This window comes from Rhinopithecus roxellana, chromosome 20 (genome assembly GCF_007565055.1).
Source record: "Rhinopithecus roxellana isolate Shanxi Qingling chromosome 20, ASM756505v1, whole genome shotgun sequence".
Lineage (NCBI taxonomy): Eukaryota > Metazoa > Chordata > Mammalia > Primates > Cercopithecidae > Rhinopithecus > Rhinopithecus roxellana.
In genome coordinates, this window is record NC_044568.1 from 65,223,332 (window position 1) to 65,295,420 (window position 72,089).

At 42.8% G+C, this 72,089-nt stretch overlaps 1 protein-coding gene and 1 long non-coding RNA gene across 2 annotated transcripts; one reads left to right on the forward strand and one right to left on the reverse strand.

Moving 5' to 3' along the window:
- The first annotated feature begins 28,514 nt into the window (after window positions 1-28,514).
- On the forward strand, window positions 28,515-35,611 carry LOC104654755. Its single transcript, XR_746891.2, has 3 exons — window positions 28,515-28,627; window positions 29,452-29,598; window positions 35,314-35,611. It is a non-coding gene; the product is annotated as an uncharacterized LOC104654755 (long non-coding RNA).
- On the reverse strand, window positions 31,117-40,335 carry TAT (tyrosine aminotransferase). Its single transcript, XM_010354037.2, has 12 exons — window positions 40,235-40,335; window positions 39,408-39,654; window positions 39,148-39,252; window positions 36,804-36,871; window positions 35,816-35,974; window positions 35,472-35,610; window positions 34,909-34,961; window positions 33,984-34,136; window positions 33,574-33,702; window positions 33,164-33,247; window positions 32,022-32,120; window positions 31,117-31,597 (listed from the first exon to the last, which is right to left on the reverse strand). Exons 2-12 carry the CDS (start codon window positions 39,640-39,642, stop codon window positions 31,457-31,459), a joined length of 1,365 nt encoding a protein of 454 aa, XP_010352339.1. The 5' UTR covers window positions 39,643-39,654; window positions 40,235-40,335; the 3' UTR covers window positions 31,117-31,456.
- Between the last annotated feature and the right edge of the window lie 31,754 nt (window positions 40,336-72,089).

Genomic DNA, 72,089 nt, shown 5'->3' on the forward strand with positions numbered 1-72,089 from the left:
TCACTACTAAAAGTACAAAAATGTGCCAGGTGCGGTGGTGCACACCTGTAATCCCAGCTACTCGGAATGCAGAGGCAGGAGAATTGCTTGAACCCAGGAGGCGGAGGTTGCAGTGAGCTGAGACAGCGCCTTTGCACTCTAGCCTGCGTGACAGAACGAGACTCCCTAAAAAAAAAAAAAAAAAAAATCATGCTATATAATCTTAAAAGCCCGACCCAGTGTTGAACAAGACTGCAGTGAACAATGGCACAGTCTCTTGTTGAAGTGTTCAGGAGGCTGGAACCGGGATTCAGTGGTGAGAGTGGCAACAATTGTGAGATATGAGGCGTCTGGGGACATGAGAACTGGTGACAAGCATACAGGATGGTGTTCTGCAAGACATCCTTCCTAATTCAGAGATGTCTGTCCCATCCCCAACCCCCAACAACAGAAAGGTGTTTCCACCTCAGCCTGTCTAGCTGCATAGAGTCTGTACATGAGTTTAAACCCAGATTAGGGGTGAATTGATCAAATTTCTCAAAGCTAATGAGGGTTTAGGGAATGAGCCTCTCTCAAGTCTAGTGTAACCATAACAGCCTGAATTGCCTAATTGCAGTACAGCAATAGATTTCTTTACAAAATGCCAAACTAGGCAACTGCTCCAAGTCCTACTGTTTGTAATTGGGAGTCGGGGAGTGGAGGTCTCAAAATGTATAAATAATTATCTGGATGGTGAAAAGGGAATAGGTTTTAGGCAAAGGTGTGTCAATAGTAACTTAACTACATTTCTATCTATAGTTACTATGTGGCTTCATTTTCTTTCTTTCTGTTTGTTTGTTTGTTTGTTTTTTGAGATGGAGTCTCGCTCTGTCACCCAGGTTAGAGTCCTGTGGCATGATCTCTGCCCACTGCAACCTCTGCCTCCTGGGTTCAAGCAATTCTCCCTGCCTCAGCCTCTTGAGTAGCTGGGATTACATGCATCTGCCACCACGCCTGACTAATTTTTGCATTTTTTAGTACAGACCGGGTTTCGCCATGTTGGTCAGGCTGGTCTTGAACTCCTGACGTCAGGTGATCCGCCTGCCTTGGCCTCCCAAAATGCTGGGATTACAGGCCCGAGCCACCGTGTCCAGCCGTGACTTCATGTTCTATAGAATGAGAGCAGTTGCTAAGTTTTTAATACACTTTCATTAAAACTACATTTTTTCAACTTATGAATAGTGGTTATGGAGAGACAGAGAGAATCAATGTCTGTTAATTTTTATGCAAAAATCTGCCATTGAATTGTCTGTAATATGTTTCTCAAAATATCATTTATAATTTACTATGTGATTTATACCCAAGCTAAATATAAATTAACTTCATTAACTATGTACATTATCATGACTCTGTTGAATTACTTTCACAGACCAACAAAGCAAAATTAAAAATGAACTCTGAGTGACCTAGTCTAGTTAACAGTAGACCTCTGATAGGCATTAGTTGAGGGTCCCCAACACACTCCCTTGTGTCTAGGGTTATGCCCCACTTCTGGATAAAGGTCCCTGGTCATTCAGAGAAAGGTTTTTTTGTGTTTTCTGTTTTGTTTTGTTTTGCTTTGTTTTTTTCAATGCAGTGACAAGGAAAAGTGTAAACAATAACCAGAGTAAGGACATTTGAATACAGCACTCGGCTAAGGGATGTTTTCATTTTTTCCACACAACTAATGGGTATCTACTATATGCCTAGGAATCTTCTAGGTGCTGTGGATACAGCAGCAAACACAACAGGCAAAGCCTCTGCTTTCATACAACAGACATTTTAGTCTGTTGGGGGCAAGAGAACAAAAAATATATGTCAGATGCTAAGTACTATGAAGAAAAATAAAGGGAAGGGGCTTGGCAGTGAAGGAAGGTGCTATTCTACAGAGGCAATAGGAGACCTCTTCGCAGAGAAAGTGAGATTGCAGCAGAGACCCCCTCCAAGTAAGGGAGCTTTTGCCATGCAGAGATCTGGGAACAGAGTGCCCCAGTAGATGCTAAAGTCAGTATGGACAGAATCAATGAGTCTAATGAGAACCTATTGTGTGCTTGGTACTGTGTTGCGCCCCCTGGAGGATAAGGAAGTAGAACCGTGACAGTAAGAGGAGAGGTTATGCACTTGCGAGCACTTGGGCACTGGAACCGTGCTGCCTGGGTGACTCCACTATTACCAGCTAGGTGATCTCAGGCAAGTTCCTCAACATCCACATGTCTTAAATCCCTCAAGTATAGAACAAGTGGAATAACAGCAGGACGACTCCTTGGAGTTGCTGGGAGGGCTAATGAGTCAATGTGTGGAACATCCTTAGCGAGCACTCACTCAGCATTAGCTGTGACTATCATAGTTATAATGCTTTTCTCCCATTTCTGATCTGAACCCCTCTATGGCATTTCTGATCATACTGAAATGATGAGATTTATACTTCCTGATCTTCTAGGTTCTCTACCTACAACAGTGGTTCTCAACTGGAGGCAATTTTGTCCCACAGGGAACACCTGACAATGTCTGGAGACTTTTTTATTTTATTATTGTTATTATTATTATTATTATTTATTATTTTTGAGATGGAGTCTCACTCTGTCACCCAGGCTGGAGAGCAATGATGTGATCTCGGCTCACTGCAACCTCCGCCTCTCGGGTTCAAGCAATTCCCCTGCCTCAGCCTCCTGGGTTGCTGGGACTACAGGTGTGCACCACCACGCCTGGCTAATTTTTGTATTTTTAGTAGAGACGGGGTCTCACCATATTGGCCAGGCTGGTCTTGAACTCCTGTCCTGAAGTGATCCACCCTCCTCAGCCTCCCAAAGTGCTGGGATTACAGGCATGAGCCACTAAGCCCGACTATATTTTATTTTTAATTGACAATAATTTTATCTATTTATCTGTAGACATTTTTGATTGTCACAACTGGAGAGCGGGGGTTCGGTGTTACTGGCATCTACTGTGTAGGGGCCTGGGATGCTGTTAAATAAACATCCTACAAAGCACACAACAGTTTCCTATAACAAAGAATTATTTGTTCCAAAATGTCAATCATGCAGTAGTTGAAAACCCCCACTCTACACCAACCAGGGATAAGGATAAAGAGCTGATGACTCAAATAGATTTCCCTTTCATCTCATCCAACCTCATTCAAATGGATGTGCCACCAGCCCAAATGTCCTGACTGGGGAGATATAAGCAGGGCTTTTTGATACCCACTCCATTGGTAACCATCTCAAGAGGAGAGTAGTAGAGTAGCTATTACAAAACTACAGAGCTGCATCACACAAGGTGAACCAAGAAAAGACTGAGGAGAGGAAGTGAGGTGCAGTCAGCCTTCCTGGGACCAGTCACTTGCTGTGCCTTAACTAGTCATGGCTCATGTCCACCCTAATTCAGGCACCTGTGGCCAGAAGAGGAAAGGGTTTAAAGAAGCAAAACGTGATCATTTAGGGCCTCAGGTAAAATGGGCAGGATGAATGAAGTCTGAAGCAAATGTGCTAGACAAACATGTATAAGTGACTGGGAACAGAGACACCATTCATGAATGCCAAAAAGCTCTGTAGACACTGCAGGCTTGAGACCAGTGTTTCTCAACCTTTTATTTTTTTCTCCCTCATTATCATCCCCAACCACCACTCCAGCAAGCCTTGTAGGCCACCACCACCCCATACACAATTTTAATATCACAAATATACCACTGGGCCCCGCGGTGGCTCACGCCTATAATCTCAGCACTTTGGAAGGCTGAGGCAGGTGGGTCGCTTGAGCTCAGGAGTTCAAGACCAGCCTGGGCAATACGGTGAGACCCTGTCTCTACAAAAAAATACAAAAATTAGATAGGCGTGTTAGTGCACACCTGTAGTGCCAGCTACTCAGGAGATCAAGGTGGGAGGATCTCTTGAGCCTGGGAGGTCGAGGCTGCAGTGATCCGTGATTGTGTCACTACATTCCAGCCTGGGCAACACAGTGAGACCCTGTCTCAATACAAAACAAAACAAAACAAAACAAAACAAATATACTGTCGATTTGTTTATGTATTGTGGCCCTTTGAAGGACTATAAACCATTGTAATATCTAAGGGTTTTTGCCCCCTGCCCAAGAACCAATTTTACCACTCCACGGTCACTTCCCTTGAGAATGTATGATGAATCCACTGTCCCTAATATTTTCAGCTCCTTCCCTCTCTTTTTTTCTCAACATACCTTTTCATTTGTCAAACCCCCAACTATGTTCCTTGCTCAACAATAATTAATTGTGATTAAGTAAGTCACACATAGAAGAGCAATTTTCAAACCGTAAAGACCTATGACAACGTCAGTTAGTTGCAGTAGTAAAAAAATAACCCAAGTGGCCAGGTGCGGTGGCTCATGCTGGTAATCCCAGCACTTTGGGAGGCTGACACAGGTGAAACACTTAAGATCAGAAGTTCGAGACCAGCCTGGCCAATGTGGCGAAATTCCATCTCTACTAAAAATATAAAAATTAGCAGGGCATGATGGCAGTCACCTGTAATCCCAGCTATTTGGGAGGTTGAGGCAGAAGAATCACTTGAAACTGGGAGGCAGAGTTTGCAGTGAGCTGGGATCATACCACTGCACTCCAGCCTGGGTGACAGCAGGAGGTTCTCTCTCAATAATAAAAAAAAAAATAACAATACAAGTAACTCTGACTAATGTCCTCTCCCCATCCCCAACCCTCAACCTAACCATGTGGGATGGGCATAGGCTTGCTTTCCTGGCTAGCTTTCTTTTTTTTTTTTTTTTTTCTTTTTTGTAGAGATGGGGGAGTCTCCCTATATTGCCCAGTCTGGTCTCGAACTCCTGAGCTCAAGTGATCCTCCTGCTTCAGTCCTCCAAAGTGCTGGGATTACAGGCATGAGCCGCTGTGCCCGTCCCCTGACCAGTTTTCAAGCGGGCTTCTTATGGACCTAAAAGGGCAATAAGGACGCTAGTTTATTGTTTGTGTTTTAATGACAGAAACGTACGTGCAGTAAACACATGAAGCTGCTCTTCATGAAGAATGAGGTACCGGCCAGCGCAGTGGCTCATATCTGTAATCCCAGCACTTTGGGAGGCTGAAGTGGATGGATCACTTGAGGTCAGGAATTCAAGACCAGCCTGGCCAACATGGTGAAACTCCATCTCTACTAAAAATACAAAAATTAACCGGGCATGGTAGCAGGCATCTGTAATCCCACCTACTCAGGAGACAGAGGCAAGAGAATCGCTTGAATCCGGGAGGCGGAGGTTGCAGCGAGTGGAGATCACGCCACTGCACTCCAGCCTGAAGGACAAAGCAAGACTCTATTTCAAAAAAAAAAAAAAAAAAAAAAAAGAATGAGGCATCTTTCAGGCCTTAGCTCTTGCTCTGCCCTAAATCAATGTGGATTTCGATGGTTAAGTGCTGATGATGGAAACATGTTCAAAGGAAAAAAGGCCCCTGGTTCTTTTATGATGTATCATAAACTAAGCTATGAGGCCTTTACAGATGCAACACACACAAATCAATCTGGACGCAAATAAACTTGAAAAACTTGATTATATTAAATTTAACTGGAGTTAAGTAAGGAGTAGAGTGGCCGGGCGCAGTGGCTCACGCCTGCAATCCCAGCACTTTGGGAGACCGAGGCAGGCGGATCATGAGGTCAAGAGATTGAGACCATCCTGGCCAACATGGTAAAACCCCGTCTCTACTAAAAACACAAAAATTAGTTGGGCATGGTGGCACGTGCCTGTAGTCCCAGCTATTTGGGAGGCTGAGGCAGGGGAATTGCTTGAACCTGAGAGGCAGAGGTTGCAGTGAGCTGAGATTGGCCACTGCACTGCAGCCTCGTGGCAGAGCACGACTCTGTCAAATAGAAGAGAAATAAAGAGAGAGAGAGAGAGAGAGAGAGAGAGAGAGAGAGAGAGAGAGAGAGAGAGAGAGAGAGAGAGAGAGAGAGAGAATAGAGTCATTCTCCCAAACTTTGACCAGGGAACTTTTTTTGTTTTCTCAACATACCTATTACAATCTGTCAGGAGAGTATTTTGAGAAAGACTCGTTTGGGAAATGCTGAATTGTTTCCAGCAATCATAACCCTGGATGAATCATAACGCCCTGTCTTCTCCTAAGCCCCAGCAAGGCAAATGCTGAATACAGAGACCCACATGCAAGGGAAGCTTACTTCACAAGGAACTTATGATCACCTACCTCAGTTTATGGATCATCTCATTCCTCATCTCCTGACCACATTTCTTCTGCTCCTTCCCAGAGGGGGAAAAAAAAGTCATTAGACAGGAACTTCTCAACTCTCCAATGCCAAACATATAAATTCCCTTCATAGCCCGTCTTGGCGGCCAGTCCCACCATCATGGCTTTGCATTCCATCCTCTCCTACCTTCTCAAAACTGAACATTTTTATTATTCGCTTCTTCTCTGCTGAATTTCTCTTCCACTAAATCCTTCTCTTTGGCTTTTTTAACCTAATGATCTTCCTTCTTGAACCCCCCCCACCCCGCCCCCACCCTCGTTCCCATATCCTGATCCAGTTACTAGCCTCTCTCTCTTCACCTTCACGGCCAAACTGCCCTAAAGTGTTGTCTGCATTCATGGGCCTTATTTTCTCACCTTCCACTTCCTCCTCAACCCACTCCAATCTGGATTTTGCTCCCTTCTGTCCCCTGAACCAGCTCCAGGAAACAATAAAAATTAAATTCCATGGTGCTCACTCACTCCAACAGATATTTTCCAATCACTTCACCTGAACTCTCAGCAACAATTAACCTTATTGACCATTTTCTCCTTAAAACACTGTATCCCAATTTTTCTTCCACTTCTATGGATACTTCTCAGTGTTTTATAGAATATCCTCTTCTACACAGCTATTCAGTGTTGGAGTTCCTCAGGCCTAGGCATAGAAGAGCCTCTTCTTTTTTCACTGTAGGCTTTCCCTTTAGACAATCTCATCCATGCCCATGATTTTGAACACCACTTACATGTGGATGACTTGCAAATGTATATCCCCAGCTCAGGCTTCTCTAAGTTCCAGATCTGTATATCCTATCACTGATTTGACATCTCAAAAGACCCTCAAATTCAGTGTCCAAACACTGCATTCATGATTTTCCCTCCTCCAGACCAGACCATGCCAAGCTTCCTCATCCTTCCTGGGTCTCTTTCCCACCTTCCAACTTTTTGCCAAATCCAAAACCTGGACTTTACCCTTGACTTCTTCCCCTAGTCATTCACCAAGAACTGTTAATTCTACCTGGTCAGCATTTAAGTTCATCTGCTTCTCTTTTTCCTTAACCTCCTCCTCCCTGCCTTGTTTCTGCCACCATCACCTCTTCCCTGAACCAATGACTGTCATCCTGCCTCCAAACTGCCAACATCAATCCAGTATCTACACTGTATTAAAAATTCAGAAAGTCTAAATTGCTTAATGTCATTTAGAAAGCTACATTCATGATCTGACCCTTGTCTCCCTCTCTTATCCCTCCTTCTTAGACTCTACTTTCTACTCAACTCATATTTGTAGATCTATCAAGTTACCATATATACATCTTCCTCTGGATTTTAGATCACGCTATTTCCCCTACGTGGAGTACCCTACTTTGTCCCACTCCCAACCTTTCTGGCTAATATTTTTGGTCCTCCATGTTTCAACATCTCTGAAAGTCTTGCCTGCCTTGCCTCCCCACTCCCTGTTGGAAGCCACTGCTATACGATTTATATAATCATAGTTTATATAATATAACACTGTTATAAAACCATTCCATTTGCATGTTCTTTGAACTCTCTGAGGGAAAAGACTGTCTTATTTGCTATGGTATAATCAATGCCTAGCACAGTACCTGGCACATAGTAGGCACTCAATAAATGTTTGCTTAGTGAATGAAGACCTTGATTCTATCTGCATTATATGTAAAGGGCTCATCCTTTATATAGTATTTGGGGGGAAAAGGGCATATTCAGCCAATAACAGAAGCTTTTACTCTGGGAAACACAGTGACATCCTTACAGATCCAGATAAGACAGAGCCACCATTTAAAAGTTTCCTCTTTGAGAGAAATAAGGGAAGCTGAATCTTAAAGCCAATAGCTCAAAAGTGCTAGGTCGAGTAGGTTAGCACAAGTGAGGGGGTGGGCAAAGCAGAGACTCAAAAAGTGAAGTTGACTTGTATTTTTAATAGTAACATTATTGTGGCAAGAGAGGCTGAAAATGATGGCTGGTTTTCTGAAGAGCTGCATGTGTCAGAGGTGTTTGAACCAGAGTGACTCCATCTTGAATAGGGGCTGGACAAAATAAGGCTGAGACCTATTGGGCTGCATTCCCAGGAGGTTAGGCATTCTTAGTCACAGGATGTGATAGGAGGTCAGCACAAGATACAGGTCACAAAGACCCTGCTGATAAAACACGATGTGGTGAAGAAGCCGGCCAAAATCCACCAAAACCAAGATGGTGACGAAAGTGGCCTCTGATCATCCTCACTGCTCATTATACATGAATTATAATGTATTAGCATGCTAAAAGACACTCCAACCAGCATCATGACAGTTTACAAACGCCATGGCAATGTCTGAAAGTTGCCCTATATGGTCTAAAGGGAAGAGGAACCCTCAGTTCCAAGAATTGCCTGCCCCTTTCCCGCAACACTTATGAATAATCCACCCCTTGTTTAGCATATGATTAAGAAATAACTACAAGTATACTCAGTGGAGCAGCCCATGCCACTCTTCTGCCTGTGGAGTAGCCCTTCTTTTACTCCTTTACTTTCTTAATAAACTAGCTTTTACTTTGCTCTATGGACTCTCCCTGAATTCTTTCTTGCATGAGGTCCAAGAATACTCTCTTAGGGTCTGGATCAGGACCCCTTTCTGGCAACACATGTGTTCACAGGGTGAAGCTTATAAACTAATCGATTGCCATCTGCAAGCATTTGGCAAATACTTGCTGACTGATTGCTTTACAACCTGGTTTTTAGCCAGATCTCCAAGAAGAAAGTTTCTGGCTTGTTTTCTTTCTCCACTCTCATAATGGCCAAGTATGGTTAAAGGAATGGCTTGGGAGAATAGTCATCTTTGATCTTTTCTCTCACCTTCTACATTCTATCCATCAGCAAGTCCTGTGAGCTCAACTTTCAAAATATACCCTGAATCAGACCACTTCTAACCATCTCTACTGCTACAGTGTTAATCCAACCTCAAATCCAAAGAAACCTCAAATCTCTCTTGAACTTCTACAAGAGCCTCCTAACTGGTCTCTCATCTCTTTTCTTTCAGCATACTTCACCTTCCATTACTATTCAGAAGCTCTTTTACTATTCAGAAGTTGAGGCAGGGGATTCAATTGGGGTTTCCTTCCAAAAGCCAGTCCCCACTTGTATGGCAGAAGCTATTCCCAGGCACAGAAGGCTCAGAAAATTGTGTCTCAATTACCTCCACACCAGCTCACTCATAGGTTTTATGCCAGGAGGAGCAGGCTAGAAAGACTAGGGGCTACCATCCAATTCCAAGGCTCCACTTGTGGAGCAAGGCAGGTGTATCATTTCAGAAGAAGTGGACCCCTACTCTGAGGTAGTGTTAGAGATACTGTCCAGGGGGAGAGAAGGCCATAAGAATAAAAAACTCAGAGACTTTTTCTAAAAGGACTTACTGAGTCAGGTGCAGTGGCTCATGTCTGTAATCCCAGCACTTTGGGAGGCCGAGGGGGGCAGGTCACCTGAGGCCAGGAGTTTGAGACCAGCCTGGCTAACATGGCAAAATCCCACCTCTACTAAAAATACAAAATTAGCCAGGCATGGTGGCACACGCCTGTAATCCCAGCTACTCGGGAGGGTGATCCAAGAGAATCACTTGAACCCGGGAGATGGAGGTTGCCGTGACCCGAGGTCATGCCACTGCACTCCAGCCTGGGCGACAGAGCAAGACTCTGTCTGAAATGAAATGAAATGAAAAGGACTCACTTTATTTAGAGGAAAATGTGAGGAAGTTCATGCCTAAGTGTGCTGTCAAAAACAGTGGAGATTTTGGTGGTAAACAATTAGGAGGAGGCTCTTAGCTCCATTAAACTACTAGCAACAAATAAAATGGTAGACCAGCTAGAAGTTTAACAGAGAACCAGGGAAAGAGACAGCTAAGCAGAGCCCTCCTGGGCTCGAAGCAAGCCTCAAAGACTGCCCCAGCAAAGGGACCTGACTAGTTGAATCAGGTGATGGAGCAATTTATGCCCTAGACGTTGTTAAAAAAAAAAAAAAAAAAAAAGAAAGAAAAAAATAGAGCAACCAGCTAGCAGTTATTGGCGGCTAACAGCTGGATATGTTACCAATAAAGTCAGCCCAGAAAGAAGCTTAACAGGGGACCAGAGAAGACATAATTAAAGAGAACCCTGCTAAAACTCCAGTCATCTAGCTCATCAGAGGGACTATGTGCATAGCCAAGGCTTCACTCTCTAAGGAGCAACATTACACTATGAGGGAAATGGATTTCAATAATCTGTTCCAGTCAAGTCACTAAAGAAATAAAAAAGCAAATAATGGGCCCCAGGTGAGAGGGGAATTATTATCCAGAATCTATAAAATTTATCTGAAATGCATAATTTTCAACAAAAATAATGAGATTTGCAAAGACATAGAAAAGTGTGACCCAAAAAAAGGGGGGAAATCAGGCAATAGAACATGCCTTTGAGGAGCCCAGATGTTGGACTTAACAAAGACTTCAAAGCCTCTATTGTAAATACGTTCAAAGAACTAAAGGACATCATGCTTAAAGAATGAAAGGAAGGTATGTTGACAACGTCTCATCCAACAAATATTATCAATAAAGAGATGGAAAATATTTTTAAAAGAATGAATGAAAGTGAAGATACAACATACCAAAACTTATGGGATAGAGCTAAAATAGTGCTTAAAGGGAAGTACTTAACTATAAATGTCAATGTTAAAAAAGGAAGAAAAATCTCAAATCAATAAACTAAACTTCCACCCTGAAAACAAGAAAAGAAAATCAAACTAAACCCAGAGCAAGAAGAAAGAAACAATAGGCCAGGCATGGTGGCTCATGCCTATAATCCAGCACTTTGGAAGACTAAAGCAGGAGGATCACCTGAGCTCAGGAGTTTGAGACCAGCCTGGGCAACATAGTGAGAACCCATCTCTAAAAAAAAAAAAAAAAAAAAAAAAAAAAAAAATTTAATTAGTGGCCATGGTGGTGTGCACCTGCAATCCCAGGAAGCTAAAGTGAGAGGATCACTTGAGCCTGGGAGGTCAAGGATGCAGTGAGCCATGATTGCACCACTGCACTCCAGCCTGGGCAACAGAACAAGACCCTATCTCATAAAAAAAAAAAAAAAAAAAAAAAAAAAAAAAAAAAAAAAAAAAAACATAGAGAGCGAGAGAGAAAGACACAATAAAAATTAGAGCAGAAATAAAGGAAATAGAGAGTGAGAAGGGGGAGAGAGAGAAAAAAAAAAAACAGTCTAACCAAATCTGGTTCTTTGAAAAGATCAACAAAATTGACAGTTTTAGCTAGATGACCAATAAAAGAAAACAGATTAATTACTAAAATCAGAAATGAAAGAGGGACATTATTACTGACCTTACAAAAATAAAAAAGAATTATCAGGGAATACTAAAAACAACCAGTTAGATAACTTAGATGAAATGGACACATTCCTAGAAAGATACAAACTACCAAAACTAACTCAAGAAGAAATAGAAAATCTGAAAACATCTATAACAAGTAAAGAGATTAAATTAGTAATTTAAAACTTCTCACCTGTAATCCCAGCACTGTGGGAGGCCAAGGCAGGCAGATCACGAGGTCAAGAGATGGAGACCATCCTGGCCAACATGGAGAAGCCCTGTCTCTACTAAAAATACAAAAATTGGGTGAGTGTGGTGGTGCGCAGCTGTAGTCCCAGCTACTTGGGAGGCTAGGACAGGAGAATCGTTTGAACCTGGGAAGCAGAGGTTGTAGTGAGCCGAGATTGCACCACTGCACTCCAGCCTGGTGACAGACCAAGACTCCGTCTAAAAAAATAAAATAAAATAAAACACCCTCATAAAGAATAGCCCAAGCCCCGATGACTTTGCTGGTGAATTCTAACAAACATTTAAATAATTTCTACAAATCCTCTCAAACTCTTCCAAAATACAGAAAAATATTACACATTTCCCAATTCATTCTAGAAGTCAATGTTACCTTGATACAAAAACCAGACAAACATATCACACAAAAAACTACATACCAATATATCTTATGACTATGGATGTAAAAGCAACAAAATACTAGTCAATGGAATCCAGTAACATGTAAAAAGAATTATACACCATTTTCAACTGGGAATTGTCCAGAAATGTAACATTGGTTTTATATTGTAAAATCAATTAACATAACATACTATGTTAATAAAATAAAGGATAAAAACCACTTGACCATCTCAATAGATGCAGAAAGACACTTGACAAAATCTAATAACCTTTCATGATTTAAAAATCAACAATAGAACTTCCTCAAACTGATAAAGGGCATCTATGTAAACCCCACAGCTAACATCATACTTAATGATGAAAGAATGAATGTTTTTCCCCCAAAATCAAAAATAAGACAAGGATGTCTACTCTCACCTTTATAGTCAATATCATACCAGAGATTCTATCCAGGGAAATTGGGCAAGAAATAAAAGGCATCCAGATTGGAAAGAAACAAGTAAAATGATCTCTATTTTCAGATGACATAATCTTATGTGTAGAAAGTCCTAAGGAATCATGTTGCCCAGGAAGCAGTGGCAACAGATAGGTGCCTGGAGGGAGCGTGGAAATGATGAATTGGTAAAACTTTAGTGACCTCTAAGTGCAGATGGGAGAAGGCAGTTGGATGTGCAAGTCTAAAGTTCAGAAGGGAAGTCTAGACTAGAGATGCACATTTAAGAGTTGACAACTCATGTTTACTGAAGCACGGTTAAGATGGTGTTGGAAAGGGAGAGTTTGGGCCATGGGAATCTCTGAGATTCATTGGTTCTTAAAAAGAAGGTGGTAGGTAATGCAGAAACACTGGAAATAAGCAGTAGAGGGGTTGAGTGCAGGCCTGAGAGGGAAGTGGTGAACTCGGGGACAGCGTTAGTATCATTCTCACTGTTTTTAGAATGATGCCACATTCCTGCTGGCTGCAGTGCCATCTTCTCTAGTGCTAGAGAATGGTTCATGCTCTCCTCCACGTGGCAGATGCTATCATGCTCCCTCCAGGCATGTGTCTGTTGCTACTGCTTCTTGGGCAAGCTGCTCTTCCCTCGGGCTTCTGTTCCCCAAAGCTACGAAACAAAGTATACCCTAATTTCTTTATTAAGCAATTATCAACCAATCTCTTAGTGATTGGCAAAAATTATGGTATAACCATACTATAATATTGTGCAGCTGGACAGAGAGAGAAATTTCTCTGTGTACATATGGAAAACTCCCCAATTCCCCAATATATTTGTTAAAGACAAAAAGGCAAGCTGGGCATGGCAGCTCACACCTGTAATCCCAGCTCTTTGGGAATCCTAGGCAGGAGGATTGCTTGAGACCAGGAGTTTGAAAGTAGCTGAGGCAACACAGCAAGACCTCATTTTTATTAAAACATTTAAAAATAACAGGGCCGGGCGCAGTGGCTCACGCCTGTAATCCCAGCACTTTGGGAGGCTGAGGCGGGTGGATCACGAGGTCAAGAGATCGAGACCATCCTGGCTAACACGGTGAAACCCCGTCTCTACTAAAAATACAAAAAATTAGCCGGGCGTGGTGGCGGGTGCCTGTAGTCCCAGCTACTCGGGAGGCTGAGGCAGAAGAATGGCGTGAACCCAGGAGGAGGAGCTTGCAGTGAGCCGAGATCACGCCACTGCACTCCAGCCCGGGCAACAGAGCAAGACTCCGTCAAAAAAAAAAAAAAAAAATTAAAAACATTAGCTGAGCATGGTGGCATATGCCTGTAGTCTCAGATACTTGGGAAGCTGAGGCAGGAGAGTCACTTGACCCGGGAGTTCAAGGCTGTGGCGAGCTATGATCATACCATCGCACTCCAACCTGGGCAACAGAGCAAGGCAAAGAAGAAAGAGAAGGAGGAGGAAGAGGAAGAGGGGAAGAAGGAGGAAAAGAAAGAGGAAGAGGAAGGAGAAGGAAAAGGAGAAATAAAAGGAAAGTATAAAATTGGGATTACATGCTATCTTTTGTTTTAAGGGAGAATAAAACTATACTCAAAGTTGCTTATATACTCATAGAGAAACTCTGAAGAATACATGAGAAACTAAAACTAGTGAGCCCTATAGGGGATAAGGCAGGTAGGACCAGGGAGATGAGAAGCAAAAATGAAAGGACACTTCCTAGGCCAGGTGTGGTGGCACACACCTGTAATCCCAGCACTTTGGGAGGCTGAGGCAGGAGGATAACTTGAGGCCAGGAGTTCGAGACCAACCTGGGCGACAGGGTGAGACCCTGCCTGAAAAAAAAAAAAAAGAAAGAAATGAAATTTTATATTGCTGGTTTAAAATAATATTTTCTCAGTCAGGCTCAGTGGCTCACACCTGTAATCCCAGCACTTTGGGAGGCCGAGGTGGGCAGATCACCTGAGGTCAGGAGTTCAAGACCAGCCTGACCAACATGGTGAAACCCCCTCTCTACTAAAAATACAGAATTAGCTAGGCATGGTGACACGTGCCTATAATCCCAGCTACTCGGGAGGCTGAGGCAGGAGAATCACTTGAACCTGGGAGGCGGAGGTTGTAGTGAGCTGAGATTGTGCCATTGCAATCCAGCCTGGGCAATAAGAGCGAAACTCAATCTAAAAAAAATAAATAAATAAAATAATATTTTCTCTTATTGCTGATGAAAATTAACATTATCTCCTTGTATTCATTAAAGTAATAGTAATTGTTACAACAAACAGATACCAAATGCTTGATGGCTCAAACACAATTGAAATTTTTTTCTTGCTCAAATGAAGACCAACATGGTCAGTAAATAGCTCTTCTCTGAGCAGTAATTGAAGCACCCAGGCTCCTCTCATTCTATGGGCCTGCCATCTTCAACTCAAGGAAGCACGGGTCCAGTGTTGGGATTACCAAAACAGTGCTGAGACCCTAGCGAGGCCAGAGACCGTGTACCAGTGGCACCCATTTACCTTTATTTTTACTTTAAGTATAGAAATTGAGAAGGTTCAGGATCAGATCAATACCATGTAGAGGCTGTGCACAGTGGATGCTGTGGAATGATTAGGAAGCTAAGAAGTTGAGGTCGCTGGCAGGAATGTGGGCAGAGTATAGCACCATGGGGAAAAAAAAGAAGTGGAACAATGCAAGGGAGTTAATGGACTTGGGAAATGTTTGAAGAGATTAAAGGGCCGAATAATGTCCAGGTGTCAGATTGTGAGTCGGTTGGAGGGTGAGCAGCTTGCGGTTAGTAAATTATATGTCAGGAATTAAGAATCCTAAAATAGTCTAGTTCAGGTGATGACAAGGAACACAGGTGTGGCTTTGGGAGTGGGTGGCCATCATGGGGTAGATTGCATAGCTCCTCATGTTTGGAATAAGCAAGAGGCCTTGAGGGTGGAGTGTGGGTGAGGCCATCCACAGAGATGTTGAAATTTCCCACATATCAGGCCCTAAATAAATAAGGGAGTGTACACAGAAAGGATATAAAGTAATTCAGCACATGTTTTAAAGGAAGCTGGTTATTGTGTGAGTCTGGGGGAGTATAGATATGAAAAAAGACAGTAAGTTAGAGTCTGGACTATGTGGGAAAAAAACTATTTCAAACAGTGAGTTGGCCAGGCATGGTGGCTCATGCTTGTAATGCCAGCACTCTGGGAGGCCGAGGCGGGCGGATCATGAGGTCAGGAGATCCAGACCATCCTGGCCAACATGGTGAAACCCCATCTCTACTAAAAATACAAAACTTAGCTGGGTATGGTGGCACGTGCCTGTAATCCCAGCTACTTGGGAGGCTGAGGCAGGAGAATTACTTGAACCCGGGAGGCAGAGGTTGCCCTGAACCAAGATGGTAACATTACACTCCAGCCTGGTGACAGATCAAGACTCTGTCTCAAAAAAAAAAAAAAGGACAAACAGTGAACAGTGATTTTAGGGGAAGAGCCAAATTACACTTAAGGAAAAGAAGTAAACAGTTTGATAATGGCAGATAATTGTACCTGCTATGGAACAAATATTTTGGGCAGAGGAGAACAGAAGGAGGGATATAAGAGAAGTATGGAGACTTCCAAAGCAACATCACAAGAAAGATCATACGAAAATGTTTGGGCTTCAAAACATCTAGATATTATGGATAAAATCTAACAAATGTATTTTCAAATTCAGAGCCACGCTTGCAAGAGAGTAAGGGAATTCCCCAAAGAAGCAAAAACAAAGAGAGACCTGAAAATTTGGAAAATAAGAGTATGCTTATGCTGGTACTATCTCAGTAATCATGGGTTTAAAGTTTAACACTAGCGGAGGAGGACTTAGACCCATGTAAGGTAGGAATTTAAAATTTAGACCTCTCCACAAAGCCAAGCCCTTAATGTTAAGGTTGAGTAACAAGATGGATTATAAAGAAATCTTTCTTATTCTGGCCCCTAGGAAGAAAAAAAGAAAACTCTCTCATGACAGTTTGTAAGCATAGGCATTCCTTTACATGGGTTTAGTGCTCAAATGTAACCTACCTGTATGGTCTGGAAACCCCAAAGTTGACAAATTCACTGAAAAGTGATCCTGATCCATTCCATCAGCAGTTTTTTTGTTTGTTTATTTTTTGATGTTGTTGTTTTGTTTTGTTTGTTTGTTTTTTGAGATGAAGTCTTGCTCTTGTTCCCCAGGCTGGAGTGCGATGGTGCGACCTCGGCTCACTGAAACCTCCCTCCCGGGTTCAAGCAATTCTCCTGCCTCAGCCTCCCCAGCATCTGGGATTACAGGCACCTGCCACCACACCTGGCTAATTTTTGTATTTTTAGTAGAGACGGGATTTCACCATGAAGGCCAGGTTGGTCTTGAACTCCTGACCTCAGGTGATCTGCCTGCCTCGGCCTCGCAAAGTGCTGGGATTACAGGTGTGAGCCACCACGCCCAGCCTCATCAGCTGTTTTAATACTACAAAAGAAGGAGAGAAAGGCATTAGGGAACATCTAGCAACCTGCCATATTAGTCAGTAATTTTGTGGCAAAGAAGTATGATCAATAAAATACTTTCAAAGATAAGGATAATGTTAACGTAAAACTGGGGTAAAACATAAAACAGAAATACAAGGTGAAGAAAGAAAATTATCCTGGCACTTTGGGATGCCAAAGCAGAAGGATCACTTGAGCCCAGGAGACCAGTCTGGGCAACATAGTGAGACCCCATCTCTGCAAAAAATACACAAATCAGGCGGGTATGATGGCATGTGTCTATGGTCCTAGCCACTGGGAAGGCTGAGGTGGAAAGATTACTTGAGCCCAGGAGGTCAAGGCTGCAGTGAGCTGTGATTGTAATCATGTCATTGCACTCCAGCCTGGGCAACAGAGCAAGACCCTGTTTCAACAACAACAAAAAAAGAAGGTAATTTTCTAGTAAATATCCAATATCCTCTCTGTTGAAAAATGCATGCTCTAGTTAAATGAGCAAGTTAAATGACACTACAAGGAAGCAAACAAACACATCCAGAATGTAGAACATTCTATAAGATAGCCATTCCTGCAACAAGTCAATGGTATGAAAAGAAAAGAAAAAAACAGGGGCCTTCTCTAGAGTAAGAGATATTTAAGCTTAAGACATAAAACTAAAAAGTAATGCTTAAACTTTGTTTGGATCCTGATCCAAATAAACCAACTATAAGTAGACATTTTGGAGGCAACCAAAAATATCTTACTATTTGATGTGATGTAGCACTGTGGTTAAGAAATGATGTGTTTAGAGATGTATACTGAGGCGTATGGGGAGAACTAACATGATGTCCAGGATTTGCTTTACAATCTTTTGGAAAAGAAAACAAGAAAAAGAAGGAAGGAACAAAAATGGCAATATCTTGAGAGTCATGAAATCTGAGTGACAGGTATATTGGTGCTAATTATACTACTGTTTCTACTTTTATATATGTTTGAATTTTCATAGTCAAGAATTTTAAATTATTTTAGGGAACACATGAACAAAAAAAGTATAAAAACCACTAGTTTAGCACACATGCTAATTCTGCTATTTACAGAAACATCTCAGATGTTTTTCTAGAAATTTCTTATTGCTCCCAGTGTAGAAGCCCAACTGACACTTTGCCCTGCTTCCATTATGAAATACCAGAGTCAGGAAAAATAAGTACTTTGTACCCTTAGGTGAAATAACAATGATGAGGTCACCCCATCTAGTTCTAGTCCCCAAACTAAGTAATTCCTGTAAGTGTGCACTCCTTATCTTTAAAAAAATGAAGTTTATCTCTGCGTTTTAGAATGATTATGTATGAAGTAACATCACAATGTTTGTGACTAGGATGAACATGATAAAAAGTTACTATTTTCCACCATGAACAGATAGATACAAACTGGCAATCTTACATGCTTTTTCTTTTCTTTAAAAACCTAAAAATCCTTTAAATGCTGCACAGATATTTGAGTTGATCTTCCTAAAGTCTGACTCCTTTATATCTTGTTTTTCACACACCAAAAAAACAGTATTAATAAGATATGATCTACATACCACACAACTCAACCCACTTAAATTGTACAATCCAATGGTTTTTACTTTCTCTAGAGTTGTGTAACCATCACCATTATCAATTTTAGAATGTATTCATCACTCCAAAAAGAAACTCTGTACCATCTCTCTCCATCTCCCACAAACGGCCTCACCCCTAGCTCTAGAAGTAACTAATCTATTTTCTGTCTCTATGAGTAATATGATTTGTCTCTGTGTCCCCACCCAAATCTCATGTCGAATTGTAATTCCCAGTGTTGAAGGACGGGCCTGGTGAGAGGTGATTAAATCACGGGGGTGGATTTCCCCCTTGTTGTTCTTGTGATAGAGGTCTCCCAAGATCTGCTTGTTTAAAAGTGTGTAGAACCTCCTCCTACTCCCACTGGCCATGTGAAGATGTGCCTGCTTCCCCTTCACCTTCTGCCATGTTGTAAGTTTCCTGAGGCCTCCCCATAAGCAGAAAACTATACAGCCTGCAAAACTAAAAAATTAAACCTCTTTTCCTTATAAATTAACCAGTCTCAGGTAGTTCTTCATAGCATTGTGAGAACGCACTAATACAAAACATTGGTACCATAGAAGGGGGCATTACTATAAAGATACCTGAAAATGTGTGAGCAACTTTGCAACTGGGTAACAGGTAGAGGTTGGAAAAGTTTAGAGGACTCAGAAGAAGAAAGGAAGATGGGAGAAAGTTTGGAACTTCCTAGAGACTTGTTGAATCATTGTGACCAAAATGCTGATGGTGATATGGACAGTGAAGTCCAGGCTGAGGAGGTCTCAGATGAAGATGAGAAACTGTGAAGCCCTAATATCTGAGACAGGTCTCAGTAAATTTAGAAAGTTTATTTTGCCAATGTTGAGGGCACACACCCATGAACAGCCTCAGGAGGTCCTGACAACATGTGCCCAAGGTCATTGGGGCATAGCTTAGTTTTATACATTTTAGGAAGACGTGAGACATGAGACATCAATAAATATATGTAAGATAAGCATTGGTTCTGTCTGGAAAGGCAGGACAACTCAAGCAGGGAGGGGTCTTCCAAGTCACAGGTAGGTGAGAGACAAATGATTGCATTCTTTTGAGTTTCTGATTAGCCTTTCCAAAGGAGGCAATCAAATATGCATTTATCTCAGTGTGCATAAGGATGACTTTGAATGCAATGAAAGGCAGGTTTGCCATAAGCAGTTCTCAGCTTGACTTTTCCCTTTAGCTTAGTGATTTTGGGGCCCCAAAGTGTATTTTTCTTTCACAGAACTTATTGGGAACTGGAGTAAAGGTTACTCTTGCTATGCTTTAGCAAAGAGACTGGCAGCATTGTGCACCTGCTCCAGGGACCTGTTGAACTTTGAACTTGAGAGAAATGAGTTAGGGTATCTGGCAGAAGAAATTTCTACGCAGCAAAGTGTTCCAAGATGTAGCCTGGCTGCTGCTAACAGCATACACTCATATGCATGCACAAAGAGATTATCTGAAACTGGAACTTATATTTAAAAAGGAAGCAGAGTATAAAAGTTTGGAAAATTTGTAACCCAGCCATGTGGTAGAAGAGGAATTCAAGCTGGCTGTAGAAATTTGCATAAGTAAAGAGAAGCTGAAAGTTAATAGCCAAGACAATGGTGAAAATGTCTCCAAGGCATTTCAGGGATCTTCATGGCAGCCCCTCCCATTACAGGCCTAGAGGCCTAGGAGGGAAAAATGGTTTCATGGATTGGGCCCAGGGCCCCACTGCTCTGTGCAGCCTTGGGACATGGTGCCCTGTGCCCCAGCTGCTCCAGCTCCAGCCATGGCTAAAATAGCCCCACATATATCTTAGGCCACTGCTCCAGAGGGTGCAAGCCAAAAACCTTGGTTGCTTCCATGTGATGTTATGCCTTCAGGTGCACAGAGGGCAAGAGTTGAAGCCTGGGAGCCTCTGCCTAGATTTCAGAGGATGTATGGTAATGCCTGGATATCCAGGCAGAAGTCTGCTGCAGGGGCAGAGCTCTCATGGAGAACCTCTACTAGGGGAGTGCCAAGGGGAAATGTGGGGTTGGAGCCCCCACACAGAGTCCTCACTGGGGCACTGCCTACAGGAGCTATGAGAAGAGGGCCACCGTCCTCCAGACCACAGAATGGTAGATCCACTGACAGCTTGCACCATGCACCTGGAAAAGCTGAAGGCACTCAACACCAACCTCTGAAAGCAGCCACAACAGCTGTACCCTGCAGAGCCACAGAGGCAGAGCTGCCCAAGGCCTTGGGAGCCCACCCTTTGCATCAATGTGGCCTGGAGGTGAGACATGAAGTCAAAGGAGATAATTTTGGAGCTTTAAGATTTAATGACTGCCCTGCTGGGTTTTGAACTTGCATGGGACCAGTAGCCCCTTTGTTTTGGCCTTTCTCCCTTTTGGAAAGAGAGTATTTACCCAATGCCTATACCCTTATTGTATCTTGGAAGTAATTAACTTTTTATTTTACCGGCTCATAGGTGGAAGAGACTTGCCTTGTCTCAGATGAGACTTTGGACTGAGGACTTCTAAGTTAATGCTGAAATGATTTAAGACTTTAGGGGGCTGTTAAGAAGGAGAGATTGTATTTTGCAATGTGAGAAATACATGAGATCTGGGAGGGTCCAGGGCCAGAATAATATGGTTTTGCTCTGTGTCCCCACCCAAATCTCATGTCGAATTGTAATTCCCAGTGCTGGAGGAGGGGCCTGGTGGGAGGTGATTGAATCTTGAAAGTGGACTTCCCCCTTGCTGTTCTTGTGATAGAATTCTCCCAAGATTTGCTCATTTAAAAGTGTGTAGTGCCTTCCTCTGCCTCCTGCCAGCCAAGTGAATATGTACCTGCTTCCCCTTCACCTTCTGCCATTATTGTAAGTTTCCTGAGGTCTCCTCAAAAGGAGAGGCTTGTACAGCCCACAGAACTCTTAGCACTGTTAAACCTCTTTTCCTTATAAATTACCCAGTCTCGGGTAGTTTTTTATAGCAGTGCAAGAATGGAACAATACAATGAGTTTGCCTATTCTGGACATTTATATAAATGGAATCACACAATACATAGTATTTTTGATTACTAACATTTTCAAGATTCTTCCATGTACTATAGTAGCATGAATCAGTACTTCACTCTTTTTCACTCCCATATGATATTCCATTATATAGATGTATCACATTTTATTTATCCAACATTTGGGTTGTTTCCATTTTTTTTCTGGCTGTTATAAATAATATGGCTATGGACATTTATGTGAAAGTTTTTTGGACTTTTTTTTAAGAGATAGGGTCTGGCTCTGTAACCCATGCTGGAGTACAGTAGTGCTAACACAGCTCACTGCAGCCTCAAAATCCTGAGCTCAAGTGATCCTCGCACTTCAGTCTCCCAAGTAGCAGGAACTACAGGCATGAGCTACCGCACCTGGCTTTTTAAAGATTTTTATGTGTGTGACAGCGTCTTCCTATGTTGTCCAGACTGGTCCCAAACTCCTGGGCTCAAGCAATCCTCCTGCCTCCACCACCCGAATAGCTGGTATTATAGACATACAATACCATGCCCAGCTGTGTAAAAGTTTTTATAAAATATATGTTCTCTTTTCTCTTGTTTTCTTTTCTCTAGGAGGAGAATTGAGGGTCATATAGTAACTATATTTTTTAACCTTTTGAGGAGATGCCAAATTGTTTTCCAAAGTGGCTGCACTATTCTACATTCCCACCAGTAGTGTATGAGGATTTCAATTTCTCCACATTCTTCCCAACACTCATTATTGTCTGACTTTTCTATTATAGCCATCCTATAAGCATGAAGAAGTATCTCGTGGTTTTGATTTGCATTTCCCTAATGGCTAATGATGTTGAACAACTTTTCAAGTGTTTATCAACTTTCCTTTCTCCTCTCTGAAAGTGATATTTCTAAATGCCTTTGTCTCTGTGTCTTTCATCTATGCTAATAATAGCTTCAGTTAAACTTAACTTCCCCTTGCTGTAGTTCACTTAACAAGAGGGTAAAAAGTAATGGCAACACATTAGTCTTTGTACTTTCTCATTCATTCATTCATCAAATATGTACTGAGAGGCTACCCTGTCCCAGATGCTGTTCTAAGCACTAATTATATAGAAGAAAATAAAACAGACAAAAAACTATTGTCATCATGGAGCTTACATGGGTTTATGGGGTTTTTTTATTGTGACTTTTAGAAACACATATAAAGTTTACCATCTAAACCATAGTAAGTGTATCATTCAGTAAAGCATATTCACATTTTGTGAAATAGATCTCCAGAACTTTTCCATCTTGCAAATCTGAAACTGCCAACCTATTAAACAACTCACTTTTTCTCCTCCCCACAGACCCTAGTTTCTGTCATTCTATTTTCTGTTTCTATGAATTTGACTTTTTTAGATAACTCATATAAATGGAATCATACAGTATCTGTCTTTTTGTGACTGGCTTGTTTCACTTAACATTATGTTCTCACGGTTCATCCATGTTGTAGCATGTAACAGGATTTTCTTCCTTTTGAAAAGTCTAAATAATATGCTATTATATGTATATACCACATTTTGTTTATCCATTCATCCCTCAGTAGACACTTTGGTTGCTTCCATTTCTTGGATACTGTGAATAGTGCTGCTGTAAACATGAGAGCACAAATATCTCTTAAATATCTCTTTGAGACTCTACTTTCAATTCTCTTGGATATATAACCAGAAGTGGTATTGCTGAATCATATGGTAGTCTGGCAGTTTTCGAGGAACTGCCATACTATTTTCTTTCCTTTTTTTTATGGAGTTTCACTCTTGTTGCCCAGGCTGAAGGGCAATGCTGCGATCTCGGCTCACCACAACCTCCACCTCCCGGGTTCAAGCGATTCTCCTGCCTCAGCCTCCCACGTAGCTGTGATTACAGGCCTGTGCCACCACACCCAGCTGTTTTTTTTTTTTTTTTTTTTTTTTTGGTAGAGACAGGGTTTCTCCATGTTGGTCAGGCTGGTCTCGAACTCCCAACTCAGGTGATCTGCCCGCCTTGACCTCCCAAAGTGCTGGGATTACAGGCATGAGCCACTGCGCCTGGCCTACCATACTATTTTCTATAGTGGCTGCACCATTTTGCAATCCCACCACCAATGCAAAAGGATCCAGTTTCTCCACATCCTCATCAACAGTTGCTATTTTCTGGGTTTTGGTGTTTTTTAAAAAAATAATGGCCATCCTATTATCCTGAGGTGATATCTCAGTGTGGTTTTGGTATGAATTTCTCTAATGGTTAGTGATGTTGGGCATATTTTCATAGGCTTGTTGGCCATCTGTGTATCGTCTTCAGAGAAATGCCTATTTAAGTCCCTTTGTAAATTGGGTCATTTGACTTTTTGTTGTTGAGTTGCAGGAGTTCTTTATATATTATGAATGTTAATGCCTCATCAGATATATAATTTTAAAATATTTTCGCCCATTCCACAGGGAGAAGAAAATGCCTTTTCATTTTGATTATGTTTTTTGATGCACAAAAGTTTTTAAGTTCCATTTGTCCATTTTTGCTTTTGTTGCCTATGCTTTTGGTGTGATATCCAAGAAATCATTGCCAAATCCAATATCAGGAAGCTTTCCTCCCATGTTTTCTTCTAGGAGTTTTATAGATTAGGGTATTACATTTAGGTCTTTAGTCTATTCTGAGTTTTTATATATGGTGTAATATAAGGGCCCAGCTTCTTTTGCATATGGATATCTAGTTTTCTCAAAACCATTTGTTGAAGACACTGTTTTTTCCCCATTCAGTCATCTTGGCACCATTGTCAAAGATCATTTGACCATATATACAAGGGTTTATTTCTTAGCTATTCTATTTCATTGACCCATTTATCTGTTTTTATGCCAATACCACACTGTTCTGATTACTGTGGTTTTGTAATATCTTTTGAAATCAGGAAGTGTGACTCCTTCAATTTTATTCTTCCTTTTCAAATTTTTTTTGGTTATTCAGGGTCCCTTGAGATTTTGTATGAATTTTAGGGTGATTTTTTTTTCTATTTTGAAAAAAAAAAAATACTATTGGGATTTTGATATGGATTGTGTTGAAATCTATTGATCACTTTGGGTAGCATGAATATCTTCACAGCATTATAGTACTGCAATCCATGAGTATGGGATGTCTTCTCATTTATTTGTGTCTCCTTTAGTTTTCTTTCAGCGATGTTTTGTAGTTTTGACTGTACAAATCTTTTTTTTTTTTTTTTTTCTGAGACAGAGTCTCGCTCTGTCGCCCAGGCTGGAGTGCAGTGGCATGATCACAGCTCACTGCAGCCTCCGTCTCATGGGTTCAAGCAATTCTCCTGCCTCAGTCTCCTGAGTAGCTACGATTACAGGTGTGCACCACCATGCCCAGCTAATTTTTATATTTTTAGTAGAGATGGGTATTCACCATGTTGGCCAGGTTGGTCTCGAACTCCTGACCTCGTGATCCACCCGCCTTGTCCTCCCAATGTGCTGGGATTACAGGCGTGAGCCACCACGCCCAGCTGATTGTACAAATCATTTACCTCCTTGGTTAGGTTTATTCCTAAGTATTTTATTCTTTTCGATGCTATTGTAAGTGGAATTGTCTTCTTAATTTTCTTTTTGGATTGTTCATTGTTAGTGTATAGAAAAGCAACTGACTCTTGCATATCAATTTTGTAATCTACAACTTTGCCAAATTTGGTTATTAGTTCTAACAGAGTTTTTGTGGAATCTTTAAGGTTTTCTACATATAAGATAATGTCGGCCGGGTGCAGTGGCTCAAGCCTGTAATCCCAGCACTTTGGGAGGCCGAGACGGGCGGATCACAAGGTCAGGAGATCGAGACCATCCTGGCTAACACGGTGAAACCCCGTCTCTACTAAAAAATACAAAAAAAACTAGCCGGGCGAGGTGGCGGGCGCCTGTAGTCCCAGCTACTTGGGAGGCTGAGGCAGGAGAATGGCGTGAACCCAGGAGGCGGGGCTTGCAGTGAGCTGAGATCCGGCCATTGCACTCCAGCCTGGGTGGCAGAGCGAGACTCCGTCTCAAAAAAAAAAAAAAAAAAAAGATAATGTCATCTGTGAACAAAGATAATTTTACTTTTTCCTTTCCAATTTGAATGCCTTTTATTTCTTTTTCTCGTCTAACTGTTCTGGCCACTACTTCCAATACTATGTTGAATCAAAGTGGTGAAAGTGGCATGGCATCCATGCTTCTTTCCTGACCTTAAAAATAAAGATTTTAGTATTTCACCATTGAGTATGAAGTTCGATATAAGCTTTTCTTCTCCCTCCTTCCTTCTTTCCTTCCTTCCTTCCTTTTTTTCTTTGTTTCTTTTGAAATGGAGTCTTGCTCTGTCACCCAGGCTGGAGTGCAGTGGCACGATCACAGCTCACTACAGCCTCTGCCTACCGGGTTCAAGCAATTCTCCTGCCTCAGCCTCCTGAGTAGCTTGGGACTACAGCCATGTGCCACCACGCCTGGCTAATTTTTGTATTTTTAGTAGAGATGGGGTTTTGCCATGTTGGCCAGGCTGGTCTCGAACTCCTGACCTCTGGTGATCCACCCACCTCGGCCTCCCAAAGTGTTGGGATTATAGGCATGAGCCATATGCCCAGCCGATATAAGCTTTTCATAGATGGCTTTTATTATTATCTTGAGGTAGATTCCTTCTGTTTCTAGTTTGTTGAATGTTTCCATCATGAAAATGTGTCAAATCTTGTCAACTAACTTTTCTACATCAGTTGAGATGATCATGTGGTTTTTGTCCTTCATTCTGTTAATGTGGCATATTATATTGATTGATTTTTATATGTTGCACCTCAGTAATAAATCCCACTTGGTGATGGTGTATAATGCTTGTAACATACTGTTGAATTTGGTTTGCTAGTACCATGCTAATCTTCTCTGTATTGCTCCAATTTTAGCATATGCACTGCCAAAGGGAACACTCCCACAGCTTTACTTTTTAAATATGGTATAATGTAAACATACATTAAATTTAGGCTATCAAATGAGTTAACGACCAAGAATTCTTTTCTACATTTGAAACACACAAAAATTAAGACACAGATGTGCTATTGTCTGTTTATTGTTTTCTTTGAGGAATTGGGCATCACCTCCTCCTATATAGTATACTTTAACCTTAATGTTGGCAAATGACTGACTGACTCTTTGGAAGGTGCTATGAAACAATTTGGCCTATAGAGAGCATCTGTATTTGCTGGTTCTATAATATTATATGAAACTTGTTTGTAAATAAACCTAAATTGTTTAAAATAAATAAGGATATAAATAATACGTACTGAGAATTCAGTTCTTTTCCAACATATGCAATAATTCAGACTTTAGGGTACGTGATTTGCTCCAGACGACCACCAGAGTAAGTGCCAAAGAATACGCAAGTAAACAGGGTAAAAGAAAACTTTATTAACTTGCCAATGTGAAGGGGGGGCGAGGTTCACCGGTCTCTGGCGGTGGAGGCCGACGACGTCGCTCCTGTGTTCTCGGGCGAGGTTCCTAGGTCCACACCCGAGCAGGGGCCAAGGAAGTTCGCACCGTGCACCCTCCCCGGAGCGGCTTTTATGTCCTGGGCCTGGGAGTGGGAGGGCAGTGGGCGGGACATAGGCGGGTCAGGGGCAGGGCGGTAGGCGCAGCTAGGTAGGTTTCGATTTTCTCCGTCAGACGTCAGACTGCGCCTGCGCAGTCGACCTGTGTCTTTCCAGGGCGTGGGAAAGTTGACAACGAAGAACCTGGAAATGCGCCATTTTAGTCCCTTTGTTCTTTTGTTCCCTCCCTCCCTCTGTCCAGACAGTACGTAAACTGCAACACCTCGTGCAGAGTAATGTGCAGAACATGAGGAGTAACAAAAATTATCTCCTTGACCAAACTCTAGCCAGGCTCCTCAGCCATTTGTGGACTAGACCTCAACAGACTTGAACAAAACTCTAACACAGTCTCTAACAGTTCAAGGTAGCATCTCTAGGATGACTACAGCCCCGCTTTAAAGGGCCTGCCTGAAAAAAACTCAGGCTGCCAAAGGAGTTTATTGTTCCAGCCTACACTTTAAGATATGGTCCCTGTCTCCCAGCCTCTGTGGGAGGATAAGAACCTAACTTCCAGAAACACCATTTAACAAACCCAGATGGGTTTCACGCGGACTAACCCCCACTTCGCACTTTTTGTAATGTTTCACTTCCCTCACTCTTCTGCGCCCCCTCATTCGTCTCCCCCTCCCTATTCCCCCATTTTTCCTTTAAAGTCTGAGTAACATTTGTACAAATCAAAGTTCAGTTCGTGCTGGACTCTTCCCTATTCCATTAGTATATTACTGGTTACAACCTGTCCTAATCACTTTACTGTCCTGCTTTGTCTTTGACAAGAGCACGGGGATGGATTTTTTTTCTGGCTGAGTAGAGATCCTAATGTCAGGCACTGCGGACAGTGAGGGCCACGATTCTTTGGAGAAAAGTTCCAGGGGTCTATACCATTGGAAACTAACACCAGCTAAAAGGATTTTCTGCTCTGCGTCACAACTCATGGAAGTTGCTGGTTCTGATCTAGAGCTGGGAAAGGTGAACAGGTGATTACAAAGCCGAGGATGTTTTGTCAACTTCCTGGAACAATTCCACCAGTCAGAGCCCAAACCGGGGGCAAAGGAGGAAAAGAAACTCGAAGCAGGGTGTGACCAGGGTAGACAGGCTGAAAAAGGAAACAAAATGTAACATCCTAAGAGAAAGTAGGGGCGGAATAAAGGAACTAACCTTCGCCCGCAGCTCAGATTCTACGCCGGCGCCCGGAGCAGTGCCCTGTTGCCTAGCGACGGCGCATGCACACTGAGCAACGCGAGCCCCTAAACACGCATCCGCGCCTGCGCAGTCGCAGGTCGCCCAGGGTCGGGATGCTGAAGTCGGCCGGGGACTGCCGTTAAGGCGCTTGGTACCACCCCGTGTTGATACTCTCCAATTACCCTGTAGGCGGGTCTCGGTCACAGAAAGAAAAGGTGAATTCGCAGCTGAGAGCCCTCCTCTCTCCGACCTTTTTTTTTTTTTTTTTTTTTTTTTGAGACGGAGTTTCGCTCTGTCACCCAGGCTGGAGTGCAGTGGCGCGATCTCGGTTCACTGCAACCTCTGCCTCCCGTGTTCAAGCGATTCTCCTGCCTCAGCCTTCTAAGTGATCAGCCCGCCTCGGCCTCCCAAAGTGCTGGGATTACAGGCGTGAGCCACCGCGCCCGGCCGTCTCCGATCTTTACACGCATTCTTCGTGTTATCTGAAGACACTGACGCCACCACCCAAAGCAACTGGCAGTTGACTCTCGGGAATTTTAAGCTTGTGTGGGAAGCAGCCGCCTCCCGGTAGTTCCTTTTTTATCTAGAGACACCCGGGACGTGGGGGACACCCCAGCAATGCCATCCCTCCTTTGACCTCCATAGCGCGCAGAACTACAAAGTTGAGTAATAGTTGATTTGAAAAAAGGAAAAGTGCGTACACACACACACACACACACTTAGGCACAGGATAATCGCAAAGTATGACCAGCAACTGATAACTGATTTCCTCAGGGGAGAAGAAAGTGGGTGGCTGAAGGACAGGAATGAGAAAGGACAGTTGCGTTTTTTTGTATCGTTTGAAATTGCCCAGTGTGCATGTGTTCTTTTTAAATGTTTGAAGAGCCGTTGGCTCCCTTATCAAATTGTACATACCAAGGAAACTTAGGAATTTAAGAACTCTCAGTAGGATTCTGTAATGCTGGGTAGAAGTTTCTGTACGTGTGAAGCTAAAACGTCTTTTGTAAATCACGGAGTCTTCCTGTTTATTTCTGGTTAGAGATCTTTGGGAGCTTGGATGGAGGAACAGGAAAAGAGGAGCCTGGCTTTTTGGAAAATTGGCAGCGGTGACATACAGGAAACTGAAATCTTTATCTCATCTCATCCTTTGTATATTCATTTTGGATTTGCTGAAGAAAATTAAAAGGTAAATTTTGCTGTGAGCTCAGTGAACTCAAACATCAATTGAAAGGGAACATATGCTGTTTATTTTTGTGAAGGACATTAATTGGCAGGGTTGAGTCCTGAAGTTCCTCTTTTAGATAAGGAAAATTTCCCTTGCTGAGAAATCTCTAGACTGGTTGTGATAGATTCCTAACCCCCAACCTTGAAAGGTAACTTAAGGCTCCCTACTCTAAGGGAAGGACTGAGGAAAATAATTAAACAGGCAACTGTGCCTACAAAGATTTGCAAAAAAAAAAAAAATAGGACACTTCTCATTCATGGGGTCAAGCCAGAGGCATCAACTTTGTGACCTAGTGAGTGGTTAGTGGATCTAGGCAAGGGTAGTAACTTGGGACCAGAGATTACGGATCCAAAAAGTTGAAAATTAAAGACAAAGGCCAGAGGTTATAACTTACTGCCTCTTGGTTTGCCTTGTTTGTAAGTAGGAAGCCAGAAGTTGAGCTCCCAAATAAAATGTTTTAGGAATTGTGTTTCTTAACTCCAGAAGCCAGTACATTTACAAAGTAAATGAAACCTCATAGGTAATGAAACAATGAGACTGAGCAGTGCCTGGGATTAGAAATTCCCAAACAGAGGAGAAAAAAACACATCACAGAAGAGTCATACTTAGTAAAGTTTATTAAAAAAAAAAAAAGAAAAACAATAATGTATGCCCTCGGCAAAATAAAAGATCTCGTCAATATAAATGTTTCTTAGAAAATGTATGAAAAGATAATATAATATATATTAATAAATCAATATTAACATTACAGCAAAAGTAATAATGATCATATAACAAGGACAAGTGAAGATATTTCTCGACCTTACACAGTAGTATTTCTGGAAGGTCTCTGATTCCTGCTTGCTCTAGTACAGACGTGCTATCACTTTAAGAAAGCCTGATGCCTCTAGGCGTGGTGGCTCATGCCTGTAATCCCAGCACTTTGGGAGACCCAGGCGGGCAGATTGCCTGAGGTCAGGAGTTTGAGACCAGCCTGGCTAACATGGTAAAACTTTGTCTCTACTAAAAATACAAAAATTAGCCGGGCATGGTGGCACACACCTGTAGTCCCAGCAACTCGGGAGGTTGAGGCAGGAGACTCGCTTGAACCTGGGAGGCGGAGCTTGCAGTGAGCAGAGATCACGCCACTGCACTCCGGCCTGGGTGACAGAGCAAGACTCCGTCTCCAAAAAGAGAAAAAAAAGAAAGCCTGATGCACACAAATCTAAATTTAGGAGGTCAATCAATTAAAGGATATTCATTTGCATCACAATTCTTTACTCCCCCCAAAAATCAATAAAAAGTTAAAATAGCAACGTTTCCTAATGTGTTTAAAATGTAATTAACCAAATACATGTGTCCCCAACTTCTTTCCAGTTGTAATTCTATTGCATAAAGTGAGGTATACCTGAAGTGAGGCAGTAAGAGCGTTGACCTTCAGACCTGCCTGGAGAGAGTGTGTTCTTTCTTAGAGTCTGAGGAAATGGTTGGGGGCATAAGTTCTCTCGATCTTTTTTATTTTCCCTCATCCTGAGCTCTTATTTTCTTGTCTCAACTGCTTTCTGGTAAACTTTGTTCACCTGGTACTTTCAAGAAAAAAAGGAGGAAATCTTACGACAGGGAAGCAGATTAATGAATTAGTGAGTCACTCCAGCAGCGCCGAGCAAGGGAGAATCTGGGATGTGATCGTACTTGGGGAAAAGCAGGAACAATCTTAAACTCTTGACATGGTGCATCTGAGGCCCCTCTCCCAGTAGGGCCACCTGAGTCCCTGAGGAGCCGCAAGGCCTAGTCCAGCCCTCCCCAGATGGGACACATCCTCAGGAGAATGGATGCAGGCCTATTTATCACACTCCTCCTGGCTGCCTTCAGCACAATGGTAGTGCTGCTCACAGAACTCCTGGATCCGGCTGCACGCCTCCAGCATCATCACCTCGGGGACTGTGATGACCACTCGGATGAAATTCGGGTACTCGAAGCACTAAAAGAAAAGTCTGTTACTTTCAGAGCAATTGAGTCTGGTACTGGACGACCCTAAAATGGTCAGGACCCTGATCCACAAGAAGTGGTACCATTTCATCAGGGCCATCAGTTCATTCAGTTCCCATCACTGGAATGCTAAGTCAGCGACTGAGTTCATTCATCTTAAAAGGACTTGTGGGACAGGCTCGATTTCCTCTCACCTAGAACGTTTGTTTACAACTTTTCTTCCCAATATGGATGGAATTATGATCGGGGGGAGAAGCAAATTTTAAATAGGCTCCAGTGAGACATATCAGTTTGAATCTTTTCAAATGAGAAGACATTTTGTTGGAGGAGAAAAGGTCAGGCTAAAAACCAGCTCAGAGCTTGCTCCTGGGGCTCTAGAAACTGTTGAGAATGTCCTGAGAGATACAAGCACCCACCGTTGCTGGGAGGCAGTGGACAGACTGCTCAGCAACTAACCGCTCCGTGAACTCCACATCGTTCTCAAATTCTGGGAAATGTTCCATCTCAATTCCAACCTATACCAACAGGAGGGAGAGGCCAACTTATCAGAAGGAGGGAGAACAGGCCAATTTCCTATGCCAGAAATTAAGATAGGGGCTACTTTAAAAGATATCTTGGAACTGTACTACTGATCCCTGGTAAATAAGAGGGCTAATACAGAATTTTTCTCAGGGAAGAGAAAATATATTTTTATTAATAATTTATTAAAGAGTTTCTTCCTAGACGCTGATAAATAAAAGCTGGAAATAGAATGCTAGTATGTCTCAAAAGAGACACTATTAGCATTAGGGCCAGGCAATTCTTTATGGCATGAGACTAGCCCACCCCTTGCAGGGTATTTAACATCCCTGACCCACAAAATGGCAGCCCCTAGTCATTCTGAAAACAAACAAAATCCCCATGCATTCCCAGATACCCTTAGGGAACCAGTATCACTCCTAGTTGAGAATTACAATGGTATAAAAAGCCTCTTATTTGTGTCTTAAATCTTCCCTGTATCTACATATATGAAATGATTCTCTGTACTGAAGAAATAAATCTTTTTTTTTTTTTTTCTCATCTTTTCAGGTGGGGTCTCACTCTGTCTCCCAGACTGGAGTGCAGTGGCATGAGCAGGGTTCACTACAGCCTCGACCTCCCAGGCTCAAGTGATTCTTCCATCTCAAGCCTCCTGAGGAGCTGGGACTACAGGAGTGTGCCACCACGCCCAGCTAATGTTTTTTATTTCTCGTAGAGACAACAGGGTTTCACCATGCTGCCCAGGCTGGTCTCTAACTCCTGTGCTCAAGTGATCCGTCCACCTTGGCCTCCCAAAGTGCTGGGATTGCAGGCGTGAGCCACTATGCCCTGCCTAATTCAGTCATTTAAAGAGTTTTATGAGAACTGATAGAGGCTAAATTACTTCAGTGGGACAATTCAGAATAAGACAACTCCTAAACTGCCTGGCGCAGGAGGCTAGCTGGTTGTCTTTGTACCCTGCGTAGTGGCAATTCTGCTGAATGACTGCCCTTTGCCTTACAACATGCATAGATCTAGGGCCTGCCACCCACATACTCACCATGAGGTACATGGCACCAGAAGGGCGGACTGGCCGGAGTCCAGGGATGGCAGCCAATGCCCCAAAACAGAGATCAGCACTGGACTACAAGAGGAGGCAAGGAGAAATCAAGGATCAAAATTTAAGTAAAAGACAAGTCATTAAAAATAGACCCCTCGTTGAAGACTGAGAATGTAGACGTGATGTTCTGGCATAAGGAGTGAAAAAGAAAAAGCTCTATCACTTGAAGCTTTTCACCAGGGGCAGAGAGAATGGCCGGAAGTGAGAAACATGTGGGTGGATGCTTACACCGATGCCATTTCCTAATATTGGAACATGGCTCCAGAAAGGAGAACCAATTATTCCTAATTCCACAGGTGGCATTCTCTGACTCCCAAACTCCCCAAGTGGAGGGCAGGAGCTGCCCGTACCTTGAGAAAGCTCAGAGTGTTGTGGTAAAACTCTTCTGGGGTGCGACGTAGGATGCTTTTCAGAGCTCCCTGGACAATGGTACAGGGTCCCAAGATGCGCTGACTCAGCTTTGCCAGCCCATCTCGGATCTAAAAGACACAAGAAACATGTTGTTTAGCTTTTCTTAAGCATCCCTGTCTTAGGATTTCTTGTTCTGACCTTTCTATCAGATTTTTAATATTGGGAAGTGATGGTGTCTAGTGGCGTTCTTAGATCAGACCCTCTGGGTTCATAGCCCAGCTCTGCCACACACCTGCTGTGTGACTGACAAGGAGAAAACAAAAGAAAAAAAGCCTCCCTTGTTCCACTGTGCTCATGAAGTAAATATATACCCCAAATCACACATACTGTTTCACCATATTGTTCTTACCTCATTGCCAAAAATGTCTCTTCGGTCATGAATGAGGATCCAGCCCAACCTCCAGCCAGGAACCAGCCAGCGCTTGGCCAGCCCTCCACAGGACAGGATGGGGACGTCGGTGCTAAGGGTGGCCAGTGGTTCATATTTGCAATCCGAAAACACCTGAGAAGAGGTACTGGTTGTGGTTGTTTTCTTGTCTACTCACTGCAATCCCAGATCCCATGCCTCCCACCCGTTTCCTTCTATCACTAGGGACAGGTCCTTGGATTAATGGGATCATCCCTACCCTGAAGCATAATTGGGATTGCAAGAGGCTTCAAAGGGGACTACACAAAGACATTTAATTTGGTATCTGGACTGGATTAAAGGAAGCCTAAAATAAGGAAACTGAACCTAGCCCAGTAATATTTACAACTCTATGAAGCTGACTCTATGAAATTCCTGTCTATAGGAGTTAGAGATTTAAAATATGAGTCCACAATCTCTTATCTGAAATTCCTGAGGCCAGGTATGTTTCATAATCCAGAATGGTTTGGGCTTTAGAAAGGCCATGTAGCACATTTACCGTATGTTATGTAACACTCCCAGAGCTGTCTAGGATAGTAACCCGAATCAAGAATATTGACATTTCTGCCATTTTCCCCACACTCTTAACAAATATATAGATCCATAAATGGGAAAAATAAAAATTTACAAATATCAGGTCAAATCAGGTTTTGCAACCAAATGAATTCCAAGAATGTTTGGATTTCCAAAGTTCTTTGGGTTTCGAAAAACTGGCTAAGGAGTTATGGGTCTGTATGTTTGTTAAAAGTGCAGGGATACTGATTTGCTGTAATGAAACAATTAGGAGTTGCTTCCGATTATTCCACTTCTAAAGTTTTCATAAAATAATTTGAGATTATTGTAGTGATATATCCTGATCAAGACTCACCATGTCTCCATAGATCTCATCAGCTAAGATGGGGACACACTGCCGTGCAGCCACTAAAAATAAAAGAAACATGCTGAAATCAGTTTTAATGTGAATTGCTTTATCATGTAATAGTCACATAATATCATGTAATTTCCCTATCCCGTAATATTAAGAAGTTACCATTCTTAAAGAGGAAGACAAAAAGCACAAAGTGTGCTTCCCATTTGATGTTTGTGTGTTTTGTCTTCCTATTTAAGAACTGTAAATTCTTAATATACTCTTCCAGAGTGCAGAGCCTGAATTCGCCATTTAAGTAACTAGATATTTCAGACCCTATCTTCAACATGATGGGAGTGATGAAGAGGCAAGTATTATTCTTTTTTCTCCTGGGAGTGATAAAGAGACAAGGATTTCTTCTTTTAGGCAAGCCCTACCACTCCTATTGCACAGTATTGATGAGCGACATCAGTGGAGCTCCCCACCTCCACCCCAGGGTTGGAACTTGACTGCTTTTGTCATTTCACACAACAGCTGAAGGATTCTGTCCCCACCTCGTCCTCTGTGAAGTCTGCTGGACATACCTGCCAGAATCTTCTGAAGATGACGTTTGCTGAACACTGACCCACAGGGGTTTGATGGATTATTGACAATGAGACAAGCTGTCTTTTCATCAATCAGAGATTCCAGTTGTTTCAGATCAATTTCCCAAGACTTCTCTGGCTGAAGAGAAAGAAAGGATGAGACTAAGATGATTCTGAAACATTTAGGGGGAATCCTCACTTATCTCAAGGGTCCAGTGTAAGCAATAAAGTCTGTCTCTGGCTTCAGCCACCACTTTGAGACCTTCCTCTGCTGAAGTAATGGTCATATATTTTTTACAGGTTAGTTACTGAGCATTTGAGTCTAAGATTAAAAAGTCATTTACCAACAAATTGTAGAGTTTGACCTCAATTCCCATAGATTCAGCCAGAGTCCTGTAGAGAGAGAAACCAGGTCTTGGAACCAGGATGTTTTGCCCTGGGTTGGCCAACACAGCTAGACACATTTCAATAGCTTGACTGCAGCCACTTGTCAGAATGACATCCTGTGAAGCAAATAAAAGGTTAATTTCATTAGGGATTCCAACAGCAACAGGAGAAAAGAAGTTGTCAGGTGGGTGAATTGGGAGCAATTGTGAACTTCCTTTAACAAGTTGTAAGTAGTAGGAAATGTACTAAGCCAAAACCAAAAGAAATTTATATATGTTGGCCACTTAAACAAATCACTTTAAAAAGGACAGGTTGGCTGTGACTCAGCAGACTTCCATGAGAGAGCATGCTGGCCTTGGACCTTTTTCGCCTGGTTATTTATTTACTTTTGGCCAGAGATTTGAAGCCTGGCTCTTCTCTGACATAGAGGGACAGACACATATTATGTTAGAAAATGCTGACCCCACACAGTAGACTATAGAGGGAAGGACATCATTTAAACTTGGCACTGCCATCAATTCAGCATGTCCTGGTACTTCTATCTTTCTCTCTAAATGACCTTACAGTAAATGAGAAAAGCTACAATTTTTTTTTAAAGACCCTATTGGTAAAATTTTTTAAAATAATTTTTTGGTGTTTATGAGTTATTCTCAAATGATCTTTTACAGACAATCAAATATAGGTGCTCTCTGGATCCTTTCAGCCTCCTTGAGACAGACACCACATTAAGTTGTATGGGATGGTCATTATCACACTGTAATGACATTAACTGTAATCACTGATTAGTGACCCCACTATATGAGAAGTCTCTTCAAATTGCTAAAGGGAAATTATTCTCAGCTTTTCCCCCTCTGACACCTGTACTTCTTGTGGAACAGAAACTAGGAAAAGAGGGGATAGTTTACCCTAAATTGCTTCAGAGCTGGTGTTTTGTATAAGGCTCACCTTAGCTTCTAGGGGTGCCTCGGGACAGTGGTAATAAGAAGCAATCTCCTCCCGACTGGATAGGAAGCCTGAAAGAAAAGAGTGGAAAGTGGAGCTTTTTTGGTTTTTAGAGACTGTGTCTCACTCTGTCACCTGGGCTTGGAGTGCAGTGGCACAGCCATAGCTCACTGCAGCCTCAAATTCCTGGGCTCAAGGGATCCTCCCACCTCAGCCTCCTGAGTAGCTGGGACTATAGTTGTGCACCCCCACACTCAGCTAATTTTTGATTTTTTTTTTTTTTTTTTTTTTTTTTTTTTTTTTTTTTTTTTTTGTAGAGACAGAAACTCCCTCTGTTGCCCAGGCTGATTTCAAATTCCTGGGCTCAGGGGCTTCTCCCACCTCAGCCTCCTGAAAGTGCTGGGATTACAGGGGTGAGCCACCGTGCCTGGCCAGAAGATGAAGTTTTCATCCCCGAACTGACAGCTATGCCCTGGAGGTCCAGCATGGGTTTCAGGCTGCCTCTGCCCCTGCTCACAGGGCATTCTATTTAGTTAAGCTGTCAGCCACTGTGGATAAAGGAGATTCACTTCACATTTTATGTTTTACAATTTTAGTATAAGCACAAATTTATAAACGATAACAAGGAAGAGCTCCCCAAATACTCTGCACCATCTTGATTTCTGTGATTATGTTTTATTCTGTGTAAAATAAGGATTTCTATTATTCCTAAATCTTTTTTACAGACTGTATTTTTTAAGAAGTTGTCATCACTGGGTGCGGTGGCTCATGCCTCTAATCCCATCACTTTGGGAGGCCGAGGTGGGTGGATCACCTGAGGTCAGGAGATTGAGACCAGTCTGACCAACATGGAGAAACCCCATCTCTACTAAAAATACAAAAATTAGCTGGGCATGGTGGCGCGTGCCTGTAATCCAAGCAACTCAGGAGGCTGAGGCAGGAGAATCGCTTGAACCCAGGAGGCAGAGGTTGCGGTGAGCCAAGATCGCGCTACTGCACTCCGCCTGGGCAACAAGAGCAAAAAAAAAGAAGTTGTAATCAATGCATTCAATTCATGTGGTCCATTTTAAGTTTTTTATGTTATGTAATATTCCTATCAGTATTTTGTACAAATTTTTATTTCAAATTATTTTTGTACAATATTTCCAAATGTTGGCTTACAAGCTTGAAGTATCAGCAGTTTCATGCCCATCCTAACATTTTGCAAAATTTATATTCAAAAAGACAAGTTAGCAAGGCTAGAGGCACTATTTCATAATGTTTACTAATTTAATGGGTACAGACGGGTCTCTCAAAATTATACAAATCAGCACTTCTTTAATTACTAATGAGGAAGAACACGTTTTTAGATATATATTAACACCTGTATCTCCTTTGAAATGAAATGTTCAGAACCTTTGAACATTTGTCAAATGGAGATTTGGTTTTGGTTTCTCAGGTTAAACCAGTTTCCTAATACTTTGGATATTAAAGTCATTAGAAACTTTTCTTATAACTTAACTTTTGGTCTTGATTTTGTTTTTATTTTTGTTGTATGAAACTTTATAAAATGTAAGTAATCAACCGAAAAACCATGAAGTCCCCGATATAATTCTTTAAAGTGTTTTTAAAATTTGATTTTATCATGAAACTGGAGTTTTATTCTGCATTAAGAATATGTTTCTATGTACACATAAGGAAAAAAATGTTCAACATTGAAAGTCAAGCAATCATGTACTTTACCAAAATATTCAGGGTAGAAATTTTTAATAGATGGAGAGAATTAAACCTAAAAAGGAGTCATTTCAATCTATCAGAAACAACCTTCTATCCTTCAGTTTGACAGCCCATTTTTTGTTGTTCTTGGGTGTTTGTTTATTTGTTTGTTTAACCTCTTTAGTCTTAAATAGTAACAATTGCATTTCAGTGTGCTCAGGACCATAAGGAAAATAGGCTTTCAATACCTAGAGAAGCAGAAATGAAGCAAAGGAGCTATGTACACAGGGAAATAAGTAAATCCATTTAGGACCTAGAGGCTCAGCAAACACGAAGCTCCTGCCAGACTCAAGACCTTCAAATTAGAATTAGTAATGATAGGATAGGCACTTTACTTGACAAATAAGTATGTTTGGGAGCCCAGAGGGGAAGTGCCCATATGCTAAAGAAAGCCAGGAAAGAAGTTGGACCTTGATGCCTTGTATTTAAGCATTCCGAGACCCCTTTTCCAAATCCAAAGTGCCATGTAATCTTAGCCTCTCCTTAGGAATTATGCATCAGGAAAGTGAAGAGAATTACTAGACATTTGGTCCTGTTATTGTAGCACTAAAGATTTGGCAGCCACCAGGTATGGGGTGTCGGAGGGGCTTACCGATGGATGGGGCATAGCCATTATATTTGCCCGAGTCCAGGGCATCTTTCATTGCCTGGGTAACTTCAGGGTCTGTAGGCAGGTTTCCAAACACAGTAGGGTCCCCTTTTTATGGGAGGAAAAAACAAAAGGAGCCAAGAGGTTATTCTCCCATATTCAGTACTTAGACTCACCCCCAACTCCCATCTCCTCCAACCAGCCTGTGAACATGAGAGTAGAGGGGGACAATGACAGCCCCTCGGTAGTGTCCCCCAACTCACCAATGGACAGAGAAATCATGGTTTTGTTTGGATTTGGTTTCACCTTCATGTTGTCCACAATGGCTCGGATGGGGTTGAAAGTTTTGTTGGCCATGTCTGAGGGCCTCACAGACCACCTGGTATTCCTGCCTTTCATTTTCCCCGGCACAGAGCTTCTCCCACCAACGTTGACATGCACATCCAGAATTGAGGGAAGGTTGCCTTTGCTGCTCATCTGAATCACGTATGGGTCCATCACTAGCGAAGCCTGCAAGGGGAAAGAAGGTCCCTGTGATGTTGAAAACATAGCCCTGGGAGAGAGGAGCTACATTTTGGACCTAAACATTGGGGTGACTTCACTAAAAGTGTCTTTCCAAACTCTCTTTTTTTTTTTTTCTACTTTCTCTCATAAAGTAGCTTTACTATGAATGAGGGGAGTTTTAAGACTTTTTACTGAGATGGAAAATAAAGCAAGAACCCATCATACTTAAGTAAGATTTGCTACATGCATCTGCAATTCCTGTCAAAGCTTAGCCATGCTCTATGTGAAACCAAGAAGGAATAACATGAAAATTGTTCATCAATCAAAGCATAGGTGCTCCCTCCTTTCCATGCGAGCCTATCCAAGAAAATCTACCTAATGCTTCTTGTCATCTGCAGAGAACCAGGAAGAACCATTCCATCTTGTTAGAAGTTCCATGTAAATATCATTGTTAGTAAAAGTAAAACCTTATCCCATAAGGATCCTACAGCCCTAGTTGGAAAAAGAAATCAATACACCAAAAAGAAAAAAGTGAACAGCCTAATCAATCGCCACTGCCTGATCAGCTTGGGCTTGAGATTTTTACCTTCCAAGTAAAGGAGAAAGCAGCCTCCAAGAAGCGAACCCTGAAAGCCCCCTTAGCTCTTCTTTGACAGGTTACAGTGGCAATGAACTCAGATGCAAATCCTGACTCCTGAAATAGTCTCCACAAACGGGCGTTGAGCCTGAAACTGTCATGCCATTGGTTGGGAATGAGAGCTCAGCAACCAGCCCTCCCCTCAGCTTCTTTCCTCCTCTCCCCTCCTCATTGCCTCTTATCCCTAAGCCCACCTCTCACCCTCAAAGCAGGAATTTGTCCTCACTTCAAGCATCTGGAATTCTCCTGTGTTAACTCTTTCTGGGCACTTGGTGAGATGATTTGAGAATATCTACTGTCAGAGGGTAGTTCTTATTACAGCTGATAGCTTTTATTAAAATTTTTTTATTGTTACAAAACAGCCTGTTAAAATTTTAACAGTACAGAAATATATAAAGTAAGAAGTGAGCATTCTTCTTTGCACCTGCTCCCTGTACACTTCATTCTCGCTCCCAGGGGTAGAGGGTGGTAATGGTCAGGCTCTTTCTCTCCATTCAGAGATAGATACATTAGATATAGGTGCATAGATACATAATTTTATAGATTTCAAAATGCAGATAGGATCGTGCTCTACACCTTGTTTGGTAACTTTTTTTTTTTTTACTTCCTACATCTTGGACACCCCTCCTTGTCAATCCACAAAGTTTTGCTCCAATCAGAACAAATTGGGCACTTAAGTTCCATTCAACAAATATCTGAAAAGCACAGGGTTTCCAAGGCAGCGGAAACCTGTGCAGTTTTATCCTTGCACTGCGCGTGAATTCTTCACTTACCTCCTATGGTTATTGGAAGAATTTAAAATGTCAGGTGTGATCTACACAAAACAACTTTGCTAAGCAAAACACAAGGTCCACAGCCAAAATCTCAACATTCCTGTAAGCAGATGGAAACTACCACCCACTGAAGGGTTAGGAGAAGCCTCAGTGGTCTCCCCAGGGCTGAGATCCTATCTGTGTATTTGTTGGAAGACAAAGATTTTTCACATCAGTTTGTTCTTCTCCATCCACTTTTCAGGGAGTCAAGCCTCCAGTGGGGTTGAATATAGTAGTCCTCCCTTATCCACAGGGCGCTCACTCCAAGACCTCCAGTGCATGCCTGAAATTATAGATGTCTGAAACCATGGGTAGTACTGAACCCTAGGTACGCTATGTTTTTCTTATACAGTAATGGCAGGTAACGTCTATAGCATGGATACACTAGACAAAATTATTCACGTCTTGGGCCAAGGGCATCCTTGTCATAAATGTTAGTTTACATATTTTATTATTTCCTTAAGACAGATTTCTATACATGGACTGTGTTGAAAAGAATAAGCATTTTCTCTTTTATGATTTTAGTAAATATGATATATCCTTATATAATAAATTCAAATAGAGATAGATATACATGAATTAAACCCTGATCACCTTCCCTCCCTGCATTCCCATTTCATATAAAAAAAACATTTCTAGTCATTTCTTGTGTATCCTTCCAAATGTTTTCTATGTTTATTACAATACGTATATAGCTGGTTTGGGAGTTGCTAAAAAAATAGAGACTAAAAGTGGTCTATAGTTGCACTGTCTAATATCATAGCTACTAGTCATAAGTGGCTGTTGAATACTTGAAATGTGGCTGGTCTGAATTAAGATGTGTTGTTGTGGCTGGGCGCAGTGGCTCACGCCTCTAATCCCAGCACTTTGGGAGGCCGAGGCAGGCGAATCACGAGGTCAGGAGATAGCGACCATCCTGGCTAACACGGTGAAACCCCATCTCTGCTAAAAATACAAAAAATTAGCCGGGCATGGTGGCGGGCGCCTGTAGTCCCAGCTACTCGGGAGGCTGAGGCAGGAGAATAGTGTGAACCCGGGAGGCGGAGCCTGCAGTGAACCGAGATCATGCCACTGCACTCCAGCCTGGGCAACAGAGCGAGACTCCGTCTCAAAAAAAAAAAAAAAATGATGTGTTGTTGTAAAATACATATCAGGTTTCAAAGACTTAGTATAAAAAAAAATTAAAGATCTCATAATAATTTTATATGATTACAAGTTTAAAGAATATTTTGGGGCCGGGTGTGGTGGCTCACACCTTTGGTAATCCCAGCCCTTTGGGAGGCCAAGGTGGATGGATCACTTGAGCTAAGGAATTCAAGACCAGCTTGGGCAACATAGCGAAACCCCGTCTGTAGAAAAAAATACAAAAACTAGCCAGGCATGGTGGAATGCACCTGTAGTCCCAGCTACTTGGGAGGCTGAGGTAGGAGGATCACCTGAGCCCAGGAGGTCAAGGCTGCAGAGAGCTGTGATCATGCCATTGCACTCCAGCCTGGGTGACAGAATGAGACCTTGCCTCAGGGAAAAAAAAAAAAAAAATATATATATATATATATATATATATATATACACACACACACACACACACACACACACACACGTATGTATATATATGTGTATATATATGTATATATATGTATATATATATGGTGTACTGAGTAAAATAAAATACAATACATTCTTAAAATTAATTTCACCTATTTATTTTTATGTCTTAAAATATTTTTATTAGGAAATTTGAAGTCACTGTGTGGCTTGCATTCTGTCTATTGGACAGGGCTATTCTGTAGCTTGCTTTTTTAAAAATCTTAATAACGTGTGGGCCGGGCGTGGTGGCTCATGCCTGTAACCCCAGCACTTTGGAGGCCAAGGCAGGCAGATCACCTGAAGTCAGGAGTTCAAGACCAACCTGGCCAATATGGCGAAACCCCATCTCTACTAAAAATACAAAAATTAGCCAGGCACAGTGGTGCGCACTTGTAATCTCAGCTACTCAGGACGCTGAGGAAAGAGAATCATTTGAACCCAGGAGGTAGAGGTTGTGGTGAGCCAAGATTGTGCCACTGCACTCCAGCCTGGGAGACAGAGTGAGACTCCGTCTCAGAAAATAAAAATAAGTAAATAATGCGTTGTGTGAACAGCTTTTCCATTTTCATACAGAGGGATCAACTTCATTCTTTTTAATGTCTGCATAGTGTTTATTCTACTCTCATCAGACATGGGGCAGCTTCCAATATTTTTTCCTATTACAAATAAGGCCGGGCACAGTGGCTCACGCCTGTAATCCCAGCACTTTGGGAGGCCGAGGCAGGCGGATCACGAGGTCAGGAGACCAAGACCATCCTGGCTAATATGGTGAAACCCCGTCTCTACTAAAAATACAAAACATTAGCCGGGTGTGGTGGCAGGCGCCTGTAGTCCCAGCTACTCTAGTCCCAGCTACTCGGGAGGCTGAGGCAGGAGAATGGCATGAATCCAGGGGGCGGAGCTTGCAGTGAGCTGAGATCGCACCACTGCACTCCAGCCTGGGCGACAGAGCCAGATTCCATCTCAAAAAATAAATAAATAAATAAAGGCATATCGAATGTCCTTGTACATTTATGATTGATAGAGAACTTTTATGCATATCCTGTTATTTGAAGGATAGTTTCCTAGATGTGGAGTCACATTCCAAATACTGATAGACCTGCTGCCAAATTGATCAATGACGGACTATACAAAGACGAAAGCAATGCAAATATGTTTAATTTGAACAACCTCTTGGAGTTCAGACTATCTGTCATGACAATATACTGTGCTTTAGAGATGACACAGGTACCCCACTGAGTGTTACTGTAGTGGTTCTCCAGGTGGACAGAGACTCAGAGGTGTTAAAAAAATTATTCAATAACACTTGTTAAAGCATGGTAAGGCAGACTTTATTCAGGACCATTCCAATAGCTAAATGGCCCACAGCAATGGATTTTCCAGTGGGGAAGAAAGATTCGATTCAACTCCAAATATGGTGATGGCAAGTGTGGATTTATAGCCAAGGATGGAAAAAATAAGAGGAATCATCAGGAATAAGGGAGATTCTGCTAAACTGACCTAGAAGGCCAGTGTCAGTGTCGTCCTGCTGAAGACAGGTCATGGTGATCAAACATTCCCTGGGGGACGGCGAAGAATGAGGAACCCGGTCACATATGCAGGTTGGGAAATCTTGCCATAATAACTCAGGGTTCTTTGCTAAAACTGGATCTTGCAAGGAAGTGCAGATGGGCTTAGAAGAAGATCCAGAAGCCTGACAAAAGTCTGGTCAATCAGAGAATCTTTGTCAGAGGTTGAGATCATTGGTCTTTAGAAGAGTTAGATCAAGCAAGGATCAGATTTTTCTCAATGTGAGAAGGCTACTGTGACTGATTTCTGTCACTCAAGGTTCAGGTTTTCTTTTCTTTTTTTTGAGACGGAGTCTCACCCTCCTCACCCAGGCTGGAGTGTAATGGGGCTATCTCAGCTCACTGCAACCTCCGCCTCCCAGATTCAAGTGATTCTCCTGCCTCAGCCTCCCGAGTAGCTGGGATTACAGGCACACACCACCACACCCGGCTAATTTTTGTATTTTTAGTAGAGATGGGGTTTCACCCTATTGGCCAGGCTGGTCTTGAACTACTGACATCAAGTGATCCTCCTGCCTCGGCCTCCCAAAGTGCTGGGATTGCAGGCGTGAGCCACCGCACCTGGCCTCAAGGTTCAGATTTTCAAGGAGACTCAGATCCAACTCCCCTCCCACTTTCACACAGCCTGTAAGATTGGTGTCCTATCTCCAACTGGACATTAGACCAGGAGACTTAGATTATTCCCTTATAGGTTGTGACCCCTGGGGTCTTCCCTTTTTATCTTGGGAGCTCAGGCATTTTGTTATATTTTATCAAGCATGTCTAAATATTTTTGTAATTGAAGATTATCTAGGTTATCCTGTCTTCAGTATAGTCAGAAAAGGAAATCTGTCTTCTTCCTTACTTAAAATGTCACTTTGTACTAAATTCCTATATCTTCTTGAATCTGTTTCTGGCATATGCTATTCCAGAATATTCTATCCCAGAATGAACATTCTTACAGTTCTTCATACACACAGCCACGTTGCTTTAAGAAAGGCCATTTACCTTTCTAACAGTAATTGTTTGCAAACCCTGGGAATTATTTTCTTTAAAAAAAACCTTTACCAAATTGATTGATGGAGGAAAAATGATATCCAAGTGCTGCTGTTATTTCTGTTAACTCTGTCCCCTCTATTTTAGCGAGGGTGGTCATGTTTCATGTTTCTTTGCTCTTCCCATTTTGTGAATTGTCTGTTCATGTCCCTCACCCGTCTGTCTACAGGGGGACTCATCTTTTTCGTAGGTAGGACTTTGGCCTAGGAAGCCACTGCAAAGCAACAAGACAGCTGCTTTGAGATCACTGGCCCAGTCTCCTCTGTGTCAACCTAACTGGCTGAGACTCGGGTTTACATATCAAAGAACAGCAACCAGCACAAAATTTTGGCAGGTTGTCCTGCAAATAGTGCCACTGACGCAGAATCTGCAGGGCCAAGGGGTGTGTGATGGGGACAAGGGCTGCTGTACCAGAAGTCATCACCATGGACACACCCTCGCGGCGGCTTTGGCAGCTGACAACGAAACCTAAATCAGAGGGAAAACAGACAAGGCAAACAAGCTTTTGTCACGCGCTCTTCTGCAGCTAATGTTTTCCCTTAGTAAAAAGCAGACAGAAGGGCCGGACGCGGTGGCTCACGCCTGTAATCCCAGCACTTTGGAAGGCCGAGGCGGGGAAACACAAGGTCAGGAGACCGAGACCATCCTGGCTAACACGGTGAAAACCCGTCTCTACTAAAAAAAAAAAAACAAATTAGCCTGGTGTGGTGGCGGGCTCCTGTAGTCCCACCTGGAGGCTGAGGCAGGAGAATGGCGTGAACCTGGGAGGCGGAGGTTGCAGTGAACCAAGATCACGCCACTGCACTCCAGCCTGGGAGACAGAGCGAGATTCCATCTCAAAAAAAAAAAAAAAGCAGACAGAGAGAACATGAGAGGACCCAAGTGTACCTGGGAAGCTTTCCTGATGCCAGATAAACTTTACAGTGAAGTCAGGACCCAGTAAACTGTAGAAACACTCGCTGTTGTTTTTTTTTTTTTAGACAAAGTTTCGTTCTTCTTGCCCAGACTGAAGTGCAATGGCATGATCTCGGCTCACTGCAACCTCCGCCTCCCAGGTTCAAGCGTTTCTCCTGCCTCAGCCACCCAAGTAGCTGGGATTACAGGTGCCCGCCACCATTCTCGGCTAATTTTTTGTATTTTTAGTAGAGACAGGGTTTCACCATGTTGGCCAGGTTGGTCTCGAACTCCTGACCTCAGGTGATCCACCCACCTCAGCCTCTCAAAGTGCTGGGATTACTGGCCTGAGCTACCGCACCTGGCCTTTTTTTTTTTTTTTTTTTTTTTTTTTTTTTTTTGAGGCGGAGTCTAGCTCTGTGGCCCGGACTGGAGTGCAGTGGCCAGATCTCAGCTCACTGCAAGCTCCGCCTCCCGGGTTTACGCCATTCTCCTGTCTCAGCCTCCGGAGTAGCTGGGACTACAGGCGCCCGCCACCTCGCCCGGCTAGTTTTTTTGTATTTTTTTAGTAGAGACGGGGTTTCACCGTGTTAGCCAGGATGGTCTCGATCTCCTGACCTCGTGATCCGCCCGTCTCGGCCTCCCAAAGTGCTGGGATTACAGGCGTGAGCCACCGCGCCCGGCTTGGCCTTTTTTATTCTAAAGCATAAAACTGTTGTTTGCCATTTTGTATTTAAAAATTTTTAATTGTGGTAAAAAAAAAAAAAATTAAATTTACCATCTTAACTTTTTTTAAGAGGCAGGGCCTGGCTCTGTTGCCCAGGCTGGAGTACAGTGGTGTGATCATAGCTCACTGCAGCCTCAAACTTCTGGGCTCAAGTGATCCTCATACCCCAGCCTCCAGAGCAGCTAGGACTACAGATGCACACCACCACCCCCTGCCAATTTTTTATTTTATCATAGAGATGGGATCTCACTATGTTGTCCAGGCTGGTCTTGAGCTCCTGGCCTCAAGTGATCCTCCCACGTCAGCCTTCCAAAGTAAAGGGATTACAGGCATAAGCCAGTATGCCCAGCCAACTTAAACATTTTTAAATGTACAGTTTAGTTTATTCACATTGTTGCACAACAGATCTCCAGAACTCTTTCATCTTGTGAAACTGAAACTCTACACCCATTAAGCACGAATTCCTCCTTCAATTTCCCCTTAGCCCTTCACAACCACCTTTCTACTTTCCGATAGAAAAGTATTTGTGAAATAACACCATCACCTAGAGATAACCACTGTTAACCATTTTGCCCACAATTAACATCTTGAAATTTCTACTTTTTTCTAGATACACAGTTGTTTATTCCATGGTTTTCATTTTACAATATATTGTGAACATTTTCCTAAGACTATAAAAATTTTTGTAAACTTGCTTTTCAACAGTCGCCTAAAACCCCAGGGCCCTCATTTTTACAAACCTGTTTCCCACACCCTTTCTTTTCTCCACCTATGCAGATTGGGCATCTATCCCACACCTAGCCCTATCTGGCATCTTGAACCTGAATCAAGTCATGTAATCTTCACATCAGTCCTAGAAGTAGAGCCTGTTTCATTCCCACTTTACAAATGAAAGCTAAGTCACATTGGTAATTGGTGGTGAGATGGAGTTCAAGCTTCATAATCTGGCTCCAGATCTCACTACACAAGGCTGCCTCTCTTTAGAGGACAAAGTAAGTTAAGAAGCATAGTCTTTTCTTCTCTAAGGAGTATAAAAAGAAAAAACATGAAGACAGAACCAACTGGGAAAGCCTTAAGAAAATAGTGAATTAACTATGTGGATTGAGCATGGACTACTCTCCGACCTTTTATTGCTCATCTTTATTAATTATTTTGTATCTTTGTACCCTGAATTATCATTAGTTATCACTCGACTGTTGGGTACAGAGAATGTACATGTTCGACTTCCCCTAGCCGACTGTATGTTATGTGAGGAAGTGCACAGTGGGGACATTCCTAATACTTTCAACATCCTCCTTCATGTCTGGCCCAGCACTTTACAGAAGCCGTGTTCAATACTCATTAGCCAGTTGGCAATGAATTACAGTACATAATCCAGAGGGGTAAAAATGGTGGAAGAAGTGGTAATTGAAGGGAAACCAAAGTCTTTGCATGTTTGTTGTATTTGTAGATGGTAGGGTGAAGAATTTAGGAGGGATTAAGAGACCAGGTTGGACTTTGATAATGTATAATGCCATACATTTATACAGGGCTTTGTGGTTTGATCTCCCATTCATCACCTCAATTATCTCATGTCATTCTCTCTCTCTCTCTCTCTCTCTCTCTCTCTCTCTCTCTCTCTCTCTCTCTCACTCTCTCTCTCAAACATACACATATGCCGTAAGCTAGACAGGGAGAAGGCTGTGAGAATAGAGAGGTGAGCCTGGTTGAGCTTTCTTTTTTTTAGTGAAACTATTTATTTAAAGATTTTCACAGCTAGGTGGTGGCTCACACCTGTAATCTTAGCACTTTGGGAAGCCAAGATGGGCGGATCACCTGAGGTCACAAATTTGAGACCAGCCTGAGCAACAACCCTGTCTCTACTAAAAATACAAAAATTAGCTGAGCGTGGTAGCACGTGCCTGTAATTCCAGCTACACTGTAGGTTGAGGCAGGAGAATCACTTGAACCTGGGAGGCAGAAGTTGCAGTGAGTTGAGATCATGCCAACTGCACTTCAGCCTGGGCAATGGAGTGAAACTCTGTCTCAAAAAAAAAAAAAAAAAAAAGAGAGAGAGAGAGATTTTCAGAAAAGCTGCAAAGATAGTAGAGTTCCCACATACCTTTCACCCAGTTTCTCCCTGTTTAAACATATTATATTTGCCATGGTAAATTCTTAGTCACAACTAAGAAACAAACATTGGCCCATTAATATTAACTAAACTCCACACTTTATTCAGATCTCACTAGTTTCTCCTACTAACATCCTTTCTCTGTTCCAAGATCCCATCTGGGATATCACATTATATTTAGTGGTCATGTCTCCTTAGTCCCCTCTGGTCTGTGACAGTTTCTTGGACTTTGTTTTTCATGACCTTGGCAGTTTTGGTATAGAATATTCTTGAATTTGGGTTTGTCTGATATTTTTCTCATGGGTTCTGGAAAGACCAGTTGAGTTTTTAAAGTTATAGCCACTCATTCCACATCAGAGCTCTAAAGGTTAAAAAAAATAGAATCTTCATCTGTTTGCTGATTGAAATGCTTGCGGGCCACTTTCTCATGAAGCTTAGCAAATAACATCATCCTGTTTGTTTTGTGCTTTGCATAACCATTTAAACCATGGCCATTAACTCAGTCATTTTCATTTAGTTGGAACTTAGTGTTCCTTCACCTGTGAATGGTTAAAACCTGACTCCCACTCTAGTTCTTAGCGTTCATCAAGAAAGGGTGTCATTTATACTCACAGAGGAAGCCACCAAGAAAATACACTTAGGTTCCTGGGAAATCGTTCTGCATTTTTGCCATTCTGACATTCAGAATAACCTAGAGTCCAAACCATGGTCCAACCTATCAGCCTACCTCTGGACCACAATGTCTTGTTATTTTTGTAGTAACACATTGTTGATTGTGTTTTTCTTAATTGAAGTATAATTCACATACCATAAAATTAATCCTCTTCAAGAGTACAATTCAGTGGCTTTTATTATATTCACAAAACGATACAACCATCACCACTATCCAATTTCAGAACGTTGTTGTCATCCCAGAAGGAAACCCCATGCCCTATCCCATCAGCAGTTACACCCATTTCTCTCTGTTCCAGCCCTTGGCAATCACTAATCTACCTTTCACCTCTATGGATCTGTCTATACCAGACACTTCATAAAAATGGAATCACATAATATATGATCTTTTGTATCTGACTTCTTTCACTTAGTATAATGTCGTCAAGGTTCGCCCATATTATGGCATGTACCAGCACTTCATTCCTTTTTATGGATGTATAATATTCCATTATTCACATGGACTATGCCACATTTTGTGTATCTGTTCACCAGCTAATGGAAATTTGGTTCATTTCCTAATTGACTATCTGGTGTCACAGCGTGTCTTCCTTCTCAACCCCATATCTAGCCCATAAACAAAATACAGCCAAACAGTGGCAATAGCTAAAAACAAACACACAGGAACACCAAAAGATCACCTTTACAGAAACCATTGCTGATTTTTCTATCAGATGCATGCAGTAATTGATTCACAGACTTTAGTCTCCAAAAATAACCGCAGCAACACTCCCATCCCACATGCTCTTCAGCAATGCAACCTTGCCAGGTCTCCATTGAGATGTAGAGTTTATTTCTCTACCCTCTTGAATCTGGCTCTCTCAGATTCAAGCCATATAGCCAAACAGATATATAGATATCTCTGTGGCTACTTTGATCAATGGAAGTTGGGGGAGGTGGTGCTGTGACAGTTCCAGAGATAGGCTCGTTACCGTGCCAACTTCTGCTTCCCGCTCTTGGCACCCTGAGCATCCATGTAAGAAATCTAGTTTTCTCTGCTGGTGAGAGAGGACACAGAGAGAAGCAGTGAGGTACCAGACAGGTAAGTGAGGAAGCTACCTTGGATGTCCAGCCCATGTGAGCCTTCAGATGACACCAGACCAAGATGGCTGCAACTGCATGAGAAATCCCAAGTGAGATTCACTCAAATATTCCCAGTCAATATTCAGAAGTACAAGACATCAAAAGTAAATTACTTTATGCCAGAACATCTTTGCATAAGTTTCCTTTATTAATTTCCATTCAAATTGCCTAGTTTGTGCACGACATCTGTTTCCTTCTGGGACCCCATAACCACAACCCCAAACCACAACCAAAAATGTCTGGAAACCAAAATCTCACCCCTCACTTCTCACCTGGATCACAGGCTCCCATGAATAGTAGAGACTGGGATAATCCTGAAAAGCCATCAGCTTTAGGTCATCCTGCATACATGGGTCTCTATTCACCCTCTTTTAAACACAGAACCTCAGTGTTTAAATCTCAAGACTTTTCACAAGCCACTTTCAAGAGCAGAGGTAGCATCCTGCTACATATTGAATTACCTATACTCTCAAGAAAGCATCGTTTGTTTTTTCTCTTCCAGGCTAAACAAATCAATTTTTTGTAGCTTCCTCCAAGGTCCCATAATTGGTCAACCCTTGTATATTATTCCTTGTCCTTCCTGGAAAAATTTCGTGAATGTTGGTACACAAAATGGACCCCAGTTCCTCTTGTAAATATCTAACTAGTTCTGTAAATAAGAGGAAGATATATAGATGTACCTATAATATATGTACAAAGGGAAAGAAAGAGATTATTTTCCCATCAAGCCTGATTTCTGAGCAATCAACCAAAAATATGGTTTAAATAATGACATGAAATACAAAACCTTTCTCTCTCTTGCTGACCTATTTGGGATCCCTGGCCTTGGGAGTTCCATCCTTTGGCCTTTTACTCAGGTCTACATTTCCCCCTGCAGTGAGAGCTCTGAGCACAAGACAGGGCTTTTCATGAGGAAGAGTATCTTGGAGTAGCACAGTATATTGAAGCATTCCCTATTCTGTGCTTTGGTGGGTAATACAAGGTCTGCCTTCCATACAAGACAGGAACTGAGCTTAGCGTCTATGCTGTAGAGAGGCCTGAGTAGATTCCCATGGTCTGTAGTTCTGAAGAATTCTGTTAACCAAGAAGCATAAAATGTTCCAAAGGTAAAAGGGTTTGTCATGACCATCCCACAGGGAGGCCTCAAGACCACTCCTTCCCTATTCTGCCTGGAAACAAGTGCCAGAGGTGATGCAACTCAGCAAACTTTATCCAGATTCACTTCCAGAATCTGCAGAAGGGAGAGTACCATTGATGGGGCCAAATGACAGTTGAATTACCCAAGTCTGGGAACATCGAGTTCCCGCAGCACCATGGGCAAAACAAAGATGAGACACAATGGGATCTCCAGGATTGGAGAAGATGAGTACATATGTTTCGTGGGAGGACTGGTAGGGAGAGAATGAAAAAGAATGAGATGGGATAAGAGTGAACCAAGTCAAATAAGAGGGTTCAGGTTTGAACCAAGTCAAACCTGGAGAGGTGGGACAGGAGAGGTGGGACATTGTGCCTACTTGTCATTTAAAGCTCTTCCATGGCAAGAGTCCTGCAACCATGTTTCATTAATACACTCATTCAGTAACTGTTTATGAGCCAGGCTCTGTCCTGAATGCGGGAGATACCGCAATGAAAGAACCAAACCAAGCCCTACTTTAATGAAGCTGACATTCTTGTTGGAAGAGAGAAGTAATAAACAGAGAAATAGGTGTTAGAAGGCACCAATGCCACAAAGAAAAATAAAGCAAGATGTGGGGTTAAAAAGGGTAGTATTTTGTGTATGATCACTAGAATGGTCCCCTAAGGTAGTGACGGTTAATGGGAGAGGAGTATGATTCCTGTGGATGACTGGGTGAACAACGCCCCAGGCAGAGGGAATGGCAGGGGCAAATGCCTTGGGGTGGGACTGCACTTGGTGTGCTCAGGGCACAACCAGCCAAGGAGGCTGCGGTAAGCAAAGCAGAACGTGGCAGGGATGATGTCAGAGAGAAAGTGCTTTGTCTTGCTTCCAAGAGGATGAACAAGTGCTACTGGTTCAACACAGAACAATTTGTTTTCATGTCCCCAGTTGTATAGATGTCAACTAGTCACCTATGAATGCCTCTGGACATGAAGGGACGGGAGAGTGTGTCTGCCCCACTCAGAAACTAAAATAATAAAATCCATAGTAGGCATGTGCTGCTAATAGAGTAGGTCAGCAGGGTCACCCTACTCTGTGGGAGTTGGGCTCAGACTTGTGGGATCAAACACAGATGCAGATGAGGGCTGTCCTTCTGCTCGCATCTGCACAGAACCAGGGCTCTGCACTCCTCCCAGCATAGGGATTTCACACACACTCATCTCACCAAAGGACCTTCAAATCTAGCCATTTTCCTGGCCCTTCTCTGAGAGTCCTATGGACAGATGGTTTCAAAGAACAATGATTTCAGCCTCTGATGGGTTCTATAAGAGGAATTTGAAAGCTATTAGTTAATTATTTAATATCCCACTCTTTATTTTTATTTATTTATTTTTATTTTATTTTATTTTATTTCATTTTATTTTTTTGCTAGAGACAGGGACTCACCCTGTTTCCCAGGCTGGAGTGCAATTGCACAATCATAGCTCACTGTAGCCTTGAACTGCTAGGAAGCAATCCTCCCACCTCAACCTCCTGAGTAGCTGGGACTACAGCATGTCCTATTGTGCCTGGCTTATTTATTTATTTATTTATTTATTTATTTATGGTAGAGATGGGATCTCACTATGTTTCCCAGGCTGGTCTCAAACTCTTGACCTCAAGCAGTCTTCTTGCCTCAGCCTCCCAAAGTGCTGGGATTACAGGCTTGAGCCACCGCACTGGTTTCAGTCTTGTTCTAGAAATTAGTTTTAGACCAGTTGACTGCTAGATAGGATTTCTCTCTTAATCAGGTTTAACAAGGGTGAACTGGGCAATCATAGACTGTCACAATTTGGGAGGAAATTATCTGGGGCCAACTGGCTTTCATCTACCCCCATCCCCCCCACCGCACTGAGTGCTGGGCCTGGGCTTCTCCCATCCAAGCTTAGACAACTTCCCTTTCTCCTCCCTCCTCTCCATCCCATGTTCTGGGCCCACCTTCTGTATCCTGAGCTTAGTGAATGTCACTGGCTGTTGGACAGTGGTTGTCTACGCAGGGCAGTTCAATGAGTCTCCAAATTTGGTCTCTAAAGTGGGAAGTCATCTGCAGGAGGGTGGCAGAAGGACTATGAGAGCAACAGAGTTCCCAGCCACTCTGCCTCCTCCCATGTCCCAGTTGTAATCCCCTGCTTAGGGAAGAGTTGTTCTGCTTTTTCATCTGAGCTGTCTTTTCAATCCATTGCATGTAAACTATGAACTTTCCTTTATTTGATTTGCCAAAAGCCTTTTTTCTTTCCTTTTCTAAAGTGAAGAGAATCAAAAGCTCTGACTTTTACAACTATTACTTCTAAAATGGATTTCAAGAATGCTTTTTGGAAGTCAAAGACTGAGCAGAGATTATTCCTCTGCTGTAACAGTTCTCAGCTTCCCTGTGAAATGGGACCCAAAAGGCTGGTGTGGCCAAGCTTGGAGAGTTGGGGGGAATATGGTAGAATGGTGGCGGGGGAGCCTTCTGGATAGTTTAGATTTTATTCCAAGTACAAGGTAAATCCCTCTGAAGATTTAAAGGAGGAGTGTGAAGTTTGAGATCTTACTGGCAATGAAACATGGAGAATGGGCTCCAGGGGCGAGCAATCCAGTTGAGTTTACATTGCAATGGTGATGAGGACAGGGATTTTTGTGTCCCCTAAATTGGTTCTGGTTTATGCTGCTTGCAAACATTCCTCAATTGGGAGACTCCTAATGGCAAAACCACACCAAGCTGCTGTCCTCCTGATACAGAATAGATTTTGTTCCTAAAGGATAGTTACCTGCAAGGACCAATAAGACACCCTCCAACTAATGTCATTCCACCTCTTTCTGCAAAATTACTTTGAAGGGTCAGATATGGGACTGAGATTCAGTGGCACCTTTCTCAACCAGGTTTTTGCTTTGTTTTGTTTTTTGGAGGTGATCTTTTTTCTTTTCTCTCTGTCTCTCTCTCTCTGTCTCTCTCTCTCTCTCTCTCTCTCTCTCTCTCTCTCTCTCTCTCTCTCTCTGTGTGTGTGTGTGTGTGTGTGTGTGTGTGTGTGTGTGTATGTGTCTTCCTCCCTCCCTCTCTCTCTCTATTGGTACAGTACTTAAGTGGCACTTAAGAAATCAATAAAGCAACAAAAATTATTAACTTTTGTGACCAAAGTGACCTCCCTTCAGCCCCCCAGTTGATTAGGCTTTTTTGTTTTCTGGCTGGTGAATATCAAGAGGCAAAAGTAAGACCAAGTCATCCTGCCCTGGTTGGTTTTTGTTTTATTGACATTTGCTGGGTGCCCTTGATGTGAAAAGCATTGTGCTAGTTGCTGGGGATAGGTAGATAAGGCATTCCCAATACAGAGGTGAGAGGCCAGTAAACAAATTATTTTCACCATAGAGGTCTATAGGAGGTTCAGGATGAACCTGGGGGAAGAGAAGGGACTGTGTCTATCCTTGAGTTGAAACTTGAAGGAGGAATTACAGTTTGCCAAGTGGACAAGCAAAGGAACACTGGTCGCACTGCCCTCCAAACCTCCTGCCCTCTCGACCTAAGGCTGGGTGTATTTGCTCCCCTCTCTTTACAAAATAGTTTTTGGTCCCCTGGAACAAAAGATCAGCTTTAGCTCCCTACCTCTGCCAGAGCAAATATTGGGAAATGTCGAGCTCGATGAGTTTAGTGTTGCACCTTATTGCGTGTGCCACAGGGATTAATCTATTCATCCCCCTCACCCCTTCTCCCTCCACAAATGAGAATCAGGTGGCCAAAGCAAAGCTAAATCCCTGTAAATGAGATGGGGAAGAACTAGGGGCCACCCAGGGATGCAAGAGGGTGACGAAAGAACCAACAAACAATGATCAGCGATTGATCCTACAAAGTTCCTTGTACAAAAGCCCACAGAAAGTGCAGAGATGGTGATGTAATATTGCCTGATGTCAGAGCAACAATCAATAACTATAAGAAATGTGAATGCTGGCTATTCTGGGGTCTCCCAGGAACTCCTATTTCCTTTTTTTTTTTTTTTTTTTTTTTTTTTTGTTGAGACGAAGTCTCGTTCTGTCGCCCAGGCTGGAGTGCAGTGGCCGGATCTCAGCTCACTGCAAGCTCCGCCTCCCGGGTTCCCGCCATTCTCCTGCCTCAGCCTCCCAAGTAGCTGGGACTACAGGCGCCCGCCACCTCGCCCGGCTAGTTTTTTGTATTTTTTTTAGTAGAGATGGGTTTCACTGTGTTAGCCAGGATGGTCTCGATCTCCTGACCTCGTGATCCGCCCGTCTCGGCCTCCCAAAGTGCTGGGATTACAGGCTTGAGCCACCGCGCCCTGCCCTATTTCCTTTCTTTAAAACAGAAAAAAAAAAAAAAAAAAAAAAAAAAGATAAATAAGGGCCAGGCAAGGTGGCTCATGCCTGTAATCCCAATACTTTGGGAGGCCAAGGCAGGTGTATCACCTGAGGTCAGGAGTTCGATACTAGCCTGGCCAACATGGTGAAACCCCATCTCTACTATGTGAGTCCTTATGTCTTAGGTGAATCTCCTGAAGGCAGGAGATAGTTGGTATAGCAGGAGATATTTTTAATAAATACAAAAATTAGCCAGGCATAGTGGTATGCACCTGTAATCCCAGCTTCTTGGGAGGCTGAGGCAGGAGAATCACTTGAACCCGGGAGGCAGAGGTTGCAATGAGCTGAGATCCCAACACTGCACTCCAGCCTGGGTGACAGAGTGAGACTCTGTCTCAAAAAAAAAAAAAAAAAAAAAAAAAAGCAAAAACAAAAAACAAAAACCAAAGTACACAGGCAACAAAGAGCATGATACCTCACATTTCAATACTAACATTGAATGTAAATGGCCTAAATGCTCCACTCAAAAGATACAGAACTGCACAATGAATAAGAACTCACCAACCAACTATCTCCTGCCTTCAGGAGATTCACCTAAGACATAAGGACTCACATAAACTTAAAGGAGTGGAAAATGACATTTCATGTAAATGGACACCAAAAGCAAGCAGAGGTAGCTATTCTTGTATCAGACAAAATGAACTTTAAAGCAGCAGCAGTTAAAAGAGACAAAGAGGAACCATATATAATGATAAAAGGCCTTGTCCAACAAGAAAATATCACAATCCTCAACATATATGCACCTAACACTAGAGCTCCCAAATTTATAAAACAATTACTAGAGGCCGGGTATAGTGGCTCATGCCTGTAATCCCAGCATTTTGGGAGGCTGAGGCAGGTGGATCACCTGAAGTTGGGAGTTCAAGACCAGCCTGACCAACATGGAGAAACCCCGTCTCTACTAAAAATACAAAAAATTAGTCAGGCATGGTGATGCATGCCTGTAATCCCAGATACTCAGGAGGCTGAGGCAGGAGAATCACTTGAACCTCAGGAGGCAGAGGTTGCTGTGAGCTAAGATTGCGCCATTGCACTCCAGCCTGGGCAACAAGAGTGAAATTTCATCTCAAAAAACAAACAAATAAAAAATACTCCACTGACAACACTAGACAGGTCATCAAGACAGAAAGTCAACAAAGAAACAGATTTCAAGTATACCATGGAACAAATGAACTTAACAGATATATACAGAACATTTCATGCAACAACTGCAGAATACACATTCTACTCAACAGTGCATGAAACTTTCTCCAAGATAGACCATGTGATAGGCCATAAAACAAGCCTCAATAAATTTAAGAAAATTGAAATTATATCAAGCACTCTCTTAGACCACAGTGGAATAAAACTGGAAATCAACTCCAAAAGGAACCTTCAAAACCATGCAAATACATGGAAATTAAATAACCTGCTCCTGAATGAGCACTGGTCAAAAACAAAATCAAGATGGAAATTTAAAAATTATTCTAACTGAATTACAATAATGACACAACCTATCAAAACCTCTGGGATACAGCAAAGGCAGTGCTAAGAGGAAAGTTCATATCCCTAAATGCCTACATCAAAAAGTCTAACTAAACTAACTAACTAAACACCACATAAACAGAATTAAGAAACAAAAATCACATGATTATCTCAATAGATGCAGAAAAAGGATTCTACAAAATCCAGCATGTCTTTATGATTAAAATGCTCAGCAAAATCAGCACACAAAATATAATAAAAGCCATCTATGCCAAACCCACAACCAACATAATACTGAATGGGGAAAGTTGAAAGCATTCCCTCTGAGAACTGAAACAAGACAAGGATGCCCACTCTCACCACTCCTCTTCAACATAGTACTGGAAGTCCTAGCCAGAGCAATCAGATAACAGGAAGCAATAAAAGGCATCCAAATCAGCAAAGAGGAAGTCAAACTGTCACTGTTTGCTGATAATATGATTGTTTACCTTGAAAACCCTAAGGACTCCTCCAGAAAGCTCCTAGAACTGATAAAAGAATTCAGCAAAGTTTCTGGATACAAGATTAATGTACACAAATCAGTAGCTCTTCTATACACCAACAGCGACCAAGCAGAGTCAAATCAAGAACTCAACCCCTTTTACAATAGCTGCAAATAAATAAATAAATAAATATTTTTAAAAAAATTTTTTTAAACCTTAGGAATATACCTAACAAAGGAGTCGAAAGACCTCCACAAAGAAAACTACAAAATACTCCCGAAAGAAATCATAGACAACACAAGCAAACAGAAACACATCCCATGCTCATGGATGGGTAGACTCAATATTGTGAAAATGACCACACTGCCAAAAGCAATCTACAAATTCAACGCAATCCCCATCAGAATATCACCATCATTCTTCACAGAATTAGAAAAAAAAATTCTAAAATTCATATGGAACCAAAAAAGAGCCCACATAACCAAAGCAAAACTAAGCAAGAAGAACAAATCTGGAGGCATCACACCACCTGATTTCAAACTATATTATAAGCCCACAGTCACCAAAACAGCATGCTACTGGTATAAAAATAGGCACATAGACCAATGGAATAGAATAGAGAACCCAGAAATAAACCCAAATACTTATAGCCAACTGATCTTTGCAAAACAAACAAAAACATAAAGTGGGGAAAGGGCACCCTTTTCAACAAATGGTGCTGGGTTAATTGGCTAGCCATATGTAGAAGAATAAAACTGGATCTTCATCTCTCACCTTATACAAAAATCAACTCGAGATGGATTCAGAACTTAAACCTACAACCTGAAACTATAAAAATTCTACAAGATAGCACTGGAAAACTCCTTCTAGACATTGGCTTAGGCAAGGATTTCATGACCAAAAACCCAAAAGCAAATGCAATAAAAACAAACATAACAGCTAGGACCTAATAGAACTAAAGAGTTTTTGCAAGGCAAAAGGAACAGTAAGCATAGTAAATAGACAACCCACAGAGTGAGAGAAAATCTTCACAATCTGCACATCTGACAAAGGACTAACATCCAGAATCTGCAACCAACTCAAACAAATCACTAAGAAAAAAATCAAACAATCCCATCAAAAAGTGGGCTAAGGACATGAATAGGCAATTCTCAAAAGAAGATATCCACATGGCCAACAGATATATGAAAAAATGCTTAATGTCACTAATAATCAGGGAAATGCAAATCAAAACCACAATGCAATACCACCTTATTCCCACAAGAACGGCCATAATCAAAAATTCATAAAACAGTAGGTGTTGGCACGGATGTGGTGAACAGGGAACACTTCTACCCTGCTGGTGGGAATGTAAACTAGTACAGCCTCTATGGAAAACAGTGTGGAGATTCCTTTAAAAACTAAAAGTAGCACTACCATTTGATCCAGCAATCCCACTACCAGGTATCTACCCAAAGGAAAAGAAATCATTATTCGAAAAAGATACTTGCACACGCATGTTTATAGCAGCACAATTCACAATTGCAAAATCATGGAACCATCCCAAATGCCCGTCAATCAATGACTAGATAAAGAAACTGTGGTATATATATAGATGGAATAGTACATAGCCATAAAAAGGAATGAATTAACAGCACTTGCAGTGACCTGGATGAGATTGGAGACTATTATTCTAAGTGATGTAACTCAAGAATGGAAAACCAAATATCATACGTTCTCACTGATATGTGGGAGCCAAGCTACGAGGACACAAAGGCATAAGAATGATACGATGGACTTTGGGGACTTGGGGGAAAGAGTGGAAGGGGAGCAAGGAATAAAAAACTGCAAATATGGTGCAATGTACACATGGGTGATAGGTGCACAAAATCTCACAAATCACCACTAAAGTACTTATTCATGTAACCAAATACCACCTGAACCCCGATAACTTTTGGAAAAATTTAAAAACAAACAAAATAAACAAAATAAAAATTACTTCCTAAATATCTCTGGAACCCATTTCCTTCTCCTTGTTTCTTCATCTCCTCCTAGCCCTAGCTACATCACCATCACCCCTTGGCAGAACAATTTGTAATCGCCTCCCTGGTAATCTTCCCTCATCCTAATCTGTTCTCCATATTGCAGCCAGAGTAATATCATCCCAAAGTATTTTCTGATCGTGTCACATTTCTCTCCCTCATCATTGCTTAAAACTTTTTACTCCAGGCCGGGCGCAGTGGCTCACGCCTGTAATCCCAGCACTTTGGGAGGCCGAGGCGGGCGGATCACGGGGTGAGGAGATCGAGACCCATCCTGGCTAACACAGTGAAACCCCATCTCTACTAAAAATACAAAAAAATTAGCCAGGGGTGGTGGCGGGCACCTGGAATGCCAGCTACTCGGGAGGCTGAGGCAGGAGGAATGGCGTGAACCCGGGAGGCGGAGCTTTCAGTGAGCCGAGATCTCACCACTGCCCTCCAGCCTGGGCAATAGAGCAAAACTCTGCCTCAAAAAAAAAAAAAAAAAAAAAAAAAATTTTTGCTCCAGCCTGGCCAACACAGTGAAACCCTGTCTCTACAAAACAATACAAAAATAAGCTGGGTGTGGTGGCACGCATCTATAGTCCCAGCTACTCCAGAGGCTGAGGCAAGAGAATCACTTGAACCTGGGAGGCAGAGGTTGCAGTGAGCTAAGATCACACCACCGCACTCCAGCCTGAGTGAGGCTGACTCAAAATAAATAAATAAATAAATAAATAAATAAATAAATAAATACAAGAAAAATTTAAAAATTAGCACCTGTAGACAGACCTAGCTGCTTGGGAGGCCAAGGTGGGAGGATGGCTTGAGCCCGAGAGTTTGAGGCTGCAGTGAGCTATGATCATACCGCTGCACTCCAGCCTCGGCCACGGAGCAAGACCCTGTCTCTAAATTTAAAAAAGAAAATAAAAAAAATTCAGAAACAGAAAAAAAGAAACAGATCATTTGTTCCTCTGTGTAAAAGTTAACTTGGAGCAAATTCTGGGGGATAGGGGATGTGGAGGTAGAGACTGCAGCCTGCTGGGGGGTGACATGCATTCCCAGAGAAGGAAATGATGGATGCTGAATGGAGAAGTCTAAACGTGGTGAGCAGCACGCTTTGTTTGTGTCCAGATTTTACTGGAAACTGACTCTTAGAGTCAGAGTTCCAGAGTTCCACCCTTCTTGGTCCTAACCTACTTCTTTCTTTCATCCGCCTTCCTTGGGAGATTGTGAGACCGAAGTTGGGAATCACCAACACCAGGGCACCACTCAGGGAGGCAGGGCTTGAGTGCAGGATAGGGCACACAGGGGACGTCAGCGTGCGGAAGGTAGCCCGGGCCCACAGATGGGCTGATGCAGGTGCCATTCCTTCGCAAGGACTGTACACGTGTCATCACCGACCTCTTAAGGTCTAGAGAACCGCAGTTTTCTCCAGCACCTCCTGGACTTCATCACTGGGTGCTATGATAGTAAACAAAACGATGTTCAGAGGGCACTGTGCAGTCCTGAAACCGTGGAGAGGCCCAGAAGAGAAACAAATAATTACACAGGACTCCAATTTGCTATGGCTATGTTTCAGACGTAGGCCACAACAGTTCCCTTTGTTTGGAAAAACAAAGTGGCAAAACACATTGAGACACAAAAAGATCTCAGCCAGGTGCAGTGGCTCACGCCTGTAATCCCAGCACGTTGGGAGGCCGAGGCGGGCGGATCACGAGGTCAAGAGATCGAGACCATCCTGGCTAACACGGTGAAACCTCATCTGTACTAAAAATATTAGCCTGGTGTGGTGGCGGGCGCCTGGAGTTCCAGCTACTCGGGAGGCTGAGACAGGAGAATGGCATGAACCAAGGAGGTGGAGCTTGCAGTGAGCCGAGATAGTGCTACTGCACTCCAGCCTGGGCAATAGAACGAGACAATGTCTCAAAAAAAAAAAAAGAAAGAAAGAAAAGAAAGATCTCTATTCTTTGGTCCAAGAATTTTACTCTTGAGAATGTACCCTAAAAAAATAACTAAGTGAAGTGGAAATAAATCTTTGGTCTATAGTGTTTAAAATCCTGGACTTCAGTATTAGAGAAACCCAGATTTTGAATCCAGTATCTGCCACTTAAGCCAACTGTGTGACCTTGGATGAGTTACTTAACTTCCACTTCTTCACCCGCAAAATGAAGATAATCGTTTTCCTACTTTGAGCTGGGCATGGTGGCATGTGCCCGCAATCCTAGCTACTCGGGAGGCTGAGGCAGGAAGACTGCTTGAGCCCAGGAGTTCAAGATAAGCTTTGGCAAAATAGCAAGATCCCTCTTGCTCTCAAAATAATAATAATATCATCATCATCATCATCATCATCATCTTCCTATTTCACAGAGTTTTTGAGAAATATGTAAGATAATGCACTAAAGATCACTGCATAGAAGGCCGGTTACGGTGGCTCATGCCTGTAATCCCAGCACTTTGGGAGGCCGAGGTGGGAGGATCACCTGAGGTCGGGAGTTTTGAGACCAGCCTGACCAACATGGAGAAACCCCATCTCTACTAAAAATACAAAATTAGCAGGCCGTGGTGGCACATGCCTGTAATCCCAGCTGCTCGGGAGGCTGAGGCAGGAGAATGGCTTGAACCCGGGAGGCAGAGGTTGCAGTGAGCCGAGATTGCACCATTGCACTCCAGCCTGGGTAACAAGAGTGAAACTCGTTCTCAAAAGAAAAAAAACAGTGCATAGAGCCCAGCACATAGTAAACTCTTAGTAAACAATATACATTGGTTGCAATCAGTGGTGTGTGGATGAATATTTAACAACTGGCTCTCACAGTGGTAAGTCCCTGATTTACAATGTTTGCAATTTCTTTGGCATAAATATTCCACCATGGCTGATTTCAAGCTGCCAATATGCTGTCACTGAATGCTGAGTTGGAGAAATACACAAGCAGTTCTTGTGAACCAGTGCAAGCCATCTCTAGGACACTACCAGCTGCCATTGTCATTACTAATATGTTTATTTGTGCATGAGCACTAGTACTGAAACACTGAAAATTTTCTAAATGCCCACAATTGGGGAACAGCTAAGCAAATTGTGATAACATCAACTCAAAGGTGCAGGTATCCATTATGATCATAATTATATATTTTTAAAAAAATTTTTAAGAAACAGGGTCTCACTCTCTCACCTAGGCTGGAGTGCATCATCATAGCTCACTACAGCCTCGACCTCCTGGGCTCAAGTGATTCCCCCCACCTCAGCTTCCCCAAGTAGCTAGGACTACAGGGACATGCCACCACAATCAGCGAATTTGTTGTTGTTGTTTTTGTAGAGATGGGGTCTTGCTATATTGCCCAGGCTGATCTCAAACTCCTCAAGTGATCCTCCCACCTCAGCCTCCCAAACCTCTGGGATTACAAGCATAAGCCACTGCACCCAGCCATAATAACAATTATCAAGACTATATACTATCATGAGAAAGTGTGCATAGGCCAGGCGTGGTGGCTCACACCTGTAATCCTAGCACTTTGGGAGGCCAAGACAGGCGGATCATGAGGTCAGGAGATGGAGACCATCCTGGCTAACGCAGCGAAACCTCGTCTCTACCAAAAAAAAATACAAAAAAATTAGCCAGGCATGGTGGCAGGTGCCTGTAGTCCTAGCTACTCAGGAGGCTGAGGCAGAAGAATGGCGTAAACCTGGGAGGCGGAGGTTGCAGTGAGCCAAGATCATGCCACTGCACTCCAGCCTGGGCAACAGAGCAAGACTCTGCCTCAAAAAAAAAAAAAAAAAGAAAGTGTGTATATTTGTTTGCTAGTGCTGCTGTAGGAAAGTAGTATGAACTAGGTGGCTTAAATAACAAAAATGTATTGTCTCATGATTCTGGAGGCTACAAGTCTGAAATCAAGAGGTTGATAGGGTTGGCTTCTTCTCAGGGCTTTGAGAAAATGATGTGTTCCAGGCCTCTCTTTTTGGCTTGTAAGGGGCTGTCTTCTCCCTAGGAGTCTTCACCTCATCTTCCTTCTATGTGTGTCCAAATTTCCCTTCTTGTAACGACACCAGTCACATTGGATTAGCCCACCATAATGAATTCATTGTAACTTGATTACCTTTAAAAAGACCCTACCTCCAAATAAGGTCACATTCTGAGGCAATGGGGGTTAAGACTTCAACATATATTTTTGGGGGAAAGACACAAGTCAACCCATAACAGTGTTTTATGACATAATGCTAAGAGAAATTATAATCGCAGCAAACTCATATTCGGCCCTTTCTAAGTAGCAGGCAGTGTTTTAAATGCTTTAAATATGTTAACTCATTTAATTTGCACAACACCCTATGAGATATTATTATCTGCATTTTACTGATAAAGACATTGAGGCAAAGCAAGGTTGTTACTTTCTCATGGTCACATAGATAATAAGTGGCAAAATCAAGCCTTGAACACAGGCAATCTGGCTCCAGAGACCATGGCCTCAAGCTCATCATCACACTGCAAAACATGATGCACATTATGATTACAATAATATAAAACACGTAAAATGGAATACTATGCAGCCATAAAAAAAGAATGAGTTCATGTCCTTTGCAGGAAGCTGGAAGCCATCATTCTCAGCAAACTAACACAGGAACAGAAAACCAAACACCGCATGTTCTCACTCATGAGTGAGAGTTGAACAGTGAGAACATGTGGACACAGGGAGGGAAAGATCATACAGCAGAGCCTGTTGGGGGGTGGGGGCAAGGGGAGGGAGAGCATTAGGACAAATACCTAATGCATGCGGAGCTTAAAACCTAGATGATGTGTTGATAGGTGCAGCAAACCACCATGGCACATGTATACCCATGTAACAAACCTGCATATTCTGCAATTGTATCCCAGAACTTAAAGTAAAATTTAAAAATAATAAAATAAAATAAAACATGTAAATATTTTTGCAGACAAAGCCTTTATAAGATATGCAAAAATGGGCCGGGCGCGGTGGCTCAAGCCTGTAATCCCACCACTTTGGGAGGCCGAGACGGGTGGATCACGAGGTCAGGAGATCGAGACCATCCTGGCTAACACGGTGAAACCCCGTCTCTACTAAAAAAACACAAAAAACTAGCCGGGCGTGGTGGCGGGCGCCCGTAGTCCCAGCTACTCGGGAGGCTGAGGCAGGAGAATGGCGTGAACCCGGGAGGTGGAGCTCGCAGTGAGCTGAAGTGAGCTGAGATCCAGCCACTGCACTCCAGCCCAGGCGGCAGAGCGAGACTCTATCTCAAAAAAAAAAAAAAAAAGATATGCAAAAATGAAACTAGTATATAGTTAGGGGAGGAGTTATTTTTTACATTATTACATTACTTTTAAAATTAACAAGGCCAGGTGCAGTGGCTCACTCCTGTAATCCCAGCTCTTTGGGAAGCTGAGGTGGGTGGATTGCTTGAGGTCAGGAGTTTAAGACCAGCCTGACCAACATGGCAAAATGCCATCTCTGTTAAAAATACAAAAATTAGCCGGATGTGGTGGTGTGCACCTGTAATCCCGGCTACTTGGGAGGCTGAGACAGGAGAATCGCTTGAACCCAGGAGGTGGAGGTTGCAGTAAGCCAAGATTCCACCATTGCACTCCAGCCTGGGCAACAGAGTGAGAATCTGTCTAAAAAAATAAATAAAGTTAATATATACATGATTGTATCGACCTTTTCTGAAAACCGGGGATGCTCTGAAAATGTCTTCACAATCTGGGAAAATTCTTAAGGATATCATATATCAAAAGAAGAGTGATAAAGCTGGGTGCAGTGGCATGTGCCTATGATCCCAGCTACTCAGGAGGCTGAGGCAGGAAAAGTGCTTGAGACTAACCTGGGCAACATAGCACAACATCAACTTCATCTCATTAAAAAAAATAAAAGGCCAGGCGCGATGGCTCACGCCTGTGATCCCAGCACTTTGGGAGGCCGAGGCTGGTGGATTATCTGAGGTCAAGAGTTCAAGACCAGCCTTGCCAACATGGCAAAACCCCATCTCTATTAAAAATACAAAAATTAGCTGGACATGGTGGCAGGTGCCTATAATCCCAGCTACCAGGAAGGCTGAGGCAGGAGAATCGCTTGAAACTGGGAGGCAGAGGTTGCAGTGAGCCAAAATCGTGCCATTGCACTCCAACGTGGGTAACAAGAGCAAAACTCCATCTCAAAAAAACAAAACCAAAAAAAACTATAATTCCCATGTGGGATAGCCAGTCTCCAAGACAGTCCCTACGATCCTTGCCCTCTGTGATTTCGGCCTTGTCGTGATCCTCCCACATTCCAGGGCTGGCTTCTGTGACCAATATAATACTGTGGAGCTAATAGCACGGGGTTTCCAAGGTAAAAGTCAAAAAAGACACTGCAGCCGGGTGCGGTGGCTCACACCCATAATCCCAGAACTTGGGGAGGCCAAGGCAGATGGATAACTTGAGGCCAGAAGTTCGAGACCAGCCTGGCCAATATGCGAATCCCCATCTCTACTAAAAATACAAAATTAGCCAGACGTGATGGTGCACACCTGTAATCCCAACTACTCAGGAGGCTGAGGCAGGAGAATCACTTGAACCTGGGAGGCAGAGTTTGCAGTGTCAAGATTGCACCACTGCCTGGAAGAGCAAAAACTCCATCTCAAAAAAAAATTTTTTTTTAAAAAGGCATTGAGTTTCCATCTTAGTCTCTTGGCTCTCTTGTTCTGGAAAAAGTCAGCTGCCATATTTTGCTGACACCACAGCAGTCCTGTGGAGAGGCTCACCTTGGGCAAGCCAGCTTTAGAGCAGATCCTCAAGCCCTGTGAAGACTCAAGTGTCTCCATCTTGGATGCTAATCCATCGTGCTGACTTCTGATTAACCCCAGGCCCCAGGAGTGCCTCCTGATTCCAATGTTGTTTACTGCCTTTTATGTAAGAATATGTACTCACTATAAATCCTGCCTTTAAGCCAAAGCAACCTTGATGTTATAGAGCAAATTATAGGCTGTGACACACATAGCATTCTTGCCTGCTCTGGAGGGCTGCCTTTAATTTTCTTTTTTTTTTTTTTTTTTTTTTTTTTTTTTTGAGACGGAGTCTCGCTCTGCCGCCCAGGCTGGAGTGCTGTGGCCGGATCTCAGCTCACTGCAAGCTCCGCCTCCCGGGTTCACGCCATTCTCCTGCCTCAGCCTCCCGAGTAGCTGGGACTACAGGCGCCCGCCACCTCGCCCGGCTAATTTTTTTGTATTTTTAGTAGAGACGGGGTTTCACCGTGTTAGCCAGGATGGTCTCGATCTCCTGACCTCGTGATCCGCCCGTCTCGGCCTCCCAAAGCGCTGGGATTACAGGCTTGAGCCACCGCGCCCGGCCTAATTTCTTTAATTGCATCTATACGGCAGGCATATGCACCCCTTCCCTCTGGTGTATAAGCCCTCCGGGAAGTAACGGCGCAGTGATCTACTTGTCTTGCTGCCATCCAAGACCACACTTCCACCTGTAAATTCCCCAATAATTCATCCTCTACTGACAAACTGGATTCACCTGCCTTGTGCTTTAGTTTCTTGGCTCCTTTTGTGGTTGGGAGTTGCTTTGCATACACAGCCCTTCCACAGAATAAGCCCCATTAAAGCCTAAATGACTACAGTCCCTGACAACCTCTTGACTGTAATGTCGAGGGAGACTCACAGACCCACAGTCAAGCCACTCTTGAATTTCTGATCCGCAGTGTGGTAGAGAGTATTTTCAGCATTTGTACTTCATTATTGAACCATCAGTGACTTATTGTTCTCGTTCAATATTGATCACCTGCTCCTTCTTGCTTATGTAATTACCCTTCTTAATATCTCTCACGTTCACTTTTTCTCCCTCCCAAGGCCTCAGCTGGGACCTGCTCTCCCTCCAGAGTATTTTGGAAAGTTACTTATTTTTTATTTTTCTTTTTTGAGACAGAGTCTCACTCTGTCGTCCAGACTGGAGTGAAGTGGTGCAGTCATGACTCATTACAGCCTCAACATCCTGGGTTCAAATGATCCTCCCACCTCAGCCTCCCAAGTAGCTGAGACTACAGACACACACCACCACACCCAGCTAACTTTTTTTTTTTAACAGATGGGGGTCTGCCTATGTAGCCCAGGCTGGTCTCCAGCAATCCTCCTGCTTCTTCCTCCCAAAGTGTTGTGGTTACAGACATGAGCTACCATGTGCTTAGCCTGGATTGATTTTTGGTTTTTGTTTGTTTGTTTGAGACAGAGTCTTGCTCTGTCACCCAGGCTGGAGTGCAATGGCACCATCTAGGCTCACTGTAACCTCCGCCTCCCGGATTCAAGCGATTATCCTGCCTCAGCCTCCCGAGTAGCTGGGATTACAGGCACACACCACCACACCCGGCTAATTTTTGTATTTTTAGTAGAGATAGGGTTTCACCATGTTGACCAGGCTGGTCTCAAACCCCTGACCTCGTGATCCGCCCGCCTTGGCTTCCCAAAGTGCTGGGATTACAGGTGTGAGCCACCGTGCCTGGCCTGGAATGTTATTTTTATAACAAATTTGACTGAGGTGCTTCTCTAATTAAAAGCCATCTCTGGTGGCTCCATACAGCCTGTACTCTCAAACCTAATCCCAACATGAATACATGTATTTATAAATTGTATCTATGAACAGCTGTACTAACATGCTATTTACATTATAAATCAGATACACAAAAAGAGATTCCCAAAAAGATAATAATTACAGACTAAAGAGAGGTCTCGGATTTTTTCCCTTCACCACAGTGAGAGGGTGTGTGCACCTGCTTGGAGACCACAGACCCAGAGAGAATACACGATCAGTGACTCGTTGCCTGAGAACAATGAGTCACTGATGGTCAAATAAATACTCAGTGAACTACAGATGCTCAAAATACTCGATGAACGTCAGGTGCTCAATGAATGTCAGATACTGGTAGCTATAATGTTTTTATTACAGAGAAGCTGAGTAAGTTCAAGATCGAAATGTGTCATTTGTGTTTGGAAGTTGTCAATGACCTTAGACAGATCATTTTCAGGTTCCTAGGAAGGAGTCAGACTGTGTCTTGGGTGAGAAGAGTAGGAGAAATGACTAACTGCATATGCCTGGCCTTCCAGGCTTTTTATAATCTGACCCTGCCTCCCTCTTCTGCCTTTTTTCCCTTTAGTTCTTCCCTTGCTCCCCTTTACTTCTTCCCTTGTGAAATCAAACGTAAGGATTACAGGGCCGGGAGTGGTGGCTCATGCCTGTAATCCCAGTTCTTTGGGAGGCCAAGGTGGGTGGATCACTTGAGATCAGGAGTGGAGACCAGCCTGGCCAACATGGTGAAACCCCATTTCTACTAAAAATACAAAAATTAGCTGGGTGTGGTGAGACATGCCTGTAATCTCAGCTACTCGGGGGACTGAGGCAGGAGAATTGCTTAAACCCGGGAGGCAGAGGTTGCAGTGCAGTGAGCTAAGATCATGCCACTGTATTCCAGCCTCGGCAATGGAGCAAGACTCCATCTCAAAAAAAAAAAAAAAAAAAAAAGGAAGGATTACTGTCCTACTGATTCCTAAAAACTCTGCTTAAGCACTCTCTCTCCTGGAAGCCACTAAAGGAAACAAAAATATTTTGTCCCAAAATAGACTTCTTTGATACATTTCAAGCTGGCTATTCAGAAGAAATCGAAATACAAGAATAGCTGAAAAGCTGTCTTTTGTGGGAGAGATTTTATCTATAGAAAAAATCTGCCTTGATGCAGCCAGGCTTTCTCTGAAGCCCTCCTTTGTCCAAATCTAGTGAAGGTTAAGTAAGTGTCTAACACCTTTAAAGGTTTGAAAGGGGTTGGGTGTATGGGAGGCCGAGGCTGGCAGATCACTTGAGCCCATGAGTTCGAGACCAGCCTGGGCAACATAGTGAGACCCCCCCCCCATCTCTACAAAAAAAAATAAAAAATAAAAAATAAAGGTTTGAAAGAAACATTCATATCTATTCTCTCTGAGAGTGGTTACCTGTGAAGTTTTAGCTACATAACAAGACCACCTTCGCTAGCCAGTCCTCCTTTCCTTCTCCCACAACCTGTTTTGCCAGAGTCTGAGCCCCTATTCTTCCTGTAACCTCAAGATGGTATAAAAACATCCAACCCAGCCCGGATGCAGTGGCTCACACCTGTAATCCCAGCACATTGGGAGGCCAAGGTGAGTGAATTACTTGAGGTCAGGAGTTTCAGATAAGCCTGGACAACATGGTGAAAACCCGTCTCTACTAAAAATACAAAAATTAGGTGGTGTGGCGCACACCTGTAGTCCCAGCTACTCGGAGGCTGAGGCAGGAGAATTGCTTGAACCTGGGAGGCGGAGGGTGCAGTGAGCCAAGATCACACCATTGCACTCCAGGCTGGGTGACAGGGAGACTCCATCTCCAAAAAAAAAAAAAAAAAAAAAGCATCCAACTTTGTTCCCTTTCTTTGAGATCTTATATTTTGTAAGACTCTCCTACACATTAATAAATTTCTATTTCTCCTATTAATCTGCCTTTTGTCAGTTAATTTTCAGTGACCCTTCAGAGGATGAAGGCTCTCCCTTCACTCCTTTGTCACTTTTGGTTCTTCTTTTTTTTTTTTTTTTTTTTTTTTTTTTTTTGAGACAGAGTCTTGCTCTGTTGCCCAGGCTGGAGTACAGTCGCGCCATCTCAGCTCACTGCAACCTCCACCTCCTGGGTTCAAGCGATTCTCCTGACTCAGTCTCCTGAGTAGCTGCGACCACAGACACACACCACCACACCCAGCTAATTTTTATATTTTTAATAGAGACAGGGTTTCTCCATGTTGGCCAGGCTGGTCTCGAACTCCTGACCTCAGGTGATCCGCCTGCCTCAGCCTCCCAAAGACTTTTGGTTACTTCTGCCTCCATACCCTGCCCCACCTCATGCTTATCTTTTTCTTCCCAGTGTCACAAAGAATTTACTTAGCTGCCTCTCTCATGAGGCTGTGAGCTCTCTGCCAGCACAACTATCTTATTTCTCTTCCTCGCATCACAATGGCATCCACAGTGCCTGATAAGCAATAGCAATGCAATAACAATAGCTAATACAGGCTAGGCGTGGGGGCTCACACCTGTCATCCCAGGACTTTGGAGGCTGAGGCAGGAGGATGGCTAGAGCCCAGGAGTTCAAGACCAGCCTGGGCAATATAGCAAGTCCCCCGTCTCTAAAAAAAATTTTTTTTTAATAAAAGAATAGTGAATACATGTGTAGTATAAATATATGTTAGGCACTGCTCCAGTGTGGTATGCACAGTATTTATTTAAGCCTATGAGGTAGGTACAATTATCCCCATTTTGCAAGCGAGAGGGTTGCATTTGGGGCAGAGAGGGTGAGTAATTTCCCTAGCTCAGCCTTACCTATGTATTATGCGAAGTTCAGGAAGTAATGAACCTATTTAGTAAACCTAAATAGCGAAGTCCAGGCGTTGTTTCACAGCTGGATGAGAGAACTCTGGTCACCCCGGCTGAGTCGGGGGAGGGGATTCTCAAAACTGAGAAAGACTATTGTATGGGCTCCCGCGCCTCCAGCCTGAGCCTGTGCTGCCCCCTGCTGGCCAGCTCTGCGCCACCTGCAGGCTCACTTTCTTCCCACCTAGAGCGCCTGCGTAGGAACTAACCCAGCCCGAAGTCCCCTCTGCCGCCAGAGCTTGAGTCTAGGCTCTGACAGCAAGCACAGGATGTGCTGAGTGGGAAAGAGAGTCAAAAGATCTCGCGGAGAGTGTGCAGGGATTTCCCCCTTGACCCACATAGCTAAGGACTGCCTCCCTCATAAGCGAAGGCTGAAAGAAACCACTCAAAGAAACCAAATGGAAAAAGTCAACTCTGTGTCCCCAGATGC

Excerpts from the sequence above, each read along its gene's own strand:
- TAT (XM_010354037.2), bottom strand. The coding sequence starts at position 39,642 with ATGGACCCATACGTGATTCAGATGAGCAGCAAAGGCAACCTTCCCTCA. Across the intron at positions 35,611-35,815 it reads TCAAACTCTACAATTTGTTG|CCAGAGAAGTCTTGGGAAAT; the intron begins GTAAATGACTTT and ends CTTTCTCTTCAG. Across the intron at positions 33,703-33,983 it reads GAGACATTTTTGGCAATGAG|ATCCGAGATGGGCTGGCAAA; the intron begins GTAAGAACAATA and ends TGTGTCTTTTAG.